Here is a 66804-nt window from a genome sequence, read left to right on the forward strand (position 1 = left end):
ATTAGGTATAGGTACCTCAAAATATTGAGGTGTATACCCAAATGTTTATGTGACAAATGATAAATATTGTTAGGTGTTTATTTAATTTTGTATGCAGTAAATGATAAGTTTTGTTTATAGTTTAAAAATGATAAATATGTATTCATATTTGTATATATTTAATTGTATGGGTTTTTTTTAATAGGTGACAATTAAATAGATGTAAACTAAACTAAAACAGGTTTTGTTTTTTGATAAAATAATATAAGAAACAATATATACTGGGAGTTTTTAAAGTAATAAACAATTTTGATTTATTTGTGTAAGAAAAGTTATAGATGCGAAATATGGGGAGCAAAACTAATAGTATAATAGATGCGAAAAAGTATAGGAGTTTAGTTTATGTATATGAATTATAAATTGGTGTAAAATGATATATTAAATGTAGGAATATATATATTCGAAAATGTTTAAAAGAATATTATTTAATTTGGTTAAAGTTGTGTACGTATGTTGTAATGTTTAAAGGTTTTATTTAAGCTTGTTTGAAAAGTAATGAAATTGACCAGTTTGAATGCTTCTAAGTAATAAGAATGAACATGGAATTATCAGTTAAATATGCAGAGTAATATTAAATTTTTTCCTTGTTTTTTATTTTTAGGGAAAAAGTGGCTGATAGTAGTTAAATTTTTTTAATTTTTTGAATTTTTTGTGTGTTAATTTTTTACTTGAAACTTCAATTGGAAGTTGCAACTTGCAGTATTAATTGGCCTATAAAATGATAAAGCTGACCTTGCGCGTGAAATATATAAATTCCAGCATTTCTTCTAGCAAAAGTTTCGTCGCAATGTACTCCCATTGAGGTGAAAGCAAACATGTTATTATCACTACGAACGCATGTATTAAACTCTTTTGCATCGTCATCATTGCCAATATACAGTTGTACCAAATCAGAAAGCATTTCTGAACATAAAAGATTTATTTCTCCTGAAGAACAACAAAATGTCGGTGGTTCAGCATATATGCGCTTGGCATCACAATATTTACAATCTGACACATTATGTAGCACATCTGGAGCACTTGCTATACACATTAATGACCGTCAGTCATATTATTTTCTACATCAACCTTATGCAAAACATGGGCTTGATTTTCTTTGCGCCGGCGAATTTTTTTTCTATCCTACGGTCATTAGGACAAACATATTTTCGTTTACGAGAGTTATTAGCCCTGTTAATATCTACTGGGTTTTCTTTTCTTTGCCGCGGCATCGTAGCTAATTTATAATATCAAGCAATTCAAAATAATCAAGTTTAATATTATTAGCCTGCTGATATAAGAAAATGTAAAATAAAGCTAGCTATGACAAGAGGGGGGGAAAATGAATTATAACCTATGATTTGGCAACACAAAAGCTAATAATTAAAAGCTCTCTATACTAATAAACATGGATAAAAAAAACAACATATATAACAACAGAACAAGAACGCTGGATTATGAGCTAATAACTCAGTAATAAAAGATCAAACTTGTACGCAGTGCGAGTGGAAGGAATGGCCATAGGTTTTATTTGTTGGAGCTTCTCACCGAGAACACAACTATTTCAATATAGCAAACTCAAATTGAACCTACATATGACAAGAATAACAAAGTAGTTAAGCAAAGCAATATAACAAGTCAGTAGTTGGCTAGCAAACAAAATAATTTATAACCATAGCCCATAAAGCAAGCTGAGCCTGAGTTTTTTGCTTTTTTCCCTAAAAGCACAGTATTTTTTCCTTCTATCTAAAAACAGAGGAAGTTAAATTTTTTCTCTACAGAGAAAATAAAAAATAATAAAATGTTTTAAATGGTTAATTTTGTTGAATACAACGAACTCCAATCTTGCAGGTCATTAACAAATACTCTGAAAGCTTTTAACAAGCACAACAAAAGCTGTAAATCCCTTATATCAAATCCAAGCTAGATGGCTTGGTTGCCAGAGCAAAGAGTCAAAACAGGAACCGAAAAACCTAAAAATCAGAAAGCATGCGCAAACAAGCATAAAAAAAAAAACTGCAATACAGATAATCGGGAAGACAGAACGAATTAGCCCAAAAAAAACTGAACGAAAAAATCAGTTGCCCACGCAGAGGTGCAACAAAGTCTTTCCTTTGGTAGATCGATCAGGCAATAAAAATCATAACGAAGAGCAAACGAGAAACCACTGCTAAACCACCGAAACAACAACACTAAAATAACGTAAACCATTGAACAATTTCCAAAACACTGAGCACATGCAAGTTACACTTTCTAAAGCGCCAAATATAGCAGGATACGTGATATAACTCAAGCAGAACACAATATCCGAACAAAGCCAAGGAAAACATGCACCGAAATGTCGCTTTCCGAAGCAAGGAGATCGCGCCGCGGGCAAAACGATGAGCACAGAAAGACAGGAAGTACAACGTATTTTCGAAGCAAAGGAGATCGAAACAAAGGAAAAACGATGGGCAAAGAAAGACGAAAGGGGGCGAACAACGTACGAGACGGAGAAGCAAAACGATGGGCAAAGAAAGACGAAAGGCAGACGGCGAGAAGAAAGAGGGCAAACAACGAACGAGACAGAGAAGGGGGAAAATTTGGGAGAAAAGAGGCGCAAGCAGATGGGAGTGAAAGAAGGCGGAGGAGAAGAAAGAACCGATTACAACAATTCTGAGACAATCAAGCTTCCCTTGAGTGAAAAAAGACGAAAGTAAAGAGAGAACCGGTTACAACATCTCTGAGGCAAATAACCTTCCGTTGACAACACATACGTTTTTTTTTTTTTTGGAGGGCTCAGCACAACACACGTGTCTTTTTAGTGACCAGCAACCGTACCAAAACAGGTCCGTTTAAACTTTTTTGTGCTTTCATATATGTAGATTTATAATATTTATTTTTGAAAAATTTTGATAACAAATATTTATAAAATCAATAAAAGATTATAATTTTAATTATAAATAAACATTAAAAACAGTAATAAACTCATATTAATAATAAAAATTTTAATTTCAAAATTACAAAATATAATAATTACACTTAACAATATATAAATAAATAAAAATATAATAATTAGCATTTAATTAATAACAATAATAATGAAAAACAACGATTAATAAATTAAATATGATTAGCAATTAATTCAAAAATAATAAAAATAAATATTAATACTAAATGATAGATAAATAAAAATAAATAATAATGATAGTAATAATAAAATAATATTAATAAATAAATAAATAAAAATATATATATATATATACTATTTTATTAAGGTTGAGACACTTATAGTAAATAATTTTGGTATCATGGTCTGTTTTAATAATTATATATATTAATAAAATGTTAAAATTTTAATGCAAGTTATATGTTATTCAGCGGATAGAGTCATTGTTTCTATGGGTTTAGGTTATAGGTTCAATTCTTATTGAGATCATTTTTTTATTTTTTTTATTTTTTAATTTATATATCAAAATTACATTGTAGTCCCTCACTATTTCTTATAATTATATTTTAATCCTCATTTAAATATAAATCAAATGAATTATAAAAAATATTATACAAGCACGCAACGCGTACGTCGGTGCAGTAGTATGTATAAAGAATATGTCACCTAGAAGATGGTGTCTTTTGTTTCCCAAATCGCCCTTACATCAAAATTTTTTCTCAAAATTGCTAACAACTTATTTACAGTGTTATCCAATTCAAATTATATTATGACATCCCACTAATTTCTATCAATTATTATTAAAGTAAAAATGAAATTAAGTATTTAATAAAATAAAAAAATCTTATATAAATTATGATTATAATTGTACACACAAAACATGGGTACATATTTTACTAGTATATTATTAAATATGAGCACCTCATACAAACTAGCTTATGTCAATATGATACCAAAATATTTTACATTTTTTAATAATATTTGTTAACTAACTTTGATGATTTGAGTTTATTAGTAATTTTTGATGAAAAAAATTTTCGATTTTTTCTCCAACTTATCTATAATTTTATCTAAAAGTTCAAACTATCATAATAAATCTTATCTAATTACTAATCTATAAGTTTCATATCCTAATAAAATAATATTTACATAAAAATTATCAAATACAAAAAAAATTTAATATGACACGGATAGGAACCAATAGTAAATAGTTAAATTATATAAATTTCTTAACAATTTACATTAATTTACGTTTTTGGTTTATTATTTTAAAGAAACCAACAAGTGTATGCGTTTATTTGTTGGGAGTTTTCTTTCTTTTTCCTTAAAACCCCTTCGTACTCTTCTTGATTTCATGCTTCAATTATTTCTCTTGAAAGTGTCCAATATGCTGGGAGAAACTTGAAGTTTTTTTGGAGACATCCTTGCATGTGAGTTATCTGGTTTCTTCTTCATACTCTTTTCCCAAATTTCTAAAATTTCTGGGTTTTTCTTGAAGATTTATGAGATTTTCTGGTACAAATCGTGAGATATTATTTTTCTCTCCAAGTCCGTCTCAGTTCTTGAAATTAAATACTTGGTTTGGTTTTCCTACGTACATGTCTATGAACTATTTGGGAAGAATCTTGAAGATTTGTTGCATGCAGATATTTTATTTCAATTCTCATTTCTTGAAATCGTCCACATGTTTGCGTTTTCTTTAATTCGTTTCAACAAAATCATATCGACTTTCTTTGCATTGTTAAATTCCACTCTTTTTTCCATCATAAAAACTAGTACATCATGAATTTCGAGAAAGATTGGTTATTACATGTTTCTCGTACGTCAAATAAGTAGTCAGTTGTTTGTGGTTTTCTTAACCAACTCGGGAAGAATTTGTCGTCAACTGATCTATTCCGCCAAAGAAAAGAGAAATAAACGTATCCCGAATCGTGTAATTTCCGCCAAAGTTATTTTATTTAGATATTTTGGTTTCTTGAAAGTGGTGTTCTTCTTAATGCTCTTTTCCCGAATTCTAAAATTCTTGGGTTTTTCTTGGTTCTAGCAGAGACACTATTTGAAGAGAAGATGATTTTCTCCTCTTCTTTGAAATTCTTGAAATTAAATATATGAAGAGATCATTGACTCAATCAATATGCATGGTTATTTGATTTCGATTCCAATTTCTTGAAGACGTCAATATGTTTGTGTTTTCTTTGTTTCAACAAAATCTTATCGATTATCTTCATGTATTTAATTTCCACCATGACAAAAACTATCTCATGCATAAATTTCAAGAACATGATGTCAGAATCTGCATCAGACATGAAGACTGCGTATGAGGATATGACATGGTTTTGCTGATTCATCCATATATTATCCACTTACTTTCTCGTACGTGTGTATGTCCTGCTCAATCAACACTTGAGCAATCAGTACTCTCCGTACATGTTAATTGTTGAAGCATGTTTTGAGAAAAACGAGCCACATAATTGGGAAGATTTCACCATCTCTTAACAATATGATCCACCAAAATATTCTTGTAATTCATTTGCCATAGAATGCAATTTTAATCCGTCCAAAATGGCACAGTTTGGGTTTGCAATTGCAAGTTGTGACCTCAATATATGTGATTTTGGATTGGCTAGATTTGTATCAGTGGACGTACATATGAAGTACAATATTTTGGATGGATTATGTTGTTATGAGATGATATAAGACTTCTGAATTACGCGACTCATTTGACCCAAAATTTGCATTGGCAATTAGCATATGGAGATCAGTATGTGCTCCATTTTTTGCTGAAATGTTGTTTGGGAAGCCAGAGACACGATTTTTAAGTGGCTTCTTTGTGGAAAACCAGAGCTGAAGGTGAGTGTTTCTTCTTTAACCAATTAGTGTAGAACTCGAGACAAAGACTAAATCTTGAGCATATAATACAAAACTTCGGGACTAATAATCATATACAACATCAACGTCTCCCTCCATGCCATAGTTTGATGGAGCTTGCGATCTACCTCTAGAGGACGCGTAACTGCTCAAGAAACAGAGTGCGGCCAAGCAAGCATTTGTATTCCCGAGTTTTGTGAATCTGTAAACGATGGATAGTTGACAGGAAAAAACACCAGTTGCGTGCCATGGTTCGAGCTATATACTTGTTTAAAGATGCATGTAAGTAGTCCTCCAATATAAGATTAGAACAAAGTTGGAAAATCAAAGGGACCTAATGACTTTCTTTCTTCTACACACTTTCAATAGTGAATAATCATATGCAGATTATATATATTTTCCAACTCTTTTTTACTGATTGAACTTGAGAGATGAACTGATTGAAGAAGTCTGTCTATATGAATGGGAACTGATAATTATAGATTGCTCAAAGATAAAAATAATTATTTTCTAGATACTTAATTTATTGTTACATGAATATTTCTTATTTCCCACAATCTAATCTTTCCTCTGTCAGACAAGTAAATGAATGCTTTGTTCGTTCTTGAAGAAATTCTTAGGATCAACGACGGTTTTCACTCGAACCAACCAGTCGAAGCTGTTCTTGAAATACTTGAGACTCCAAATTCTGGCTTGTGAACAACTTGTGGTCCGTTATCATTGTTGGCTCCAATATCAAGATCCCTGTAATTGAGGTATGCCACCTGAGGTAATTTCGAAACATAATGAGTCATGTAACTGTAAAGTCTTGTGATCCAGCTTATTAACTCTCTGAATTTTGTGCTTCTGCTGCTTCCCAAGACACCGAATGATGGATTTTGTATAAATTACCAGCTCTGTGAAGAAATGGAATCGAGGATGCGAGGATTTCATCCATTCTTTCACCATAGGGACTCAAGATCATGAATGCCTCATTTGCTTCAGCTTCGTAAAACATTCTCCAGATCCCTTCGAGACCATTTTCAGGTATGGGTTGCGTCCTGTTTAGGTTCTCACGTGAATCTTTAGGAAAGCCAGCAAAGTAAAAGAATTGGATTGAATCGAACTCGTTTCGGTGCAATCTTGTCTCACCAAACCCAATTCAGGGAAACTTTCTTGCATAACTGGAAGCAACCTATCTATTCCGCCAAAGAAAAGAGAATTAAACATAGCCCGAATCGTGTAATTTCCGCTACGGTTTTTGTTGGCGTTCATCCTAGTTAAGATGACTCTGATGAATATAGATCCCTTTCAAATTTATGCGCAATATACTGCCACTTGTGGTTGAGTTGAGTCGCATTCCGCTCCAAAGTTCTGTTCTGGAACATCCACTAGTTGTACTCTCCATGCAAGAATTACACCAAAACTGGCTCCTCACCACCTCTAATTGCCCAGAAAAGATCTTCACACGTGGATTCTATATCAAGAATTCTACCATTAACGTCTACTATTCTTGCATCAACGACATGACCATAATTCTTCATGAGTGTACCGTATCCCCCTCCACTTAAGTGTCCACCAACGCCAATAGTTGTGCATACACCGGCGGGGAAGCCTAAGGTTTGATTTTTCTCTGCAATTCTATAATATATACAGAGAGCCCAGAGTTGCTCCAGATTGGACCCAAGCGGTTTTTGACTCAGCGTCCCCACTTCGAGTTCTAATCTTCATGTAGTATATCAGCAACCAAAATTCACCTTTAGATGGGCAGTTTGAAAATCAGTTAAAACAACTTTTAAGTAGTTGGATAAGGATGAGTGTTGAGGGCTTGCATTTAATCACCGAATATTCTCAGGAAGAAAAGGATATATAGGTGGAGCCGTGCAAAGAAAAAAAAAATCAATCATTCATCTTGAAGAAAATTGAACAAGAGGCAAGAAGCCATTCACACAAGGCACGAGAGTTTTTCTTTGGAATTCATAGAAGAGAAAAATTGTGGAGTTGAGTGGTGATATTGTATTTCAAGTTGTTCATTTTGTACACTGATTCAATATAGTGGAAACACCTCCCGTGGATGTAGATCATTTCTTGATCGAACCACGTAAATCTTGCGTGTTGCGTCTCGTTTTTGTTATCGTTGATCTTGAGTTTATAGTTCTTAATTCAAAACGCATTCAGTTGTGAAATCAAGATTAGTATCTGAACTCAAGGCTCGACAAAGAAATATCAACAACTGGTATCAGAGCCAGGTTCTTGGCTATAAAGGAACACGCAAATGAGCTCCAAGATTGAGGTTGATCGGTTCGATGGATCAGGGGATTTTTCTCTATGGCGAAGAAGGATGCATGCTGTTCTTGTTCAACAGAAAGTCGCGAAGGCACTTAGCGGTGAGAAAACACTACCTGAAAATCTCACCGCTGATCAGAAGATGGATATCATGGAGACAGCATTCAGTTCACTCACACTCCACCTGAGTGATAAGGTACTACGGGAAGTAGCCTCAGAGAAAACAGCCGCTGGGATCTGGGCAAAACTTGAATCGCTATACATGACAAAATCGTTGCAAGATAGGATCTATCTTAAAGGTAAATTTTTTGCCTTCAAGATGAATGATTCGAAGTCCATCAGTGAAAATCTTGATGAATATAACAAACTCATTCTTGATTTGGAAAACATTGGAATCGAAATAGAGGAAGAAGATAAGTCTATCATTCTGCTAAATGCTCTTCCAAGCTCTTATTCAGTATTAGTGGATACCATGAAATATGCAAAAGAGAACATGGTATTTGATGAAATTCTGAAGGTCTTGAAAGCAAAAGAATCCCAAAAATTAGCAGAAAAGGAATTCAAAGATCTCGGAGACAGTTTGTTCATAAAGGGAAAATTGGATAGAAAGGGAAATATCAACAAGAAGAAGGCCAAATTCAATCCCAAGTCAAAGAAACTGAAATGTTTTATTTGTCACAAACAAGGCCATTTCAAGAAGGATTGTCCAGACCGGTTTAAACATGGTGACAAGAGAAATGAAAATGGAGAAGCATCTGTTGCACAGGATGGCTATGAAAGTGCAGAAGTTCTGTGCGTAGGAGATCAAAAATTAGATCAAGAGTGGATCTTAGATAGTGGATGTTCTTTTCATATGTCACCAAACAGGAGTTGGTTTGAGTCCTTTGAAGAAATAAATGGTGGACAAGTAATTCTGGGCAACAATAAGACATGCCAAGTTCAGGGCATTGGCACAATAAGGCTAAACATGCACAATGATACTGAACTCATACTAGAAGAAGTGAGATATGTTCCTGAGTTAAAGAGAAATCTAATCTCACTCGGATGTCTTGACCAGATTGGATATACCTTCAAGGCACAAAATGGAAAAATGACAGTGTACAAAGGCTCACTTGCTGTAATGAAGGGTGTTAGATCAAATGGTCTTTACACACTTCAAGGAGGGACTCACATTGGATCAGTCAGTGCTGCTGAACAAAGCTTAGACAACCCAATGATGTGGCATCTGCGGTTAGCTCATATAAGTGATAAAGGAATTCAAGAACTCCAAAAACAGGGACTTCTTGGAAATAGATCACTAAGAAAACTTGAGTTTTGTGAGGACTGTATAAAAGGCAAATCCACAAGAGTAAAATTCAGCAAAGGAATTCATGTGTCCTCTGCTCCATTGGAATATGTTCACTCTGATCTCTGGGGACCATCAAGAGTTTTATCAAATGGAGGGGGAAGATATTTCATGACCATCATCGATGATTACTCTCGAAGGGTATGGATATATATCTTGAAACACAAAAATGAAGCACTCGATAGATTCAAGCAGTGGATGATTTTGGTTGAAAACCAGTCCAACAAAAGAATAAAGAAACTCAGAACAGACAATGGCTTAGAGTTTTGCTCAAAAGAATTCAATGACTTCTGTAAGAGCAAAGGAATATCAAGGCATTACACTGTCCCTTACACCCCACAGCAAAATGGGCTGGCTGAGAGAATGAACAGAACTATCCTTGAGAGGGTGAGATGCATATTGACACACTCAGGAGTTCCGAAGAGTTTCTGGGCAGAAGCAGCAACTACGGTGTGTTATCTGATCAATAGGTCTCCCTCTGTCCCATTAGGATTTTTAACACCCATGGAAAAGTGGTCCAAAGAACCACCTCTCCTCAGTGATCTAAGGGTCTTTGGCTGTGCTGCATACGCACATGTAAAGCAAGGAAAGCTAGAATCAAGAGCAATCAAATGCATTTTTCTTGGATATCCTGAAGGAGTGAAAGGCTACAAACTTTGGTCTATAGAACCTGGAAATCAAAGGACTATAATCAGCCGAGATGTCACTTTCAAAGAAGACTATTTCCCTTATAAAGATGAAACTCATGCTGATGAATCCTTAGTAAAACTGGACTACCCTAACAATACAAGGATTGAGGTGGAGCTAACTGACAATCTCCAACTGACTTCACAACTGGACACACCTGATGATACTGAATCAGAAGGACCTTTGCATGATAGTGATAACCTGGAACACTATCAGCTGGCAAGGGACAGAAGCAGGAGGGCCATTAAACCACCAAAAAGATTAGGACATGCAGATCTTGTCTCTTATGCATTCTCTGTTGCATCACAAATAGGTGATGATGATCCTGCAAGCCTAAAAGAAGCTATGAGTTCTGATGATAAAGAAAATTGGTACCAAGCTATGAAGATGGAAATGAACTCTTTGGAAAAGAACCATACCTGGGAATTGGTACCAAAACCAAACAACCAAAGGATAGTTGGATGTAAATGGATATTCAAGAGAAAGGAAGGAATACCTGGAGTTGAAAAACCAAGGTACAAGGCTAGATTGGTTGCCAAGGGCTTTTCACAGGTAGAAGGGATAGATTTCCAAGAAGTGTTTTCGCCTGTGGTCAAACATAGATCAATAAGGATTGTACTGTCTCTAGCAGCAAAGGAAGACATGGAGCTTGAGCAGTTAGATGTGACTACAGCCTTCCTTCATGGTGAACTTGAAGAAAAGATATACATGCAACAACCACACATGTTTGAAGTAAAAAACGAGCCCCAACTAGTATGCTTGTTAAGGAAATCACTCTATGGTCTTAAGCAAGCACCGAGGCAATGGTACAAACGGTTTGATGACTTCATGATAAGCCATAAATTCTCTAGAAACAACTATGATTGGTGTGTATATCACAAGATACTAAAATCTGGATGTACCATGTACCTACTGCTCTATGTGGACGACATGATAATTGCTTGTTCAGATACAGAGGCAATTTTATCCTTAAAGGCCGACCTAAGTAGCGAATTTGAGATGAAAGACCTTGGACAAGCTAAAAGGATTTTAGGCATGGAAATCAAAAGAAATAGACAGTCCAAGGAACTGGTATTAATGCAACAAGGATATGTGCTGAAAGTGTTAAATAGATTTGAAATGCAAAATGCCAGACCAGTGGCAAGTCCAATGGCTCTTCATTTCAAACTCTCAACACACCAAGCACCAAACTCGGAAGAGGATAGAGAATACATGAAGAAAGTCCCCTATGCCAGTGCAGTAGGAAGCCTAATGTATCTGATGGTGTGTACTAGGCCTGACCTTGCTTATGCAGTAAGCTTGGTAAGTAGATTTATGGCAAACCCTGGTGAAGAACACTGGAAATCGGTCAAATGGATTTTAAGGTACCTTAAAGGAACAATTGACACCGGGTTAATCTTCAAAGATTCAAGAAAAAATGACACCTTGATAACAGGGTATGTGGACTCAGATTATGCTGGCAGTATCGACACTCGGAAGTCTCTATCTGGTTACATATTTACTATCAACGGCACAGCAGTAAGTTGGAAAGCTAACCTACAACCAGTAGTAGCACTTTCAACCACAGAAGCTGAATACGTGGCAGTCACTGAAGCTTTCAAAGAAGCTAAGTGGATGAAAGGCTTCATGGAAGAGTTAGGATACAACCAAAAGACAGTAACTGTGTTCTGTGACAACCAAAGTGCCATACACCTATCAAAACATCAAGTTTTTCACGAAAGAACAAAGCATATAGATGTAAGGCTACACTTTGTTCGTGATGTGATTGAGTCTGGAGATGTTCAAGTTCTTAAGATCAGTACCAATGATAATCCAGCTGACATGTGTACCAAAGTAATAGGGACAAGCAAATTTGAAAAATGCAGAGATCTGGTTAATGTAACCAGATGCAGACTGTCTTAAGACAATAAGGCAGGAGGAGGTGCGTACACGGGAAATTTTGGCTGCAGATAAGGTGGAGAAATGTAGTATATCAGCAACCAAAATTCACCTTTAGATGGGCAGTTTGAAAATCAGTTAAAACAACTTTTAAGTAGTTGGATAAGGATGAGTGTTGAGGGCTTGCATTTAATCACCGAATATTCTCAGGAAGAAAAGGATATATAGGTGGAGCCGTGCAAAGAAAAAAAAAGAAATCAATCATTCATCTTGAAGAAAATTGAACAAGAGGCAAGAAGCCATTCACACAAGGCACGAGAGTTTTTCTTTGGAATTCATAGAAGAGAAAAATTGTGGAGTTGAGTGGTGATATTGTATTTCAAGTTGTTCATTTTGTACACTGATTCAATATAGTGGAAACACCTCCCGTGGATGTAGATCATTTCTTGATCGAACCACGTAAATCTTGCGTGTTGCGTCTCGTTTTTGTTATCGTTGATCTTGAGTTTATAGTTCTTAATTCAAAACGCATTCAGTTGTGAAATCAAGATTAGTATCTGAACTCAAGGCTCGATAAAGAAACATCAACACTTCATTCCATCTTCTCTAGAACTGCAAATGACAGGCGGGACTTGTGATTCTAGCCGTGGGGTTATAATCACCGACGCTTTCGGGGTAGATGGCGTCTCGTATCTAATAAGATTTTGGATGGAGAATCTCAGAATGGATGTGTACGAGGAGTTGCTCGGGGTGTAACATCGTCAAAGAACGAGGAACCGTCTTTGAATTCATGTGCCAGACATTCAAGAAAATCAATGTAGTGTTCCTTCGCATAAACTACAAGTGAACACCGAAAAGATAATTAACAAGAAAAAAGCTTGCAAAAATGCTTAGAAACCAAATGATTTGTGTATGAGAAAAAACTAAGATTTCCCCTCAATTTAGAAAGAGTGTGTGTGAGAATGAATTCAGAAATTCGATTTTACTTGGTTATCCACTATGTTAGATTTCTATTGATGTCTATATTCTTAAATCCATCATCTTTATAGTCAAGAACACTTAATTATTTATATTTCATTTTTCAACTGATAGATATAATTTACCATTTCATATTTATTTCGATATTCCTATAAAAAAACCTAATATCAAACGATATATGCATACAATTGTTCCTTTAATGACTTCGATGAAGTTATATGTCTTCCGAATTATATAAATACCCACGATGTATTTTCATATGATCTTAATCTAGATCTCCTATCCCAAATGATATATCACGATTATTATATCAATCAATTTATGACAGTAAATTGAAAGAATTAAAATCAAGAGAACACAAATAAATGAAGAAGAATTTAAATATATAAATAAAAAAATAAAATATAGGTTCAAACCAAGATATGTCATTCATCTAGAAAATAAATTTAGGGCATGCTTGGAATGATGAAATAAGGTGGGAATAAAATATCTCATTTTTATTTTTTGAAATATTTTAATAATAAATAATAATAACAATAATATTTCCCAACAATATTTGAGTAATTGAAAAATCAATAATGTCCTGCTAAATATTTTATACATTTATAAAGAAACAGGAAGGCCACAATGAATTTTCCTCTGAAATGTACGAATTCGGGGTTTTATGAATTTTCAAATTCTAAAGGTTGACATTTATTTTTTGCTTTCATTGAAAATTGTACTTCCGATCACTGGAAAAAAAAATTGAATTTCTATTTTATTTTATTTCTCATAATCTGCTTGATTTGGTCAAGTGCATAGATGAGGATTCGTATTTCCTCAAATATTATTCATATTTTAAACTTTGTTTTCACAAATTTCAAGGATTTCGTACGAGTCTGGTTCAATTAATGTAAAATCGCCTTATAACGTTCGGCATAGACCTCGTCTCAAACTTAAAATCTATGCACTATCATCTTAATTTACCGGGCATCAATATAGTTCTCAATTTTGAAGTTGAGTTTGTTCTATCCAAAGAAATAACTTGTAGTTGATCTGGATTAAAATTGAGAACAAATTAAATAGAAACACCAAAAAAGGACAGATAATCGAGCTTGCGCAAACAGCTCACGAGCTAACTCGTCTAGCCCTCCGCGCGCAGCCTCGCCCACAGCAGCCTAGCCCTCGCCCTGCCCCTCTTTCTCGCCCCTGCCACGCCCCTCGCGCGCCTCACCCTGCCTGCTCGCCCCACAGTCTAGCGCGCACGAGCCCTCGCCCTACCCCTCCTTCTCCTCGCCTCGTCGCCCCTGCCACGCTCGCCCGGCGCACCTCTCGCCGTGCACGAGCGCTCGCCCAGCGCGCCTCGCCCGCACATCTGCTCGCCCAAGCGCGCCTCACCCCCACGTACGCTCGCCCGGCACGCCTCTCGCCCCGCACGAGCGCTCGCCCAGCGCGCCTCGTCCGCACATCTGCTCGCCCAAGCGCGCCTCACCCCCACGTGCGCTCAGTGCGCCACGCCTGTCTGCTGCAAGCTCGTCCAGCCCCAGCCGCACACTCGCTCAAGCGCCTCCGCCACGCTCGCCCAGCCCCGTCCGCACGCTTGCCCGAGCGCCCCTACACGCTCCGACAGCGCACGCTCGCCCCGCACGAGCGTGCACCACACTTGTGCTCGTCACCGGCTCATCCTTGCGGCTTTTTGATTATTCTTTCACGCCCTCTCCGGGACAGTTCTCTTTTTCTTCTGTCTGATTACCCTCAACACTTATGTCTTATTATGATTCCGAGTCTAGTCCCTCGAGTGATTCCGAGTCTAATCTCTCGAGTGGTTCCGAAAGGTCTAGCGAGTCTAGTGAGTCTAACCAGAGTAAGATTTTCATAGCTGATACTGAATTTACTCTTGATTCCCACGAGGAGGAAGTCGCCACCCACAGTCGTCCTGGTAAGGAAGCTCGTCACGTGAACCAACAAATGAACATATCTGAAGCAGATAACTTATGGTACGGTCATTTGTCATCCCATATTCCTCCACTAGCGAGTCGAAACTTAGTACTTTGTGGCACATTCCTTCCACTCACCAGATCATCATCCCAGCCCAGAGGACCGACCCTATCTAGCCCCTAAGGGCTGTTATACCTTCTTTCAACACCACCTTAATGCCGGTCTTCGCTTTCCCTTGAGTGATTTCTTCCAAAAATTGAGCAAGTACTATCAGGTGCATCTGGGTCTGCTCACTCTCAATGCTCTCCGCTTGATAAACTGCTTCGCTGTGTTATTCCGGGCCCTAGACATCCCTCTTAATTGCACCACTTTCTCCTACTTCTTAATTCTGTCTAGATCAAAAGAAGGACCTTTCTATCTGACCTCCCGGTCTAGTCACAAACTTTTCGAAGGGCCTCCCAGTCACGTGAAAGACTGGAAAAAATTTTTCTTTTTTGTTCAACCCCCTAAGGAATTGACCTGCTTCACGGATTGGTATTCTATTTTCACCAAACCCAAACTTTCCAAGGGCTACAAAAAAGATAAGGAGTATCTACAGATAATGAGTGTACTAGGAGATCGATGCTTTAGCATTCCCCAACTTCTATCTGAAGATCTCCTGTGCCACGCCGGGTTAAGTCCCGCGAAAATTAAACTGAAGGAGGACGCCGATAGATATTCTCATCTCTTCACCCTTTCCGTCTCTCTTTTGCTTGTTGCGTTCTTTGACCATATTCTCATTCGTCTCACTGTTTTTATTTGTAGGTGTTAGAGTCATGAATGCTGCATTGCTTCGCGAGATTGCGAAAAAGAAGGCTGGGAGTTCATCATCCGCTCCTCAGAAGTCAGTCGTTCCAGCAGTCACGATGGGCACAAAGGGAGACTGTTATGCTGCTGAGAAGAAGAAAACAGGTTCTTGCTCTACTACTGCGAAGAGACCTGCTGGCTCCCCTACTACTGTGAAGAAGAAAGCATGCTCATCTTCCTCCGCCCCAAAGCGAGCCTCCTCTCCGCCTCCTCGAGCCAAGTCGCCACCTCCGTCCGATAAGAAGAAGGCATCCACTGATCCTAGCCCGTCAGTCTCACAGCATGGTAAGCGTAAGATTTCTGAGATCTCAGTTGTATCGGTCTCTTCTCCAGAAGGGTCCGGGTCAGATGAGCTGCCTCCCCCTGAATCGGGGTTACATCCTCTATACACCCCGGATTCGGCCATCGTGGGGCGGTGTCCTACTCATCTGGCTCAGAAGATAATGTATCAACTTCCTTCCGACCCGGATGCAGCGTTCATGAGTTCACTGGGGTGGTCTGAACTCACTCGCCGGACATGCAGCAGTATCACTGAGGTATATTTCTCCCTCCAGTTTCTAGATTGATGTCCAATACATGTATAATTTTCTTATCGTCTTTTCACTTTTGTTTGCTTATCCAGGGCATGATGTACGTAGGGGAGTTGGTGGAGCGCGCTAACGACACTCGATCCAGCGCCTGCCAAGACTTACGCGAGGGCAAGGCTCTTCGTGAACAGCTCCAGGCTACTATTGACGAGATGAAAGTGATGCATGCTAAGGAACTTTCAGAGTCCCAAGCTCGAGGTGACGAGCTTCTGAAGGAGAAACAGGAGCTTCAGCGACGGAAGAGGACCACGCGAAAGAGAACCAGAGGCTGAAGGAAGAGTCAAAGAATGCTCGAGCTGAAGCAGCACAACTCCGTAGGGAACTCAGGGACGCCAAAGCGCTACATGCTTCCGAAGCCTCTGCATTCAAGGAAGAATTCCTCAAGTCCGAGGAGTTCAACGATGTCTGCGCCCCTAAAGCTTATCATTTCCTGGAGATGGGTTTCGAGGGTGCAGTCGGCCTCTTCAAGGCTCAGGGCTATCCTCCTCCAGGCGCCCCTACTGACTTCATAGACATTGAGAGTTTCGTAGCGAGTCTCCCCCCTCCTGATTCTTAGACCGAGCTCCTTTACTTATGTTATTTTTCATTTACGCAGACATTGTATGCCTTCGGGCCATATTCTATTATTTTCTGCACTGCTTTACTTTCCGTAATACTATGCAACTTTTGTGATGTTTACATTTGGTTATTTCTTTTTGCGCACTTTTGGCATGTACGAACTCGTTTTCTGTTGTATTGAGTATTTTGCGTTTACATTCACTGCTTCTTCTGAATTTACCTCTGATGCCTTTAAACCACTAGGGTGAATATAATCGACATGATACGAACTCCTCTGCTACGTGATACCTTAGCAAGAACTCCCTTTGTGCCCATCGTGACTGCTGGAACGACTGACTTCTGAGGAGCGGATGATGAACTCCCAGCCTTCTTTTTCGCAATCTCGCGAAGCAATGCAGAATTCATGACTCTAACACCTTCAAATAAAAACAGTGAGACGAATGAGAATATGGTCAAAGAACGCAACAAGCAAAAGAGAGACGGAAAGGGTGAAGAGATGAGAATATCTATCGGCGTCCTCCTTCAGTTTAATTTTCGCGGGACTTAACCCGGCGTGGCACAGGAGATCTTCAGATAGAAGTTGGGGAATGCTAAAGCATCGATCTCCTAGTACACTCATTATCTGTAGATACTCCTTATCTTTTTTGTAGCCCTTGGAAAGTTTGGGTTTGGTGAAACGTGAAGCAGGTCAATTCCTTAGGGGGCTGAACAAAAAAAAAATATTTTTTCCAGTCCTTCACGTGACTGGGAGCCCCTTCGAAGAGTTTGTGACTAGACCGAGAGGTCACATAGAAAGGTCCTTCTTTTGATCTGGACAGAACTAAGAAGTAGGAGAAAGTGGTGCAATTCAGAGGGATGTCTAGGGCCCGGAATAACACAGCGAAGCAGCTTATCAAGCGGAGAGCATTGGGAGTGAGCAGACCCAGATGCACCTGATAGTACTTGCTCAATTTTTGGAAGAAATCGCACAAGAGAAAGCGAAGATCGGCATCAAGGTGGTGCTGAAAGAAGGTATAATAGCCCTTAGGGGCTAGATGGGGTCGGTCCTCTGGGCTGGGATGATGATCTGGTGAGTGGAAGGAATGTGCCACAAAGTACTAAGTTTCGACTCACTAGTGGGAGGAATATGGGATGACAAATGACCGTACCATAAGTTACCTGTTTCAGATATGTTCATTTGTTGGTTCACGTGACGAGCTTCCTTACCAAGACGACTGTGGGTGGCGACTTCCTCCTCGTGAGAATCAAGAGTAAATTCAGGATCAGCTATGGAAATCTTACTCTGGCTAGACTCACTAGACTCGCTAGACCTCTCGGAACCACTCGAGGGACTAGACTCGAAATCGCTCGAGGAACTAGACTCGGAATCAGAATAAGACATAAGTGTTGAGGGTAATCAGACAGAAGAAAAAGAGAACTGACCCGGAGGGGGCGTGAAAGAATAATCAAAAAGTCGCAAGGATGAGGCGGTGACGAGCACAAGTGTGGTACACGCTCGCGCGGGGCGAACGTGCGCTGTCGGAGCGTGTAGGGGCGCTCGCACAAGCGTGGCGGAGGCGCTCGGGCGAGCGTGGCGGAGGCGCTGGAGCGATTGTGTGCTGTGGCTGGGCGAGCTTGCAGCAGGCAGGCGAGGCGCGCTGGGGTGTGCTGGCTGAGCGCTCGTGCAGGGCGAGAGGCGCGCCGGGCGAGCGCACATGGGGGTGAGGCACGCTTGGGCGAGCAGATGTGCGGGCGAGGCGCGCTGGGCGAGCGCTCGTGCGGGGCGAGATGTGCGCCGGGCGAGCGTGGCAGGGGCGGCGAGGCGAGGATAAGGAGGGGTAGGGCGAGGGCTCGTGCGTGCTGGGCTGTGGGGTGAGGGAGCGAGCAGGCAGGCGAGGCGCTGGGGTGTGCTGGCTGAGCGCTCGTGCGGGGCGAGAAGCGCGCCGGGCGAGCGTGCGGCTAGGCGAGCGCACGTGGGGATGAGGCGCGCTTGGGCGAGCAGATGTGCGGGCGACGCGCGCTGGGCGAGCGCTCGTGCGGGGCTAGAGGTGCGCCGGGCGAGCGTGGCAGGGGCGGCAAGGCGAGGAAAAGGAGGGGTAGGGCGAGGGCTCGTGTGCGCTGGGCTGTGGGGCGAGGGGCGAGCAGGCAGGGCGAGGCGCCTCTCTGGGGCGAACAGGCAGGGCGAGGCGCGCGAGGGGCGTGGCAGGGGCAAGGGGCGAGAAAGAGGGGCAGCCAGGCAGGGCGAGGGCTAGGCTGCGCGCGGAGGGCTAGGGCGCGCTGGGAGAGGCTACGCGTGGAGGGCTAGGGCGCGTTGGGCGTGGTTGCGCGTTGAGGGCTTGGGCGTGCGCTGAGCTCGAGCCAGGCGGTGTCTAAGGTGCACGTGAGAGCTGTTGGGCGAGACGACGGCTCAGGCGAGGCGGCGGCTGGAGCTGCGGGCGAAGGTGACGGTAGGGTGATTTTGAAGCGGCGCTAGGGTTAACGCGCAAGTGAAGTGTGGGCAGGGAAGAGCTGGTGAATGAATTGCAGAGGAAACTTTTTGTGGGAGAAGTGAGAATGAAAGGAGAAGACAATCTCTATTTATAGGGGAAGCACGACCAAATCTTTCCTTTCAAATCAAGATTGCGATTTGATATCGATCCTCGCGACCTGACCGGACAGGTCGATCCCCGTAATTTTCGCAACGGCAAACATCGTTCGTTAACGACAAACCAAATAGATTTTTCTAATGCGGTATGCTCTCATCGCGGGTAAATCGAGGACAACCCAATCAATCGAACCTTGAACCTACAATTCAGTTCGACTCGGGAGAGGGAGACTGATGATACCCCATGAATGGGCCCATTACCCCTGGCTCATCCCTAACCCAAATGGAAGACAGGCTAATCAAGAGCCCAGGTATTATTCTATAAATACCAGATTTGAGCGTATGATTTTTCATTCACTATATTGTTTTCAGCATCGCCCTTACCTGCTCCCCCATATATCCTCAGTCTCTGATTTGAGCGTCGGAGGAGTTACGTCAGGACACCCTCCTGGCCCCCTTCTAACGGTCTTATTTGTGATTTCAGGCTCAGGACAATTTCAAAACATGCGTCTAGATTAGTGACACTCGCCGGAATCGAACCCTAAATTTCCCGTGAGTATCATGGATAATGAAAAAATAAGGAGGAATCAATTCAATGGCAGATTATCCACAACATATTTCTTACATCTGGAATCGCTTACTTTTGTGTTAGCGAACAAGTTATTGCCACCAGACCTTACAGTGCTTACATAAATAATGTGTTCCATTTAGTAGATTTGTGTTAAAACATCAAAAGAAAAGGGTGGAAATTCTCGTACCTCTTTAGTCTCTACCATGGATAAATAAAATAAGAGAAGGAAAGTTATGATTAAGAATCGAGAATGTGTCGTTGCAGAGTGGATAAAAAATTACAGGCTTGGGACGAAGTTCATCTTTTAGGCGACAACTTCGGGACTTTGCTGGTAGTAGTAACTATATACAGCATCAACTTCTCCCTCCATGCTAGAGTTTGATGGAGCTTGTGATCTAACTTTAAAGGACGCGAAGCTGAGCCAGGAACGCGGCACAAAGATCAAGAAACAGAAACTGCGGCCCCTGAACTCTCTGAAGGTCCATCAAGTACTTCTCTTCCTGAGTTTTGTAAAGCTGTAAAATAGATTTTGAGAAGTTAGACGACGATCTTTTGCATAGAGTCGACAGGTAAAAACGCCAGTTTCAACTTTCATGTCATGGACTCGTGGTTTGAGTTCTACTTGTTTATAGATGCATGCAAATAATTCGAATCTAAAGATTTTATGCATTGGTAGGTTTCATTAAAGCTACTTTAACATTATGATTCTAATATAAATCATGTAAAAAAAGTGAAAAACCATCACCTGAACTTCGAACTTGACGACATTGGCCGACCCAACAGCACCATCATTACCTATAATAGCAGAATAATCGCCAAAATAATTATTATCGAGCATGGAATTGTTGATCATTCCTTCGTGGCAACCAGGTCTGCTTGGAATCCACCTGCACTTCATGTTGTAAGGTCCAACCTTTTTCCAGTAGACATTCAATTCTTGCAGAGCTTTGAGAACTTCTGTCATAATCTCACGAGGATGGGCTCTAGACTGTAAGAAAAATCCAAAGCTCAACATAAGTATAAAGAAGTATAATAACAACATCAAATGCACGATATGAGGGGAATGTGGCGACCCAAAGATTCTTCTCCGGATAATAAAGAAAAGGAGTATGAACTCGGACAATTACCTGATATTATGACATTAACTCGTTTTCTTTCAGGCAAGAAAGCTTCATGAATATCCCCCAAAGACAATGAAATATAGAAGATGCCAACTAACCTGGAGTCCAAGCGCCCATCTCTTGTCAGCAGGAAACTGTCTTCCTCCAAGATGCTGATAGTCGATTCCGGATAGCCGTTGCCCGGCAGGAGATGGTACTGTGTCACTTGGATTCATCCGATCATTCCCGAATTCCTACAGATATCAGGTGTGATTATACATAAATAGTAGGCAAACTGAAATATGAGAGTTTAATGACGTATCGAAGACCAAGATTATTGATTTCAAAAAATGCAAAATAAAAACAGATATCAGAAGCAGGTCCAACTCCGTAATATGGGCATAAAATTAAAAGGCATACCAAGGATTCTTGGAACTCAGCTCCAAGGTAACCACTGAAAGCTCGACACCGGTTGTCTAGCAGCAAATAGTATGTTACAGTACCCTAAAATATGGTAAGAAATCAGAAATTTTCAACCTCAATATGTAAGGTGATAATATCATGAAATTAACCTCATTTTGAACCCTGTTTCGAAGAGAATCAACGAGCGCATTCCGGTCAAATCCCGTCTTGATTACTTCCTGAAGAATCTCTTCATCAATCTGCAAGTGATAAAAATCCTTGAATTAACAGAAAGAGGTTTTTACAAGCTAGAATTTCAATGCATGGCACTAAACTTACAAAACAATCCTGTGGATTCAAAAAAGTACCAAGAAAATTAACTATTAAAGAAGGGAGAATGAACCCCTTGCACCATAGAACAACGAGACACACATGCAGCACAATGCAGAAGTTGAATGGATACTGGAAATACAGTAAGTTACATTTCTTTATGTTAAGCAAGTTAATTAAATGGACAAGACTATAAATCAGATGAAGCAGAAACTTCAATGTGCAAAAGAAAAACATAACCACTGCAAATTCCATAACCTTTTTAGCTTGTTGTGCCGTATCCGGTGGTGGCACAGCCAAATAACGTGGCAGATGAGCTTGGAACCAAGGGTGTGCACGAATATCAGGTATAGTCATTCGCTTCATAGGGTCAACTATAAGCATTCTTGGAATCAAATCTCTTGCACCAGCAGATAAATGGCTGGGAAGGGTATATATTCCACCCTACAAACAATTCAAAGAGTGTGAGAGTGACTTTCGAACATAATATTAATACTTACACATCACTTCACTATCATAGATATTAGACAGCTAGAGATAGTTTGTGCACTATTAGATATCAAACCATCAAGGAGAATGATGATTTAACAGTTGGAGTCAAGGACTAATGCCTTCTATTTCACATAAATCATTTCACTGATCGAGGAAAATTGTGAAACTAAGTTTACTTCCGAGGAAACTTCTCAAGTAAAAAAACCATGTTTTACATTCAAAGCTAACTGGTAACAAACTGTGAATCCTAAAATAGTGACTTAAAAAATCAAGATCCCGAGCATTTTCTAAGCTTGGGGCCTGATGGCAACCTGTGTTTGTGTCATGTAGAAATCAGCTCCAACTAGCATATTCACATCTGTGAAGGCTTGAACTGTTTTAGATAAAGAAATAGTTGCAATAAATGTGATAATCAAGATCTTGGTCAACTTTATCACCTCATCTTGCAGGAATCGAACAAGAATTTCAACTAAACACAGACGGATCCAATATAACACAATAATCTTGAACAAAGTTGACATAAAGAGTCAGTATGAATGAACCTTTATTTTTTTGAAAAGGTTAGGAATGTTTTCATCATCAAAAGGAAGGGTGCCACAGAGAAGTGCATATAGGATGACACCACAACTCCAAACATCCACCTCTGGCCCCGCATATAACTTCCCAGATATAACCTGTGAACAAATATCATAACCACTCAATTTCCATTCTCCTCTAAAAATGACCTCAATTAAGATTTGTTAAGTGTACAAAAAGGAAATTTATAATTCTTGATCACCGCTGATACTTTTTATCTAGTACCTCTGGAGCGGCGTAGTTGGGGCTTCCACAGCTTGTCTTCAGAAAATGGCCATCACGCATAATATTACTCAAACCAAAATCTGCTATCTTGACATTGCGTTTAGAATCCAAAAGCAAGTTCTCTGGCTTAAGATCTCTATGAACAACCATATTTCTGTGGCAATACTCAACTCCAGAGATTATCTGCGATCATTAGTATATTGTCAAAGTTTCTAAATACCAGATAAAAGCATGGACAATAGTGTAATTACACCTTAAGCAAAAGAAATTCAGATTTCTACACAAAAGAGGCATCCTACCTGCTGAAAGAAGGTGCGAGCTTCCTCCTCATTCAGTCTGCCTTTCTCCACAATATAATCAAACAATTCCCCAGACTTGACATACTCCATCACAACATATATGTCTGAATGTGTTTCCACGACCTCATATAGGCGTATAATGTGGGGATGCATGAACAGTCTTAAAATTTTAATCTCTCTTCTAACTGCAGAAAACCAAATTGACATTGAAGAAAGTTGGTAAGGTCAACCACCGAGCTTGGTACAGCAAAATTAGAACATTTAGGCATCATAGCATTTCAAAACAAGAAGAGTACAAGTATATAACTACAGCTTGTTAAAATTATTTACACGGTTCTATGGTGCCACTTAATTAAATCTTTTCATACATAATTACGTCGGTATAGAATTTTGAGAGAACCTCAACCTCTATTGATTTATTTATTAATTTGTTTGTAAAAATGCGGTTTTAAGGCATCTCCAAATAGTTGAGCACATATCTATGAGGGGAAAAAATATCTTCCAATACTAGGAGGTTCAACGCTAACACGTAAGCCATCTATCCAATATTAAGATTATGCACAACCAACCAAAAACCTTTATCATGATTCATGAAAAAGATGAGCATAACACAAAGCACTTTAACAGTGGATTCTATTACTCAAGTTCTCCAAATTCACTCGGAAATGAGATTCTATGGCTTAAGTTCTCCACAGTATAATATGTTTTGGCAAAATGAAAAAATCAGAATTTTGGTTCAGATCTGCACAATATTATAGCAAGCAAACTAATCTATCTTGAAAATGTTAAATTCTAAAGGACCAAACTAACTTTCAGGAGATGCAATGTTGGCCATAGACTTCGCCATGCCATTAGCAGAAGGTAAAGAAAATATACTCTGCTTAAATGATTAGACCAACCTTTTTCTTCCATATCCATGTTCTTTATTTTCTTACGGTTGAGGATTTTGACGGCAACTCTGTGCCTTGTCAAAGTATGCTCAGCAATTTTTACTTTACCAAAAGAGCCGATCCCAAGAGTTTTCCCAAGTTTGTAGTTCTGCAAAAAGGAATCCACGCTACTACCATCTTGGGTTGATCCATCCATATTCCTGAACATATGAAAGATGTGAAATATAAATCAGCAGAAACACGGTTATTTGGCAGTCTATTTTACCCTCCAATTGAAATGTGTTCGGTAAAATTGTGAAACACGCTACATGATCCATATGTGCATTGGGAAGAAAAAACATGTTTTAACGAGTAAAATAAAAACCTTAAATAACAATTAAATAGCTAAAAACTTAATCTGATTCAAAAACCAGCACATGCCACCAAGAGGTTAATTTTTTTTAAAAAAAATGGCCCAGAAATCCTCCAAATGCATCAAGATTCAAACTTTTATCCTAAATGATTCAGTTAAACACCTCTAAACAATTTAAAACACAGTGTAAGAACACTAATTTAAAGCTAATTTATAGCAAAATCAAGCTGCTGATGCCAAATTCACCAAGTAAACATCACCCAAAAAAAATGCATCACAATATCCTGGTTTTATTTCAAAAATATATCACTTCACCCCCAAAGGCTCCCAAATTTATTCGAAAATACTTCACTTCACACCCATAGGCTCGAATCTTGATAACTAAACTAGTATTCCACTCATACTTTAACCTGCAACAATTTTCGCATCCCAGACTTAAAAATTTGTGGGAAAACTACAAAACGACGAAATTTAAACTTTATAACCATCAACAAGCATAGTAAATATGTATTCCATAAGTTCCAAGCCTGCCCAATAAAAGGGTTCACAAAATATAAGCAAGGAACACACACTGTAACAAGTATAACGCAGCGACTATGCTAATTTATAGCTGGTTTATAGCTAAAACAAGCTATCGATGCCAAATTCACCAAGTAAACATCACAAAAATTGAGTTCATCGGAATATCCTAATCTTATTCTAAAAAAACTTCAAATACAACATTTCACCCCTAAAGGCTCGAATCTTTATAATGAAACTACAATTCCCCTCAAAAAACAATTGTACACCTACTTTAACTTGCAACAATTCCCCGTCCCAGATCTAAAAAATTCATGGGAAAAACGAAAAACCACAAATTTTAAACTTCATACCCACTAACAAGCATAGTAAACGAAAATTTGATAAATTCAAAGCCGGCCAGAAAAATGATTCAGAAAATATAAGCAAGGAACACGCACTGAAACGAAAAACAACGGGACCCAGTTGAAGTACAGACGGACTAACAGAAACCCACTGCATAGCTAAGGGAAATTTCAAATAATAAAGGTAAAATAGAAATTTTAACTCACAAATTTCAAGAAATTTGATTCAGTTTGTAGTTGATGGATTCCTCCAATGCGGGGAGAAAGGAGAATTTATTTGCTGACGTTGAGAGAAAGCTCAGCGCCATAGTTCTTATTATTTACATATTTTTTTGGGGACTAAAGTTAATTTACAGTTATATGAAAAAATATATAATTATTTTGTTTTAATTTGTATTTATTGTTTGGACAATGATCCAATTATATTTAAATTTTTGTAGTTGGTATATGTGAATTTTTGAACTTTTGCATGAATGAATAGTTTTAGCAGTTATATTAAATATACGTTTAATTTGTTTTTGGGAATATGAGTAGTAATGATAATTTGAAAACTAATTTGTTTAGATTATGAGAGTATTTGAAAAATTGTTAGTAATTAGTATTTAGAGTGCATTTTTTTTTATTGAAAAATGGTCATACCAAAAAAGGAATGACAAATTTAGTTAATATTTGAGTCACATTCTTTATACTAGTGCACCAACGCACGCAACCATATTTTTTATAATTAATTTGATTTATATTTAAATTAAGATTTAAATATAATTATAAGAAATAATGAGAGACTACACTGTAATTTTGATATATATTAAAAAATAAATTGAAAAATAAACTGTAATTTTGATATATATATTAAAAAATAAATTGAAAAATAAAAAAAATTAAAAAATGACTTCGGTAAGATTTGAATCTATAACCTTAACACCAAAAAACAATGATTCTATCCATTGAACTACATATAACTTGCATTAAAATTTTAACATTTTATTAATATATATAATTATCAAAACAGACCATGAAACTAAAGTTAGTTACTCTAAGTATCTCAAACTTAATAAAATAGTATAGATAACCCAGAAGATAGAAATTGTTTTAATGTATTTGATGGTATCAAAATTGTTTTTAAAAATTTAGCAAAATTCTTTTGCAGATGGTAGAACTGCAAATTTTGATATAAATTTTTTCATAAAAATCGTTCCACATACAGAATGCTTTCTGTTTTGCCATTTTTCGTATGTGAATTATTAATTAACCCACTTCATTCACCTACTCTATGTCATCGAATATTTCTTTTACCCATGAGTTCTAGAAAAGATATATTAAATACTTCATTTATGAATTTTATAGTAATAGAAATACATGTCCTACGTAGACATAATTTTTTGTATGTTAAAAATATATTAGAGTGTCCAAATGGAAAACCACCCACTTGCTAATTCACAAACGAATGTTTTTTCTAAAACTTGGTAAGAATATTTTAAAGTTGAATTTATTTATTTGGTTGATTATTTTTAAATACAGCTTCAGGATTCCTTTATTTATTTCTTTTAAAGTGAGGTTCCTTTTTTTTCCTTGTTCTAACTCATGCCTCGACCGACCCATGTTGATGCATTGCCATGATTGCAAATGAAATCATATATGTGAATAAACCTCTCAACCAACTGGATATAAAAGGTAATAGAATTGAACTACAAAGAAACATTACAATCTACATCATCGACAAATTTAAGACACTACAAGGTTTTCTTTTTCACAAAAACATATAAAAGCCACACATGGTAAACAAAAGAGAAAATAAACAAGATGCCAGTATGGGATGAAGAGGCAGAAGGCTCAATAATCAGGAATCGACGAAAAGCGATAGCCTTGGGCACCTCTCCATGAATAGTACGCTATTCTCGTCTCATAGAATCCTGCAATTGTGAAGTGAGAGGTAAAATATAAGCCGGGCAATCACGAAATCAAACAAGGAGGTAAGGATGAAGAATACATGAATCTAAATTTAGAAAGATGATGATTCTAAGGAAGTACTTGATAGTTGATACGCCATGGAAGTTAAGTTCATCAAAAGGTAGTTCAAATATTGATAGAGTGATGGTCATGCACTCACGTAAGAGAGACTACATTTATTTTACGAGATAGTCTAACCAAACTTTAGACAACACATAGGTATTGAACGATGAAATTGAGAATCTTAAGATACCTGGAAGGAAGGTAAGAAATCCAAGTCCTAAAAGGCCATATGCTTGAGATGATTCCCCTTCCATGTGACCGGTCAAGATGAAGAGTGAGAGCAAGAGAAGCAGACATCCAAGGAGGAGCAGGAAAAGTGCAAGGATGATGGACTTCCAAGGAATTTTATCGAAGGCTTTTGGAGTGTAGTTGAATCTAGGATCATGTTGACTTTTGTTTCCATCATTGTCGTAATCATCTTCATCAACAGCAAGACGACTATAGTTGACATTTCGTCTAGAAGCCATATTATCAACTAGGTGTTTGTGAAACGCCACAGGGGTTGTGAAACACACCTTCAGGATAACACAAAAGAGAGAAGCAAAATTAACAATTCTGTTACCTTCTCATCTTAACAAAAACATAACATAAAAAATCATTGAATAGATTAATGATGTCCCTGCAAACAAGAAAAAGAAAGTATGTCCTGACAATAAATCAATAGATTCATGATCCCAGTTAGAAACATTGGTCCCCATAACATCTCGTAAAATAAAACGACCAAAGCCCCATTTCCCAAGAAAAATGCAAAGAAGAGTCATTTGGATCTCGTTCAACTTGTGAACTTCACTTGTGCAAAGATTCGAGAACTACAATCAATACCCATGATTAAAACTTTTCAGATCCTATTTTACCATATGTATTAACTCAGGAGTTGCTAAAAAAAGAGGGTGGTCGAACATAATTCTTTTTCCATGAAGTGACTAACAGCCGTGTCCCCTCGACTGCTAACAGAAGACACCTGTCCCATGAAGGCTGAAGCAAGAACATCAGTAAGACAGTAACTCAATACCAATAGCCAGAAATAACCGGTTTTCTACTTCCATTCACCAATTGATGTCAATCATACGAAGTCAAAACAAAAACATGTTTTTATCCAGCCAAGAAACACAAATTACACTGAAAAACCATACGAAGCACACATGTTAAACAAATTCAAAGCTAATATCATAGTGAAAGCGAACAAATGAAGAGGTAGGCTAATCAGAATATCAGCAAATTTGTAAAAACACACACGCCCCCACCCCCAAAATCCAGAATCGTGTTAATCAAACAAATATTCAGAAAAATGGTCAAATTTTCAACTATAACAACTCAATTCCCGATCAGAAGCCAGCACGGTTCAGAATCCAAATCCAGAAGGCATCTCAAACAAGTCAAAACAACAATTAGACAAAAAAATTCAATTAATCATGCAGAAAACCTACCTCGTATTACGATAATAACACCGCCGGCGGCGCAAAGCTGGACGAGCAGAATTTTGATGTCTCCGCGAACAAAGTTGAAAGAAGCAGCAAGGCGGCGTATTTTAGCCAGGCCAGTCTAATAAAAAGATATCGGGCGGAGAAATATATTTGGGCCGAATGTTATAAGCAAAATATTGGGCCTTGAATTAAGAGCCTATCAGGTAGCCCAAATACCAAAGTCATTTAATCAGTACAATGTCATTCTGAAAGACCAAGGCCCATGGTCCAGCTACCTCTACTTAACTTGGCATAGGCATGAAGTCCGAAATAAATTGTACATTGTTGTTAAATAAATTTCTAGGCAGCATTTGGGTAAGATTTTATTTTAAAATTTTTGTTTGGCTCAAGTTGTACAGTAATTTGAGTTGTATTTGTGTTTTGAGGAATACCAACCACAGTCCAAACCAATCCCTTGCACCAAACAAGCCCTTAACTTGAAATTGCACTTGTGTTTTGAGGAATATCTACTATATATTCAGGGGGGAGGGATGAAAAATAATTATTTGCTGTTTCTTGACAAATTTTTTTGCTATTTTTGTATTACCCTTTTGTGTAATTATCTTTTATGTACTTATAAAATTTTTAAAAAAAATAATCATCTGTCACTTGCATGTAACATAAACATATCAACATGCATTTTCACGTCAGCCTAGATATAACCCAAAAAACATGGATGTACACTCCAAATCAATCCGACCCAAAAGGTATCATCAAATAAATCATAATGCACATATACATTTGAGTGTTTTGGAGTCTTGATAGTGCTAAAATGCAGTGAATTTGAACTTGAAACAGCAAAAGGGAATTCCCCACGATGTCAACTAGAAATAAAATAACAATAGTAATAACTACAATCCCAATCAACCCACACGCAATAATTGTAATAAAAGAATATATATATGCATTTGTTGGGGCACAACCCCAAGAGCCATTATTCATTATTATTTGAGTATGTCTATTGTGAGACAGTCTCACATATCTTTATCTGTGAGACGGGTCAATCCTACCGATATTCACAATAAAAAGTAATACTCTTAGCATAAAAAGTAATAATTTTTCATGGATGACCTAAATAAGAGATTTGTTTCACAAAATACGACCCATGAAACCGTCTCACACAAGTTTTTGTCTTATTATTTATGGGGGACTCTTGGTTATAACGGATCACAAATCCAAGATTTACAAGATTTTTTTACTATATATTATTAAATTAACTTAAAGTGTTTATTTAAAATATTTATTATTGTATATTTACAAAAACTACTGTTTATCGGCTAAATTTTATGATACGGATATCTAATTCTATCCGAATCATGATAAATATTTATTTTTGTATCAAAATTATTGTTTTTTTAATCTAAGTATAGATCGGTTCGACTTATATCACGAATATAGATATATGAAATCGTCTGAAAGGAAAACTAATCTTATGTATTCCAGCCCTTAAAAGATAATATTTTGAACATCCATTCGAGCTCTATATATCCCCACCAATTTTAATAAATTGCCACTATCTTATATGCTTTCATATATTATTGAAGGCTGGGGTTGTGGATTGAACATTAATGAGTCATTGTTAAGGAACTTAACAACAAGACATGATACACAAAGCATTTACATTTATTTTTTAAAAAAAAAATTTTGCAAAAAAAAAATCTAGTTATTATATTAAAATTTAAACTCCAAATATTATTTTTATAATTAATTACATTCCGTGTGTTGTTATAAACATAAAAACATTAGAAATAACCAAATAAGAATTCAGATGTTGCGACTTTAAAAGAAGAATATGTCTTTTGTGAGACGAATCAACACTACTCATATTCATAATAAAAAGTACTTTTTTGAAATAAAAATAGTATCTTTTTAATAGATTACATAAATAGAATATTTGTCTCACAAAATTGATTAATGAAATCGTCTCACATGAGCTTTTATGTTGAAAATAAGAGCTCTTGCTGATGAACCTGATCTCTTCTCCCCTGAAAAGATTCCTAGAATTCCACATGTTTTGGATTCTCATTTTCAAAGAAAAATAATAATAATAATGATAAATTAAGACTTTTCTTGGAAAGAAAAAAATTAACACTACTCATATTCGTAATAAAAAGTACTTTTTTGAAATAAAAATAGTATCTTTTTAATAGATTACATAAATAGAATATTTGTCTCACAAAATTGATTAATGAAATCGTCTCACATAAGCTTTTATGTTGAAAATAAGAGCTCTTGCTGATGAACCTGATCTCTTCTCCCCTGAAAAGATTCCTAGAATTCCACATGTTTTGGATTCTCATTTTCAAAGAAAAATAATAATAATAATAATGATAAATTAAGACTTTTCTTGGAAAGAAAAAAATTAAGGCTTTTCGAACGAATCAAATTGGAAAAGTCAATGTACATTTAAATCAAGGGGGTTTGGTTAGAACACACAAATTGTAAGCTACACCAACTCTCGTAGAAGTGAGTTTGAATTAAAAATAAAAATATATTTGAATTAAAAATAAAAATATATATTTTTATTTTTACGGAAAAAGTTAAATTATTTTTATTAACATCAATTTATTAATATCAAATATTCAGGATAATTAGGTGATTTTCTCATTGAATTATATTCTTTTGTAAAAGATAATATTGGTACTCAATCAAGAGTAGGTCTCTTGTGAGACGGTCTCACGAATCTTTATCGGTGAAACGGGTCAATCTTACCGATATTCACAATAAAAAGTAATATTTTTCATAGATGACCCAAATAAAAGATCCATCTCACAAAATACGACCTGCGAGATCGCCTTGCACAAGTTGAGTTAGAGTAGATGCCCTTCAAGCCAACGGTTGGCTAGGAAATTTATTGACTCAGTAGTAATAAACCATCTTTATTTTTAATATAATTTAACTTTTAATGGTTTCTTTATACTTTATCTGTATACCCATGCAAACAGCATAGATAAAGTCCTTGATTATGCTTTAATACAAATGCATCGTAATTCGATGTTGAAACTCATTTGTAAACACTGCACATTCTAAATTCGTTCCTAGTCAATTCAGCCGCCTAAAACAGGGATAAAGGTCGCTTGAGCTCGAGACTAGCATCTGTGATGTTGTGTACTGCGTTTTTTGGTAAGAGCATAGAGATGTCCAAACATGCAGATGGGTAGTCATATGATGATTATACCGAACAACCCTCCCTCGGACTTTCCAAGTGGTTATCATTCATCGAGAGGATAAATCTGTGGTTATGATTGTACACGATTAGTCCTTACGACCCATGACAACACTGAGGATCTATATACTAGGGCTGTGCTTTGACTCGTTTACCGACTCCAGAAGAGTCATCCGGTGGCGAGGTTGGGTACAGTTGCAACACATATAAGAGCCAGTGCATTGTAGTCGGGGATTCACCGCTCACCTACGGGTGTGGATATCCTACGTGATCTGAAGTAATAATAGTGCATGGAATCTCTGGCCAGAGAATGAGATGTACGTTGGAGAAGGAGTTTTCCAAATAGTACACGCGATGCCACTATTATATGTGTCACATAGTTATCGAATTAATATGCAACCCTCGATAAACCAATGGTTACAGATTCGATCGGGATATATGAGATGAAGGGACCGTACTGTACGTTAATCATAATCGACTGGTTCTTGTAGGCACTATCAGTGATACCTAGGGGATCATGGGGCGATGCTACTAGAGGCTCTTACCATGATCCGATGGGTGCAATCAGAAATGAGTTCTGACATTCTTGATCAAAGTGTTGATGAAAGAATGAGGCTAACTAGGGTAAGTACGAATAAGAATAAATGTTATTCTGAATCACAAGGAGTTGTGAACTCATGACTAGCTATATCTCTGAACCATTGAGGGCCACACAAGCACTAGATCGTTTGTTCCCGTTGAGAAAATAACTTCAATGAGTTGAATTTATATTATGATATAGTAAATTCAAGGAGTTGAATTTATGATAATTAAATTTTGAGAAAATAAATTCAAGGATTTGAATTTATGAGATAGTAAATTCAAGAAGTTGAATTTATGAAATTTGGAGGTGATAAATTCAAGGAGTTGAATTTATAATTTAAATATTAAATTCAAATGTTGAATTTATTGTGAGAATTTAATTTATTAAACTCAAATGTTGAGTTTATTAAATATTAAATTTTGGAGGTAATAAATTCAAGGAGTTGAATTTATAATTTTAAATATTAAATTCAAATGTTGAATTTATAAGGGATTTAAATTAAATGTAATTGGTATATGTATAATGGACTTGTAGGAGTACAAGACCAACATACATATTATTAAGGCTCGTAATTGGACTTTAAAAGATTAATTAATTAATTAAACTAGTTGGACTAGTATAATTAATTGATTAAGTCCATTAAGTATTTAATTTTATTAATGGGCCCTAAGCTTATATATATATATGTGTGTATTAGGCTTAAGGTTAAAAATAATTCATTTACAATTTTTGAAAAAACCTAGCCTCGCACACCTTGGAATTTTTGAAATTCCCCTCTTCTCTTCCCAAAGAAATTCGGCCACCCTCTTTTGAAAACGGGTTGAGTCGCCTCTCGTTTTAATTAATCTCTACACAAAACTTATTCTAATTTTTCAAGTGCAAATTAGAAGATGAACAAATCATCTAGTCGTGGACCTGATTAGAAGAATAAAGAAAAGAGTTCTTGAAGAAAGTTCGTAGGGATTCATCAAGAGCTAGATCCGCCTATACTGAATTAGTTGGAGCCAAATGAAATTATTCATCAAAAGTATAATTCTTTAACATCCTCTGAATGTTTATTGATAAAATCATACGAGCGTCCAAAGCAAAACATATTTTGATTGTCAAAATAAATCAAAATTTTAAAACTTCCGCTGTGTTTGGGCGCGTAGAAAACCGAGATCCAACAGGTTGTTGCCTTCTATCAATTTAGATAGACAAGGTAGGTGATATATATTAAGAATTGTTTAAATTATTTTTATCCTTGCACATATATTATAATCAATATTTTCAATTATTGAGTTATCATCGTAAATACAACTTCACATATTTATATTTCGAAAAATAATAAATAATTTTAAAAACATATGCTCTATTTTATAAACATTTTCGTATATTTAATAAAATCCACGCGTTATTAAAATTAAAGTATAAAAAAATCTCTCTTTTTTTACCATATATTCTTGTTATTGTATCCTAAAATTTGTATGAAATAGATAAAATAACTCACCGTTGATTTCAATTTATATGGCAATAATTATTCAAGCTAGAAAAGAGATTGTGATATATCATTTAGATTGCTCAGTCTAGGATTGAGTCACTATGTTATTATTACTTAGATGTAAACAAACTAAATTGAGTCGAATATGATAAAAAATTTAAAAGTTTTGAATTAGTTCTATTCGAGTTCAAACTCGATACGGAGTTTGCAAATTTTTAAAAAATTTGCTCGAATTTGATTTGAATTAAAGCTCAAGTTTGAGTTCAACTTAAAAGATTAAAACATGTTCGTGAACCATTCGAATTATTGCTCGAAAATAAATAATCAAAAGGCTCCAAATTTATTTAATAAATAATTATATTATATTAATAAAATATTAAGGCCCCAAACTATAGAACAAAATAATTCGAACTCGAGTTCGGCTCGAAAAAAGTTCGAACATGTTCGATTCGAATTCGATAAACTCGAATATAAATCAAATATTTTTCAAATCATCTCAGAAAACTCGTTAACCGACTCAATTCATTTACAAAATTACACTCTTCACTTTGTATGTTCAGACCAATGTTCAAATTACATTATAGTCAACGTCACACATTCAGTTATCATAAATGATAACAATATAAAAACAAGCAAAAGAAACCTCCAAATTTTCTTGCTTTGTTTCTCTCTACATTTTGTAAGAACGCGGAAATCTATAAAAAGAAACACTCGTTTTTGGAGAAAAAGGCGAAAAAAGGATTAGAATTGCTGTTTGGATCCGACGGTCATTTCTCTCTCTCGTAGCTCTGCAAATTGCTCTTCATCTTTGTGTATCCTTTCGGGAGAGGGGCACCCCGAGGAAGCCTTTTTTCCGCAGTTTCCTATTTGAATGTACGAATACGGCTGTTGACGCGTATGTATGTATTACGTGTGTACGCGTTTCCTTGAAATGTGTCCGTTTATACGCGTATGTATGATCGTGTTTACGTATGGATTCTGATGATTGGATTGATGTTGTCTTTATGATTAATGGGTTTTCAAGAAAATGCGTATGCTTTTCTCGATGATATTTTATAGATTTTCTTGTTTCTTAATTTTTAAAAATCGTTTCTTGGTGATTTACAGCTTTTAATTGGGTTTATTATATTTGCTGAGATGACATTATTTAGCAATTTATGTATTCCGCTTCTTGTCCGTGTGTGAGCTGTGGATTTGTTTTCACATTTCCAGTTTCTTGAATAATTCGGTGTTTTCCAATTTTTGAGGTTCTTGATGGTGACTATTAGTTATGTTGTGTTTGTATCATTGTGTACTGCATTATATACAGAGGGCCACCCATAGCCCATATATTTTTTTCTCGGACCTTTTTGTGATTTGTCTTGTATTGATCATATGATAAGGATCCATATCAAGATATTAGCATGAGGAAATAGATCATATGATAAGGATCCATATCAAGATTAAAATGAGGAAATCTAACCGGGAGGGCTGACTTATGGTATTGGGGATGGGAAAAACTCACATTGTTGGAGAAATTACTTGTGAAATTTAATAATCGAGGTGTCGACTGTAATTGCTTGCCGCTAGCCCGGGCTCCACCTAGTCCATTTGGGAAGTTGTCTTTGTCTGTATTACCCTGTTATCTTTTTCATTTTTATTTGATCTTAGAAAGTGGCTTTCCATGGCCATTTTCACCCACTCCTTTTTCTTTTTTAGAACTTTAGAACACATTGAAAAAGCCAAATATAAAAGTTGTGTTTGTTGGAGACACAATTATATGTGTTAAGGTCAGGGAGAGGTCTTGAATTCAAGCCCCATCACATCCAATTATGTAAAATGGATTCCACATTTCAAGATTAGAATAGGCTTATAAATTACAATAGAATACAAGTTGCGTGATAAAGATCAAGTTAACTTATGCTTCTAGAAAATGTGTTGTTTCAAGCATTTCGGTTAACTTTTCAGATATCTTGTAGGGATGTTTAACCTTGTCCTCCATGGTTTCCCCTAACATAATAATATTTGTTTACTTTTGATGTGATGTGGATTTCGTAACTAATTACCACCTCTTCTTGCAACCAACTGATCTTTTTGTTTCTCTTTTCCTCTCGTCACTTGTACAGGTCCTATGGGGGAAGTGGTGTGTACAATTGATCAATTTTGAGTTGAAAAGATTGTGTTGACCATAAGAAAGGGGACCCATGAGTACAAATATTGGTAAAAAAGGTTGAGTCGTGTTAAGGTATGATCACTGTAATCCTAAGTGTCGAGATGTATAATTAATTCGTAGCTGTCGAAGTTGGAACAATTAACACAAGAAACAAGAATTATCACTCTATCTGCAGCTGTACTATTAGACATTTCCACCTTTATGTATCTCATTTTGCAAATTTTGGAAAGTTGTGTCCTTGAGATGATAGAAGAAATTCAAATCTAATTCGTGCTAAATCGAGATAAACACTTCGTTATGTAGCATAAATTGTTAGATGTATTGGTCTCATTGGTAACTAGCACTTGCTTACCTGTATCTAATGGTTGATGCTACACGGAGAGTCTCTCATTCTAGAGTAGACCGAACATAGAAATGAGAATTTAGGAAATGATTTTGACTGTCGAAACTGAGTCTTTCTTGGAAGATGAAAAGTGCCATTTTTGGCACTTACTATATTTCATTTCAAGCACTTGGAGCTCTACTATATTATGTTACATCATATATCAGTAAAGTCCATATTTGGTTTTGCACAGATTTAGAACTGAGTTATCATAATGGGTGCTTGCGTATCCATACCAGCTACGACTTGTAAACCATCGAAGATCTCCAAAGTAAGGAAGAAACATCGTGGTCGCTCCAAAAAACATCATATGAATTCTGTTCTGGATGTAAACAGGAAAAGGGCTAGTGATGCTGGAGCTCGGGTGACAGATTTTGCTCTGAGTGAGTTTGTTCACACAACTACCACCTGCAGAAGATCTGAGGTGTCCAATTCCACGTTCCATCTCACTCAGTTGCAGTGGCACCATAGTCAAATCGATGCTAATGGTGAGTTCTTGATTATTGAAATGTTAATTTTGACAAAAAGGGTCATGCTAAAAAGACGTCAAGAGTCTAACTAAAGAAAATCAGTTTTCTTTAATATTTCTTGCATTTTATTTATGTCTAGTAATATCTTGAGCAACAAGAACTATCAAGTTATAATGACTAAAGACAGATTAATTTCTTGAAAATGATATATATCTGTGCTTTTATAGGAGTTAGCCAGGAAGACGCATGGTTCGACACACTTAGCATATTAGAGTCTGACTCGGATGATGACTTTAGCAGTGTACATGGAGGTAAAAAGATTGATATGTTTTCTTTTGGGTAACCAATGGTTTTTGTGTTCATGTCCAAGATCTTTTGCTGGTCTGTTTTTATGTATTCCTGTCAATTCTTGTTCCGCAGATTTCTTCCCCTACATTCCAAATGTACCAGTTATTCAGTACGAAACTTCGTCGTGCTTTTTGGATAGCAAGTGTAATTTCAAAGAATATCATGACAAATATCTGAAAGTAGATAAATGTATAACCGAGAAGCTCTTAAGCAATGATGGAGTCAAGGACTTGAAGGGGCTAACTTTCGTAAATACACAAGGAAAAGAACTTTCTGGTTTTGTGAAGAGTGAAGAATCTGGTACCAAGAAGAAGAAAAACTTAGACCGGGCTTTTGTGAGTTTTAATGGGTTAAAAGACGATAAAAAATTTTGTGACGAGAAAACTCCCCAGGATTTGTTGAAATCCGTATTTCCTCGGCTGCTTCCATCTGTAAGTTTTAATGACAAGATCAACCTTGCCTCAAGTTCAGGACCACAATCTCAAAGAAAGAAATCCACAACAGTCATCAGGCTTTCCTTCAAGAGGAAATCTGTTGATGGAGAAGAAAAAAATGAATTTCGTGAGTACTTTTTATTTATGGTACCATGATAAAACATTATCCCAGATAAACTTCAAGCATCCCTATTGTTAGTGATATTTGAGTTACTATATAGTTTGAAAGATTTGAATTGTATAGTTATCACTAACTATAGTCTTTGGTGCAGCGACAAATGATAGGTTCTACACATAATCAAACATTGAACAGGTCAATCTTACTCAACCTGAAAATAACTTTGATCTATCCAGGTGTAGCAACAAAGTACCTTTATCGTCCTAGAGCGGGACTTTTGATTCCATGTTGCACTGAAGAGAAGCCAACTTCTGGAACATGGTCTGCAATTGAACCCTCAACTTTTAAACTCCGTGGAGACAACTATTTCAAGTATGTTTCTCTCCTCCATCTGTTGTCCACTAAAAAATTTCAAGCGATTTCATCAATTTATTGACAATTTAAAGCATTGCAGAGATAAAAAGAAGTCTCCTGCACCAAATGTTTGTCCTTACCTTCCCGTTGGCGTTGATTTGTTTACGTCCACAAGGAAAATTAACCACATTGCGCAGCATCTTGAGTTACCCTCTGTAAAAGCAGATGGGAAAATTCCACCACTTCTAATTGTTAACATTCAGGTGATTTGATGTCCGATTTAAGCACCTTAATTCCACGTTTTTGGTTGAGGCCAATTTAATCTGATATAAATTTCATCACGCAGCTGCCCGCTTATCCAGCATCCATGTTTCTTGGCGATGGTGATGGAGAGGGCTTGAGCCTTGTCCTGTATTTTAAACTTTCAGAAAGTTTTGAGACAGACGTATCTCCCCAGTTTCTGGACAATATCAAGGTAATATATCGGTTTAATCATATGTACAATGCTATAAAATTCTAAGGGTCTGGATATTTAGAATATTCTACAGAAACCGATGTTTTTATGCTGCAGAGATTGGTGGATGATGAAATGGAAAAGGTTAAAGGTTTTGCTAAAGAATCAATTGTTCCCTTCAGAGAGAGGCTGAAAATCATGGTTGGGGTGGCTAATGCAGAAGACCTTGTATCAAATTCGACAGAGAGAAAACTTCTGAATGCTTACAATGAGAAACCTGTTCTTTCTCGTCCTCAACATGAATTTTATCAGGTGACAAAAGTCTTCCAATAAAGGCAAGATAATCATCAACACTTGTAACATGGTGATTACCAATATTTAGCTTCCTATATTGCGCAGGGTCCCAACTACTTTGAAGTCGATCTGGATATCCATCGCTTCAGCTACATAGCAAGAAAGGGACTTGATGCATTTCATGAGCGATTAAAGAATGGAATACTCGATCTGGGATTGACTATTCAGGTTCAATACGTTGAGCCAGCACTCATTCCTATTTCTTTCTTCTTCTTTTTTTCTTACTGAAATAGCTACTGAAGCCATTTTCTTGAAAAAACAGGCCCAAAAACCAGAGGAATTACCCGAAAAAGTCCTTTGCTGTGTGAGATTGAACAAGATCGACTTTGTTAATCATGGCCAAATACCCACGATTGTACGTCTTGATGATGATGACTGAGACCATATTTAGCCATGTTATCTGGCCTTTCGAAACGGCTAGAGAAAATTTCCAGGCTATCATGGTCTTCCTCCTCTTCCCGATCCAAGTCCAAGCTATCCCACAACCAGTTATCAAAATAAAAAGAATCTTGTTTTGTTGTTGATTCAATCACATTTTTAACGTCTAAAATTTTACCCTCTGATAATTAACATCTTGTGATAATTATGACTCCAACAATTTGGTATGTTAATTTTTTCATCGATTTCTCCAAGTTTTATTCCAGCATACAAGATTTATAATGAAGAAGAATGTCATTTATTATTTTAGTGATCATAAAATTTCATGTCACTTGCATGGAATGAATATAACAAAAATATAAAAAATATTTAAAATTGTACTAAGTATATATATTTTTTTATTTGATTAGTTAATTGCAAAATCTTCATGATGTTTGAAGTATTTTTGTTAAAAGTGAGCAAGTTTTTTGAACAATAAATTTTTAGATTTAAAGTAATTAGCCAGACTCTTTAATTTCTTGATTTAAAGTGTTCTCAACATTAAGGGGAGCAACAATTTTTTTTAGATTGAACCAGAAAAGAGTTTATCAGATTTATAAAACAAATTGTTACAAAATCTTATGTACAGATTTTGGATGATGAACAATTCATAAGGGATTTTATGTGCTAATTACATCAACCATTTGTGAAAAGTTAAAGACATAAAACCTCCTAAAATTATTAATTTGTTAATATATTCTTTATTTTTTAAAACTCAAACACAGTTCACCCTTGTGTTATAAAAACTTAGTAGTAGAGGATTTTATAGTTATTTTTAAAAATATGAGGTCTAAAATGCTATTAATTTTATATAGGTTTTTTTAAATGTGAGATGTCGATTTTACGGACTCGGAATTAGATTAGTCATCTATAAAAAAAATTAAACAAAATAAAATTAGATTAGATTAGATTAGTTCTACACACGTAATGTTTGAGCTGTTATATGATTTAAAATATTGAAGTTAAACAGTCACCACCAGCTATAATTTTTTATAAAACCGAGATTTTTAAAAGTATTTTGAAGATCTAATTTTGCTTGAGAACACGGGCACCTAACTAAGTTGACGTTATATTAACTGCACAATAAATGTTTTTCCCCTTTTATGACCAATATAAATGCGGGGTCCTTAACTCCTAATTATTATTACAAGACAATTTGATTAAGGTTAATTAATTACAGCAGAAAACGAGTTTAAACTTTCTTTACAATGAACCCAAAATACATTATTTGTATACTAAAAATAGTATTTCATCTGACATCATAAAATATGTCCACACATGATCAAAACCTACTATATACAAACAAATCATATCATCGGGACATGCCCCGGTATATAGATACATATATCCACTGAGATAGACAATAAAACCTCAACTCAGATGTGACTCCCTCCAGAAGTACCCTCTCCGGTCTCCGATATCCTGGAGTACCTGTCATTGCCCACATACAAAGACAACAACAGCGCCCTCTGGGGTGAGCAAAGCTCAGTCTGAAACAACCACAATATATACCACAAGTATCTAAACAACGATATATGATATGCAATGCATGTATGTCGTGGAGGTATCAAATCAAATGCCCATCCACTGGGCATATATTAGAATCAATCAAATCGCTATCAAATCAATGCTCGAGCTGACACACCGACCATAAGGGATGATCGTATGATAGCGTCGGCAAAGCGCCATCAAATCCCAAATCTCAATCAATCATCGGGGCCACTAATGACTATGCTTTAAGGGTCACATAATGCCAAACATAGCATCGTGTTCACAAACCCCAGAATCAATTCCAATCATAATGGGTATCCAAGGATCATAGCTCAACGTGTATGTCATGTATGTCACATCAATTCAACAAATAAGGCATATAGACATATTCTCAATCAAATTAATCAAACATATATCATATGATACAGATACCTGTTGTATGTTACTCGGTCGCAACATACCTTAATTCTTCGTTTCCAGTCCACTGTAGCTTTAGATTTCAGTATAAAAATCTATTTACATCAATAACATATTCATTTCAATCAATAAAATCATTCAAAATCAACCATATAAGTTTCAAATATCTTTTGAAACTTTGAAAATTCATAGCAAATGGAAATCATAACATAATTCAATTTCGACTTCGAATACGAGTTTTTTGTCGGTTATTCTATCGCATATATAGATCTCGACTTCAAATACATGATATTCCAGTATTTCAATAATTAAAGTTGTTGAAACCAAAAGAATATTACCTCAAAAGAAAGCTCTTGACGCGATGATTCCGAATATATAATTTGTTTCGAGTTCTGATATCATTTCAAGGTAGATTCGTACGTTTGAATTCGATTTCCAACTTGTTTCTTCGACTTTCAGAGGAAGAAGGAAGGAATTTCTCGTAAAACTCATTCTTATCACTTCTTAAATAGGACAGCAGTACGCGCGCGGTGGCGCCAGAACTCGCGCGGCCGAATTTCTCGTAAAACTCATTCTTATCACTTCTTAAATAGGGTGCAACAGCAGTAGGTGCGCGGTGGGGCCAGAACTCGCGATGCCACGCGCGTACTGCTGTCTTAGATTTCATTTTCCACCAGCCTCACTCAATTTGGATATCGGATGCGAGAGTTATGCTTATTCTCCCAAAATATGTCAGTGCAAGAACTGCAACGGACACAATACACTTCGGGATGATTTTGCCCCTATTTCTAAATAGATTTGGACAAAACTCAAAAAATGAAAATTTTAGTACTATGTATTAGCTTTCTAATGGAATTGGTCTCATTTCATTTGGACTAATACTCAGATAGTTATGCTAAAAATCGTAACATGTGTCACTTTTTCGTTGCGGTTCAACATACTTTTCAACACAAATCAATTTCTAATACAATATTTCATTATCACAACATATTTTCTCTAAGCACATAACAATCTCATGACTTATCGATAATCACATTATGATTTATGATGATATGATATACGGTTCTTACAATAAATGTTTTTATGACTGTTGTTTGTTGTGAATAACAAATGCCATTTTTGTTTTTTCAGTTCCCATTTCTGATTTTTTAGTTCATAAAGATGTTTGTTATTATTAGTTCTCGAACTCGAGATTTCGTCCCGCTATAACCACGATAAACGCTTTTATAACCACCAAGAGTGAAGTATAAAATTTAAGTTCAAAGCGCTATAAATATTATTGTCTTTAAAATTTGTGATTTACTTTTCTACACGAAATTTTCCCACTGAGAATATTCAGGACTACTTGAGTTATTGCAACACTTCTTTAACAAGTAACTTAAAATCTTTACTGGTCAATTTTTAAATAAAGTTCTAGACGACATGCTGTCTAGACCGTTCCTCTACTGCATCGATACTAATAGAAGCATTCGACAACCAGAAAAAAAAAAAAAAAAAAAAAAAAAAAAAAAAAAAAAAANTGTCGAAAGTTTTCAAGTAATACCTGAACAAATATAAGAACGGGGAAACATAAGTTACAGTGTCTTAAACCATTGCTTTTTTAACAAAAAAAAGTTACTGGACTCTACCATATTAAACAACTACAAAATGCAAAAGACAACATTCGAATCTCATAGCATACATAAACAAAGGTATTGAGAGAAAAAAAGGGTATAGAAATGAAGAAAGTTGGTCTAGTGTTCTTCTGCTACAATGAGTAAAAGTTATACTTTACAAATATATTGGATGTTTATCACAAATGATCACCTTGTATTTGTACTTCACTTTCTTTATGCCAGGCCATGGATCGAGCTAAAAATTTTCGCGCAGTTGATTTGATATCCAAGCAAAAATTGGTGCAACACTCAATATTTGAGCGAAAAAAAGCTGGAGAAGCTAGCACCTTTGTTGGAGCCCCCTCGAGAAGTTCTATCACATGAAAGTTTCATGCAGCCTTTATCCATACATTATTGGAACCTTGAATCACAAATCTGCAGAAAATACAGCAGAACGAAGATTTCATTGAGAAAGTAAATTTGGGTTCTCAGTTTAACTAGATGCAATGGCATGTAGGAGTAGAACACGGATCTGCCATGATGGCGTATAGCTTTCTCACCTTTGTAAAACCGGGATCTATGAAGAGTTTGGCTATGCTGTATCGAATCTATTTCTTGAGACTGATGAATCAAAGACCCCGAATATCCAATCCTGCCTTTCTTCCTCTTGATATGATTATAGTCCTGTTGAGATCAAGGGAGAATTAGATTCGGCTTGTCAGAAATTCAACACGTCCCTAGTCGAGGGAGGCAATTTCATATCTTTTGATGAGGCCAAAAAACAGGATTTCCTTTAAAAAAAACATCTACAGTTTGAATCTTTTTTTCATGTGAGGGGGTTGATTGCCCCCGCACCCCCTCTGGTGGATCCCCACCTGCCCGTGGACCTTCCACCACATAAGTCTGCGTGAAAGAGATTGACACAAAAAACACAGGGAAAGCCTATCTACAAGTATTTATATATCCCATTGCCTTACCAGTGATAATTCCTGTGGGTCACAGCTATCAGATTGGTCAAAAGAATCGCGATGATGATGAATTTGCACTCTTTCCCTACTCAAGGGACGCTTGCCTGCTGCATCACCATGAACGTTTCCTGAAAATTCATTGGTATCTAGCATAGCTGATTCCAAATAATCTTGCGTGCAAAGTACACTGGATGGCTCTAACGCATTGAACTTTTGACTTCTTGAACTGGTATGGTGGCTATGTAACCTTTTAAATACATCCTGCTGCTTTTGCCTTTTGCCCCATGCGAAACCGTTGGATCCTGTCACTTGAACAGGTACAGAACGGATGCTGGATCCTTGAGATTCATGTGTCATCTGAGAAGCTTCAGACAAGGCCTCTGATTTTGTATCATAGGATACGTTCATTGACATCCTAGGATCGATTCCACCTCTTCTACGATGTATATTTGTGCTGCCACCGTGGTTTCCACGAGCACCGTGCATGTTGGTCTCGACCTCCTTTGAAAGAAGAAGAAAAGTTAGTACAAATGGCCATCTAAAAGTGCGAAAAAAAACCATGCTCAGAAGGAGAGAGAACCTCTGTCGGAACAACTCTGCAGAAATCACTTGGTTCTTGCAGAGTTTTGCGGATACTACTTGAATTTCTTGAACCAGCTGGGACTCGTGCAGTGGTGCCCGTCTTCTTCCTGAAAATTGGCAAACTTTAGTTTGATATTCGAAGAAAATGGTCACTACAAATGGCTTATGCAGAATGTCATTGTACTCGGTCTATCATTTTCGTGCTATTAGTACTCTCCAAACTATGGTTAAACTAATCTTGTGTGCACCCATATATTGTAGTCAAATCAAATCTAGACATTTTAGTGCAGAAAATGAAACAGGTATTTCACCTTCTTGCTTCTTCACGGAGTTTCGCATCAATCTCCTTGTTTGGTGGGAACTTAGGCAGGCTTGATGGATCACATGCATAAGGTTTTGTATTGAAATACCGAGGAAAAAGTAACAAAGCCATAAATAAAGAGCTTTGTGTGATAAAGTTGGCATATTCAATTGTTTTATTAGAAATCTTACAACAGAATCAAGAGAAGAGGTAGCAGTTCCACGCTTGTATGGTTCAATGGAAAGAAATGTCTCTATAAGTTTAACTGCACTCTTTGGAAATTCTTTACATCTTTCTCGAAGTGTACTTTCGTAAGGATGCTGGGGTTTAAACATCGTCGCGAGAGGAAGTCTTGATGTTTTCCAGTACTCATCCGGTGGAGAACCACAAAGTTTGAAGATTTTATGCAATTGCTCAACCTGCAGAAGCAAAAAATTAAGCACTTTATTGAATTTGTTATGAATCGAACTCCATATCGAGAACATTCATACCTCGTTCCTGCCCTTAAAGAGAGGCCTTCCAAGAAAAAGCTCAGCAAAAACACAGCCTACGCTCCACAGATCAACTGATTCCCCGTAACTCGTTGAGCCCAAAAGCAGTTCAGGTGGGCGGTACCATAGAGTCACCACCCGACTAGTCAAGGGTTGCTTGTTTTTCGATCTCAGAAAATTTGCCAGACCAAAATCAGCAATCTTCAGAATCCCTTCATTATTTACCAAGACATTGGATACTTTAATATCACGATGCATCACTCCTCGAGAATGGCAATGCTCCAATCCACTCAACAGTTGTTTCATGTAGCACTTAATCTACTCTCAGAACAAAAACTCCAATCAGAAGACAGAACTGAGTTTTCTTCATAATCTTAATATCACCAAAACAATTCATGATTTCACAAAATCACAGTTCTAAGTACTCTGAAAACCAAAGTTGCTTAAGTATATAAAAATCAAGTGCTAAAATGTCACAAACTAACCTGTGAATCAGAGAATTTTATGTCAGGGCATGACAACAACCCAGAAAGGTCGTGTTCCATATATTCGAAAACAAGATATATACTACAGGATAACCGGGAAGTAATGACGCCCTCCAGCTTTATGATATTTGGATGATCAAGCTTGCGTAGAATCGTAATTTCTCGAGCCATGAATCTCACACTCTCGGGCTGAAAATTGTCAAACCGTACTTTCTTAAGTGCAAAGAGCTTACCAGTCTCCACATCACGAGCTCGGTAAACACTGCTGTATGTACCTTGTCCAATCTACATATAGGCAAAGATGGAATTATATCGATTATATCGAAGTTTCATGAATACAAATATGTCGCCTAAGCTATTACATTACCTTTTCGAATCTTTCGAATTTGTTTGATTGCAAAGGAAGCCATCCGTCAATGGCTTCACCAGCCACAGCCGAGAGCCACGCCGGCCATCCAGCAGCCACGTGCTCGCCTTCTATCAACCTTCCGAATTTAATGCTAAAAACAACTTTCTTCTCGGAGGACCCTTTCTTTAATGCCTTCAAATTTCCAGAGGAATCCAGAAAACCGTGTCTTTTTCTCCCAGATTCCTCCTCCTCCGCCACGTTATCCACCTCCACCTCCTCATCCTCCTCCTCTTCTTCCTCCTCCTCCTCGGGCTCCTCCTTTATCTTCTCCAAAGGGCCAAATCCTGGTTTGACATGTAAAGGTCCAGAAGAACTCAACCGTCTCGGCCTATGGCTAGGGAAAGCAGCTCCAACTATGGCGATGACAGAGGCGGAATCATCAAATTCAGGAGAATCGGCCTTTATATTCTTGGAGCTAACGCAACCCATGACCCACTAAAACCCATTAAAAGAACGTACCCGCCAGTGCTAACATCCAAACTGATCGAAATGGGCCAAATTCTTTAGGGGTTGAATGGAAATGACTCACCCCTATAACCGCATCAATGCGGTTGCGTTGGATAAAGAATTTGCTCAGGAAAAAAACTGTGAAAATTCTTCAACAACGGAACCTTATTGCGGAGGGGTGACGCGAGAGAGAGAGAGGAGGGGAGAGCGGGAGATTTTCTTGTCATTATTCTTCGTCACATCTGAATGTTTCTGTTGCGAGATATACGGGCACAAAGGGAAGAAATTGATTTGCATTTCGTGTGTACGATGAATGGTTCTTCGACGCTTGTTTCTTGATTTTGAGACAGTTGAGTTCCAAGTTTCTGTTGGTTCAACAGAAAGCACGATTATACATATCGATTATTAAATATGAAACATTTTTGTTAAAACCACAAATATTTGGTCTTATAATTATTATAAGAGTCAAAGTAATTAATTCGATTATCATGAATTACAAAAATAGGTCTCTTGTGACTCACGAATCTTTATCTGTGAGACGGGTCAACCATACCGATATTCACAATAAAAAGTAATACTTTTAACATAAAAAGTAATATTTTTTCATGGACACAAAATACGACCCGTGAGACTGTCTCACACAAGTTTTTGCCGAATTACAATTAGTACAATTATTGGAGAGAGATTATCCGGATGAATTTCTCTCCGAAGATCCAAACAAAATTGCAGTTGAATTTAATATATTTTCAATTTTAGAATCTCACGCAGAATTTACCAACTGAATATATCTCTCTCGAATAAATAAAACTAAACAATTTCTACAAATAGGAAAATGGATATTGTCTTATAAACATTGTGAGATTGATATATAATTTGTAAGATGACTCCAAAATCAATAAAATTTCACTAGAGTGGGAAGTTTAACGCGGTTGGTAGTGGCTTAAATCAAGGTTTTGAAGCTCAAAATATCTTGCAAGATTTCAATTATTTTCTTTAATCCAATATATATATGGTAAAAACTTGTGTGAGACGGTCTCATGGATTATATTTTGTGAGACATGTCTCTTATATAGGTCTTCCATGAAAAAGTATTACTTTTTATGCTAAGAGTATTATTTTTTATTGTGAATATCGGTAGGATTGACCTGTCTCACAGATAAAGATGCGTGAGACCGTCTCACAAGAGATATACTCTATATATATAATGTAAAAATCTATAAAATGATACTCAATAAATTAATATTTCTAAGATAATAGTTTTATTATTATCGAAAAAATTTATGATCCCGTCTCACTAAATTTATAAATATAACTAGAAAAATTTAGTACAATATTATTATATTGTTATCAACTTTTTCTTGAAATTTAAATTATTTCAGATTTTATCTCTAATTTTTCTCATTGCATCCAAAAAATTTGTCATCGCGTTCTCGAATTGCAGCAAAAAAATATATATATGAAGAGTTGTTGGAGCTATGAAGGCTCCCTTCCGCATAATTAAATTCTAAAAGTTACATTCGTATTATACAGTCAATCTTATTTGATTATTCAATATAATAGATATTATTTAATTTTATTTTAAAAAAATAATGAATATCATGCCTTAGTTTTTATAAATAAATATTTGCAATGAAATTTATTTTTATATTAATTCAAAGAATACGATAGAGTTTACTAAAACAAAATCATTTTTATATAATTAAATTTAACACATTTTGGAATTAATAAAATTTAGTGGTTCTACCCCAATGTTGTTTTTAAAAAATGCAAAAAACTGGTGTGATACGATCTCACGAGTCGTATTTTGTGAGACGGATATCTTATTTGAGTCATCCATGAAAAAGTATTACTTTTTATGCTAAGAATATTACTTTTTATTGTGAATATCGATATGGTTACCCGTCTCACAGATAAAGATTTGGGAAACCGTCTCACAAGAGAATACTCTTTCAAAAAATCTCACATACAATCAAAGCTACCAAACGCTAGTATATGAATCCCAGATCGTGAATGTGTGACCAAAAATCATTCAATTGGTGTAAAATTTATTTTCATGAGATATTTAGAAGAATCTAACCTTATTATTCTCACATTATTACATTGTCTTGCGTGTATTCTTAAACAAAACATAGACACCCCGAAAATGTTAGCTTTCTTGAAAAACAAATGAATCTATTGAGTTCAGTGAAGTCTTCTCAATAAATATTCAACCTGGACTTCCTTTGTCAATGGCATGATCCAGTCCCAATACAAATCACCAACCAGGGCCGGATTTATTTTGTATGCCGGTTCAGTGATTTCTTCGTATTCATTATTGACATTCATCTCTTGCCCATATGTTCGGGTTTTTACTTCAACCCTTCTCTTGATCGCCTCTTCAACGGAAGTGTATGTTAGCAAATCCATCAATAGGGCTCGATCCTGCAACACAACCAAACAAAAACAGAGCAACTCAAAAGTCACATTCTTGAAACGGTGTTAGCTCATGCAGATTGTTATTTGTTAATGACACAAGTGTGTAGATTTACTTGTGTCTTGATGGCCGATTCATAGACATCCGGGGAAGCACGAAACTTTGCTTCTGCTACGAATTTACCATAATGAATTCTCTTAGAGAGGGCCTGCAAATTGAGATCAGCACCATCATTCTTTCCATATCTGAGCTGAACTTATGCCAAATATTGCCTGGTTACAGACTAAGTTTGAATGGTATAGTATTCATCACACCAATTGAAAATTTAATATGAACCGCAAATATGTTTGTAATAAAAGTCGGATATGATTCCATGTTCTCGATGTCAATGAAGCAACCTCAATCCATGATTAACGACTTGTGAGGAGATCGTATGGCTGGTTTATTCAGAGTGAAGACATAATTACATTCACAATACTGAGGCCTGGATAAGTAAGTTTCTCTTTAGCAATAAAATCTTCTCATACCAACTAATGCATACCTGCAAGCAAATTGTGTCACGAGTCGCGGCTGGTCCATAGTTACCATCATCACCTTCTTTGACTAACCTTGGAAGAAGATTTTTAAAGTACATATTCCATACTTGAACATTGATATTGATTGAATTTGATGCTGGATGCAGAACCTATATGAATTCAAGAAAGTATCCCTTGTTTAATTTAAAACCGTGTAATAAAATTTAGAGAAAACCAAAAGATTAGTCCTCATACATGTGAGCACATGGACAAGATTAAAAGGTATATATGTTTTACCTTGGGATATTCTAGAGGGGGTAAGATTGGTTCAGGTAGGTCATGTGGAAAGAAAGGATGCTCATCTGGGCACTTGTATCTTCCAACCTAAGTTAAACTAAATTAGAAATTGCATATCTTTTAAATGTCAGAACGGTTGGGAAAGACTCGGCAAACCTTTGCATGAAGCTTTTCGGTTTCTTTGACCATGAACTCAACCAAAGAGCCGTTGAACCCATCAATGGCTAAAGAATTGGGATCATACGTCACTGCATTGTAACAAAATTGAGCCCTTCCTACTAGGCTATATATAATACTATCCTCTTGCTGAATCAACGAATTTCTGATACCGTCTAGAGTGTAGCTCTGAGTTTCATCTACCCTATTTTTCGGTGTCAATCTGAAAGAATACAAAGAAAACTTGAGAGCGAGATCCAATTGAATCGATCATCTTTCTAAAATCAGAAAACAAGTGGTGAACATGCACAAAGTGTTTTTCTCCCGAGTAAAGTCCCACACGATCTCATCTTATTCTTGTAGAAAGCGCATGTAACACTAGCACTAGCAAATCAACATCTACTTTGATTAGTAACAGGGAAACAAATTAACGAAAAATGACTGATCTCCACGGGAATCCATCCATATATAGATAGTAAAAACACATTCCACAAGAGGACATTACAAATTAATGACCACCAGGTTGTCACAAGTTTGTCTATGAATATGCCACCAATGCAAACATCAATTCTTCAAAAAACATGTACTTAAATGTAAGAGGTTTAGAACAAATATAAAAAGAATAGAACCAAAGAACAAACTAGTCTACTGGTCATCTCAAGATAGAAGAAAAAGATACATAATTCAAGAAAGGCCCCGAAAAGTGCTCCATATTTTACAGGTTGCGGTACATGAATTATGCAAATACTCCACAAAGCATATACTCATCACACAATGTGCTGCCATTTGATTATCCTGGAAGGGCAGACCCAACATGGAAAATGGAAAAAAAAAAAAATTAAATTTCATTGTTGAATTCCGTTGAATCACCCTGGTTTCCCATCAAAAACTCACCCCAGAATCTTAGGTCAGCTCCTATTAATCAAGAAAGCAAATCCAGCTCTCCGAAAGGCAAATCAATATTTGAACATCCAATTACGGGAACATGACTTGAAATTCCTAAAATTAACTCCGACCACAACTCATCTACTTCATTGACAAGCAAAAACTACCCAAGTGCGAAGAAAACATTTACGAGCCCATGTGTAAACCAAAACACGTGAAATTGCGCATTGAAAAATAGGACCAAGAAGACCTAAAATCTTGAAATCCAATCCAAGAAGAAGCAAGAATCTTTACCCAGGCGTGGTAGCAGAAGCTTGAAACGCGACACGTATCGTTAATCTTGACCTGGGTAATCGAAAGCCACGATCTTTAACCCGTGTTTTTTGGGGGAAAATAATGCTTTGTCGTAAAACCCAGGAATCACTACTTGGACTCGACACAGACAAAAAGGGCGACCTCAAAAGCTTCGCTTCCATATCCCAAAGTTAAAAAATAACCCACTACAACAGACCGACTTCGCTGCCGTGCGGGGCGGCGGCGGAAGCAGCGGAGTTAGTAATAACAAGTGGCAACAGAGAATACAGTAAATAAGATCCCGCGTAAGAAAAAAAAAAGATCTATTTTACGGTTGCGGACCCATGATTCATGAATTGGCGTTGTTTGAATGGTTGTTGAGAATCATCAATCAAGATGAGCCGGAGTAGGTGTAAGAGAGAGACAGTGTTTCAATTCCAAGAGGATTCGTTAGTTTTTTAGTATTAGTGTCATTTTTTTAATCCAAATTACATTTCGTACGGCACCACGATAGACCAAAGATAATTATCATGTGGATCATAACATTTATAATATTATAATAATAAATATATATAAAAAAACCGTATATAAAATCGTTTCATGAGTCAATTTTATTAAATACATTTCTATCTGATCTAATTTATAAAAAAATATTTGTTTTTATATCAAAATTATTATTATTATTTCAAATATAGATCCGGTTGACTGATCTTACAAATATAGATCTTTAACATCGTCTCCAATTTACTCTAATTATATATGTGTGTGTGCGCGCGCACATATATTGTGTCTTTATACATTCATATTTCCTTTTTGTTCTTTATTCTTTGAGTTAAGTTAATTTTTTGTAATAAAATTATGAAATAGTTATGTTCAATCTTTGTAGTTTTTTTATTGTAGTTCCTAGTCATTGTTAGAATAATGTGTAATTTTTTTAAATTATGATGCAATTATATAAATATATGAAACTTACTACATAAATTTTTTTATAAAGAATTTAGTAACTATATAAAATATATGTGTGTAAATTTTTGTGTGCGTATGGATAGTATTGTGATTTGAAAATTTATTTATTTAAACAGATATATATAGTATTGCCAATTTGTCATTAGAAAATTGAAATATTATCATTGTACTTAATGCATTAATTATTGTTATTATTTAATTTGATACATTGTTCATATCCGTTATGTATTTCCATGTTGCCGAAGGTTTGTTTAGCTAGATAATATATACACGTTTGTTTTTGGCTAAAGTTTATCTTAATCCAATTACTTTTGAAATTACAGTTCTATAAGAATTCGAATGCAACATACGTAAGAGTATGAAAAGTAAATTGATTGTGATTGTCCCGTCAACATTTTTTCAGTCGAGCTTCTTACGTAAAACATGTCCAATATGATTTATTTAAATAATATGGTTTATAGATTATTGCGTTAATCCGAGTGTTTATTTAGTTCACACAAAAATTATCAACTTCGAGTTTCGTCGTCATTAAAAAAAAGAAAGTATTTAATTGAGCTTATTACTGACTTATCATACCGTTTGGTTCGTTATATTATTTATCCATATTTTTATCTACATTTTTATCCAATCTAATTTCATATTTTGTGCACCATATTATTTATTCATCTACCAATCATTTAACTTACATCAATCAAATTATTAATCATTTATTTTACATAAATCAAATCACTCAATTTAAATTACAATATTGCTCTTAACAAATAATATTATAAATATTTTATTAATATTTTCAAAAAAAATAAAACGGTAATATCACATTATCTCAAATTTAATCAAATCAATCAATCAAATTAAACTTTATATTAACTATATTTTTATATATTTTATTATTAAAAAATATTACATATTTCCATACTATTTATCTTATACCACGAATCAAACAGTACCATAATCTATTGAGAGTTATAACATCTAAAAATTATTGGTTTAATTTTTTTATTAAAAAATTTATTAAACTATTTATAAACTCTTTTTCTTTTAAAAGAAAATTGCATTGTTGTAACTTATTTTAATATTTTAAAAGAGCAAAATATTATCACAAATATTACCATTATACATACATACCATCATAAAAGTTCATATTTATTTATTTATTTATATAATAATACAATATGTCATTTTTTTTATTACTGTTACAAATATCTTATAATACATGTCATACCAATATATATTTATTCTATAAATTTATTTTATCTACCTACGGTTCTAAACATCTTATTATAAAAATTAAAAAAAAACTCTTATTACATTGTATAACGAAATAATTTTAGGAAATAAATATCTTATTTGGTCCAATCTATGAAAATATATTATGTTTCATTTTATACCGTATAAAGTAGGTCGTCTCTGTTGGGGAATTACACCCCCGAAGCGATGCCGATCACGATGATAATATAGTACCCAAAACTTACGAAATCAAATAACCAACAAGAACACAAAGATTTACGTGGTTCACCCAATATAGGCTACGTCCATGGAGCACTGCAACTTTTATAACTGGAAGAAATATTACAACAAGTGTATACACCAATACACTCAATATTTCTCACACTCCCAACCCGAGTATACCGAGAAAATAATTTCTCTAACTCACACAAGAGAATTCCCGCACTCAAGAAAAAAATACACTCTTTTTTTCTATGCACTCTCTTTTTATCAAAGCTAAAAAGCTTTTGATTTTGGGATACAATAACTGAAGGAATTGAGCTCTATTTATAACTAATTCCCTCCAGCAACTTTCTTAACAAAACCGATGTGGGATTGAGAAAACATGTTTTAATATTATATTTGTGTGGGCCCCTCCACTTGCCTAACAATTCTCCCACTTGAAGACTTGATTTCAATCACGTCTTCACATCATCATTGCAGCAGCTCATATCTCCTCATTTATTCTTGCAGTCCAACTGAAGTTGAACACAACTTCAGTTTGTCAATGGTTACCGTCTTCGTGAGCATGGCTTTATTTTTACTTCCAGGAATCTTCTCCAGCATCAAGACTCCATCTTCCAGCACTGATCTGATGAAATGGTACCTAACCTGTATATGCTTTGTCCTATCATGATAAACAGGATTTTTTGCTAAATGAATAGCACTCTGACTGTCATAGTATAATGTGCTATCTTCAAGCTTCTGACCCAATTCCTCCAGAAAGGATTTCAACCATATCATCTCCTTGCTAGCTTCTGTAACTGCAAAATACTCAGCCTCAGTAGTCAAAAGCGCAACAATCTTTTGCAGCTTAGACACCCAGCTTACAACTGTACCACCTAATGTGAACACATATCCAGTAGTACTTTTCCTGCCATCCAGGTCACCACCCATATCGGCATCGACAAAACCCTGTAAGCCAAATTTTGATCTCCTGAAGCATAAAGAACAACTAGCAGTACCTTTCAAATACCTGAGAATCCACTTAACTGCTTCCCAGTGTTGCTTTCCTGGATTACTCATAAACCTGCTCACAACTCCCACTGCATGTGCTATGTCTGGTCTTGTGCACACCATTGCATACATGAGGCTTCCGACAGCAGAAGCATAAGGAACCTTATTCATATAAGCCTGCTCCTGCTCCGTCGATGGTGATTGTGCTTTGGTTAGTTTGAAATGACTAGCCAAAGGAGTACTCACAGATTTAGCTTCATCCATATTAAATCTGCTAACCACCTTTTTCACGTACTCTTCTTGAGATAACTTCAAGAATCCATTCACCCGGTCTCTGAAGATCCTCATTCCAAGGATTTGCTTTGCAGCACCCAAATCCTTCATGGCAAATTCCTTTGATAAATCTTTCTTGAGTTTATCAATTTCTTCCAGACAAGCTCCAGCTATCAGCATATCATCTACATATAGCAGTAGTATGATATAAGAACCGTCAAACTTTTTCACATAACAGCAGTGATCAGCTTGACACCTTAGGAATCCATTTTCACTCATGAATCCATCAAACTTCTTGTACCACTGTCTTGGAGCTTGTTTGAGACCGTACAAGCTCTTCTGAAGTTTGCATACCATTCTCTCTTTTCCCCGTACTTCAAAGCCCTGTGGCTGCTTCATATAAATTTCTTCATCTAGGTCACCGTGAAGAAACGCAGTCTTTACATCCAACTGCTCCAAATGTAAGTCTTCCTTCGCCACTAGTCCAAGTACAGTCCTGATAGTGGTTAATTTAACCACCGGAGAGAAAATCTCGGTGTAATCAATTCCTTCCCGTTGTTGAAAGCCTTTTACAACAAGTCTTGCCTTGTACCGCTTGCTACCATCATGCTATTCTTTTCACCGATACACCCACTTGTTATGTAACGCCTTTTTGCCTTGCGGAAGTTCTGTCAACTCCCACGTCTGATCGGATGACAGTGAATCCATCTCATCTTCCATGGCCAACTCCCACTTGGTTGAATCACCATTTTACATTGCCTCTTCATAGGTCTCCGGTTCACCTTTGTCTGTCAGCAAAATATAGTGAAGTGCAGGGGAGTATCTCTCAGGTGGTCTAATGGTTCTCAAAGATCTCCTGAGTTCAATCACCGGAGTTTGTGGGTCATCATCTTGTGCAGTTTCTTTTTCATCTTCTTGGTTACTTGTTTTCGATTCATTCACAGGAATGTTTGTCAATGGCACTTCATCAGTCTTCTCGACTTCAGGACATTCATCTCCAGCTCCAATGTCTGACTTGTCCTTGTACAGAAATTTCTCATTAAAGATTAAATCCCTGCTCCGAATGATCTTCCGATTTTGGTCATCCCAGAAACGATAACCAAACTCATTATCTCCATAACCAATAAAGAAGCACTTCTTTGATTTCGGATCAAGTTTTGTTCTGCTTGCTGAATCAATATGAACATAGGATAGACATCCAAACACTTTCAAGAAAGAAAGGTTTACTTCTTTGCCGCTCCAAACCTCTTCGGGTATTTTGTAGTCCAGTGGTACCGAAGGTCCTCTGTTGATCAGATATGCTGCAGTGTTAACAGCATCAGCCCAGAATGATTTTGGCAATCCAGAATGCAATCTCATGCTCCTTGCGCGTTCATTCAAGGTCCTGTTCATCCTTTCAGCTACACCATTCTGTTGAGGTGTACCAGGAATGGTTTTCTCCATCTTGATCCCGTTCTGTGCACAATATTTCTTGAACTCATCATCTTCATATTCTCCACCATTGTCAGACCGTAAGCACTTCACCTTCAAGTTGGTCTCATTTTCCACCATGGCTTTCCACCTTTTAAAGGTCTCGTAAACATCAGATTTATTTTTCAGAAAATAAACCCAAACTTTTCTACTCGAATCGTCAATGAATGTGACATAGTATCTCGAGCCTCCAAGGGATGTCACAGGAGATGGTCCCCATACATCAGTATGAACCAGCTCCAACTTTGCTGCTTTCGGTTCTCTACCGCCTTTTGAAAAGCTCACCTTCTTCTGCTTTCCAAAGATACAGCTTTCACATAGTTGGTGTTCAACAGTCTTTAATTCTGGTAGCTTTCCTTTTGACACCAACATCTTCATTCCCTTCTCACTCATGTGTCCAAGTCTATAATGCCATAGACTTGAATTGGCTCCAGCATCCACAGCTGCTAATGTGTCTCTGCAACTGGAAGTCATATACAATGTTCCAGTTTTCTTTCCTCGAGCAACAATCATGGCTCCTTTGTTCACTTTCCAGGAACCATCACCGAAGGTCACATTGTGGCCTTCATCATCGAGCTGTCCCACCGAGATCAGATTGCGTGTCAATTTTGGTACATGTCTGACTTTGTTGATTTTCCAGACAGATCCATTTGACATCTTCATCCGTACATCACCCATACCAACAATTTCCAAGGGTTTTCCATCAGCCAGGAAAACTTTTCCGTAATCGCCAGCGATGTAATTATCAAATACATCGCGATCACCAGTGGTATGAAACGAAGCTCCCGAGTCCATAACCCAAGAATCAACAGGGCTTTCCATGGATAATAGCAGAGCATCATGTACTTCCTCAGTGACAGCATCGGCATTATTCTTCGTTAATCTGCAGTTCTTTTTCAGGTGACCAGTCTCACCACAGCTCCAGCACTTCATATTCTTTTCAAAGATATTTTGGCCTTTTTCATTTCTTGACTTGGATCTACCGCGCCATCGGTTGGAACTCCTTTCACCACTCCTGCCTCTTCCTCTGTTATCAAGATTTAGAGCAGATCTCGATGATGTTGCTTCACCCGAGTCTTTCCTGCGAACTTCTTCAGCAAGGATTTGATCTCTAACATCATTGAGTTGTAGTTTCCCTTTTCCAACAGAGTTGCTAACCGCTGCCCGCATCGGTTCCCAAGTTTCTGGTAAAGACGCCAGAATAATAAGTGCACGAATCTCATCATCAAATTTGATGTCCACCGATGTCAGCTGGGAGACAATCGTGTTGAATTCATTTATGTGTTTTGCCACCGAAGCACCTGCTCCCATCTTCAAGTTGAATAACTTCTTCATGAGATGTACTTTGTTGTTTGCTGATGGCTTCTCGTACATGTCTGACAGAATGGTCATCATCTCCTCCGTGGTTTTGGCCTCCGCCATGTTATGCGCCACGTTCTTTGTTATGGTCAATCGTATGACACCTAAAACCTGTCGGTCAAGGAGCTCCCAATCATCATCCTCCATTTTTTCCGGTTTCTTTCCTGATAGAGGTTGATGCAGCTTCTTACTGTACAGATAATCTCTTATCTGTTACCGCCAGAACGAAAAATCTGTTCCGTCGAACTTGTTGATTCCTGTTCCCGATCCATCATCTCCGGCCATCACTTCTCTAGCTTTAGCAAAAAATCTAAAAAATCTTTTCTGATGTGGAAGATCAGACAAAGCTGCAACCACAGAGCTTACTCAGAATTCTTAAGAATTTTCACAACAAGGCTCTGATACCAGTTGTTAGGGAATTACACCCCTGAAGCGATGCCGATCACGATGATAATATAGTACCCAAAACTTGCGAAATAAAATAACCAACAAGAACACAAAGATTTACGTGGTTCACCCAATATAAGCTACGTCCACGGAGCACTGCAACTTTTATAACTGGAAGAAATATTACAACAAGTGTATACATCAATACACTCAATATTTCTCACACTCCCAACCCGAGTATACCGAGAAAATAATTTCTCTAACTCACACAAGAGAATTCCCGCACTCAAGAAAAAAATACACTCTTTTTTTCTATGCACTCTCTTTTTATCAAAGCTAAAAAGCTTTTGATTTTGGGATACAATAACTGAATGAATTGAGCTCTATTTATAACTAATTCCCTCCAGCAACTTTCTTAACAAAACCGATGTGGGATTGAGAAAATATGTTTTAATATTATATTTGTGTGGGCCCCTTCACTTGCCTAACAGTCTCATCTTACGAATATAGATCGATGAAATCGTCTAAGAAAATATATTCTTTTTAAAAGTATCACATAGTAGTTTAGAAGATGACTATACAACTCATATGATATAAGAATTCATAAAATAGTTAAAATAAGATTGGACAAATATCTCGAAATAAACTTTCTGGAATCGTTGAATTTTAAATCGCGAGATTATTATTATTATTCAGATAAATTATTTATTTTTTAAATTATAGAGGTCAACCCAAATGATGTAGACATCCACGTAGACGTAACAACTGATGTTACATGTTTCCTCACATTTGAACATTTCAACTAATTATGTGCTTCACATCCTCCGATTTTATTTTATTTTATTTTTTAAATACAAAATACAAATCAACGGTTCATGGAACATTCACCGGTTTTTTTATATAAATAATTATAAAATATTGAAAATTAACGTGTGTGGTGGAGTTCTATAAAAATACTGCAAAACTCCACCACTAAGAGCATCCGCATTCGTTACCATTATAACACTAATCACCTCATCAAACATCGTTGGGTTCACATACCACATACACATTATATTAACACATCTATTCTATCACATTCATTTAACATTAATACTCACTATTTGTTGGTCCCACTGTCCATTCATTCATCAAATTAAAAAAAATATATTTTAAAAAAAAACGAAGTGATGTGGGTGTTCTCATCATGTTGCACAAGTGGGTGCGTGGGTGATGAACACCCACATTGATATTAACACTTAATTGGCGTTCAAATCAATTGGTTTGAACACTAATATAGGTACCCTAATGGTGCTTGCTACAATGGATGCTGCAATATCCTCTCTTCTCGACAGCTGACGATTTGTCAGCTTATTTTTATTTTTTTAAAAAAAATTATTATTTTTTCTTTTTGAACTTGGCAAATCTCTATTTTGAAAAATGACATTTGAGAGTCGAGACCATATACAAAAAAATTTAGAGTAAAAACTCCAGTTGAATAATTTAAAAAGTGAAAATTACCTTAAAATGATGAACCGATCAACCAATTTTTTTCAAAAATTAATAATTTGTTAAATATTAGGTAATTTTTCTTTCAAAAAAATTTGTACTCTGTTTATTATTTTTATTAAAAAAATTATTTATTTAAATATGTAGTTTTAGTTTTCCATAAAAAAAAAAAAGAAAAATTTTAGAGTTAACAGCGGCTACTGCAAAGTAGCAAGGTCCATTGCTAGAAAGAGTGGACGCTGCGATTAATTTGCAATGCTTGTCATTAGTTTTGAATTTTATTAAAATACCCAAAATTCGTCCTATCATAAATTACTTGAATTTTGAATATTAAAAGTTAAGCAATTTAATTGAATAAAATCTCAACCTCAAACAAAATCAAGACTCTACACCCGAAAACGAATCCGTTTTTAGCTAATTATATAAGTCTAGTACACGATTCTTGTTCGAAAACCAATACATGGATCTAGTAAATTATATTGGATGATAACGTGTAATTCAAAATCTTGACATTATACAAAAACCAATGTACCGTATTTCGACTGCTATACATTCATGGACTATTGTTATTATTACATGATGTAATAATATGTATGCAAAAACTTGTGTGAGATCGTCTCACAGGTTGTATTTTGTGAGACAGAATTTTATCCGTTGTCGTAGCCATTTAAAAACTGTTGTAACTGAGGGTGTTGTTGAAAGTCCGTTCAACGACAACGGTTTTTATCCGTAGTGGTAGATCAAATTTAAAACCGTCGCAAATAAAAATAACGACAGTCGTGATTGCTACCCGTCGCTAATTTTAAATGAGCGACGGTTACATAAACCGTCGCTAGTTAAATCAGCGACGGTTTACAAATTAGCGACGGTAGCAATCACGACCGATCTTTCAAGAGTTCCGTCGCTAATTTGTTTCGAAAAATAAAAAAATACTTTTAATAATTTAATAAATCTAAAAGAAACTAATAACCGAAACTAAAATCGTGTAAAAGAAAAAAAATTTAAGTGTTGTGAAGAAGTAAAATCGTGTAAAAGAGAAAAATTTTAAGTGTTATAAAGTGGTTAGAAAAATTTTACGTGTTGTGTGAAAGTGATAAAATTGTGTAAGATAAAAAAAATTTAAGTGTTGTGTGAAGTGATGAAATAGTGCAAGAGAGAAAAATTTTAAGTGTTATGAAGTGGTGAAAAAAATTTTAAATGTTGTGTGAAGTGATAAAATTGTGTAAAAGAGAAAAATTTTAAGTGTTGTGGAGGAAAATGGAACGAAGATGGAGATATTTATAGACAGTTTGCGACGGGTTTTGGTTAAACCGTCGCTATTGACGACGGTAAATGATAAACCGTCGAATATTTTTATTTGGCAACGGTTTGGATTCAAACCGTCGCTAAAATTAGCGACGGTTTTAAAACAATGTCGCTAATATTAGCGACGTGTTTGTCAAAACCGTCGCTAAATTTAAAGATGCGACGGGTTTTTTTAAAACAATCGCTAAAATTAGCGACGGTTGAAATAACCGTCGCAAATTTAAACGTAGCGACGGTTTTGAGAAACCCGTCGCTAAAATTAGCGACGGTTTTTGAAATAACTGTCGCTAAATATTGCAACGTTTTCCAAAACCGTTGTTGTTTGTTAAAAAAATCACGCTAAAATTAGCGACGGTTATTTCAAAACCGTCGCGAATTTAAACGCAGCGACGGTTGTTGAAATAACCGTCGCTAAATATTGCAACGTTTTCCAAAACCGTTGTTGTTAGTGAAAAAAACCACGCTAATCGACAACAGTTCATAGAACCGTTGTCGTTGACCCAAAAAAAACGCTCAAATGACAACGGCTTGATCCCAAAAACCTTTGTCTTTGACCCCCCAAAGACAACGGTTAAACTTTGTCCCCCCAAAAGACAACGGTTTTCGATAAAACCGTTGTTAAAAAACATACGACAACAGTTTTTGTGAAAAATCGTTGTCGTATGTGCGTTGTTGTATGCATAATTTCTTGTAGTGCATCCATGAAAAATTATTACTTTTTATGCTAAGAGTATTACTTTTTNTCTGGGAACTTGATGGCTAATTTACCTAGGAAAAGGAAGAAAAGTTCAATACGGATTTGAATTGTACAACCGGTCGCATCAAATGGATTATCAACACTTGTTCTTCTTAGATATCCCGTTCACATTTCGAAGGAGCCGGAATCCAATCACATGATGCCACGTGTGATACTAGTTGGTGGATTTCAGTGTCAATTTGAAGAAAATTTTGCCACTTCCTTTCTTCTGGTTGAAAACTTAGATTATGTCGTTGGGTTCATCTTGGGATGACAATGGATATAGATACTACACTCGACTCGAACTCGATTTGTTTGAATTAGGTTTGAAATTGTTGAGTGTAATAATTATTTTTGCTGGCTAAAATAATCAAAACATGATATTTGAGCTGTCATACAATGTAAAATATTTGAGTTGCAGTCAAATAATGAATATTCAATTTTTGTACTCGGATATGTGAGGTTCAGATAACATGTTTAATATAATTCGACTCATACTTAGCTCGTTTAGGTTTAATTATATTTTTTTGTTAATCTTTATGATGTTGTAAAATGCAACATTAATGCAACCTTCTTTGAAGACATAAAGGTCGTGGGTATAAGCATGATGGTGCATGACGAGGAGGGAAAATTCATCATGGTCATAATAGATTTGATGAAAGGACCTTGATATCTCAAATAAAGAGAAGCTGTAGGCATGCTTGTAACCCTGTCATGGATACACAACACATATTTCATAATTGATTAATCCAAGTTGTTATAGAAGTCTATTGTAAACTCATTATAAACTCATTTTAAATATTTTATTTTTAAAATGAGAGACAATGATATAATATCTGATCTTGCACATACCCAACCATTATTAAGGTTGGTGTATGTCTTCCTAAAAAAAAGTAAAATTAAATGTATTAAGAAAACAAGGGGCTTGGGGGGAAAAAACACACAAAGCCAACGGAAGCACGAGTGGCTAAAAAACATCCCAAACCAAACATTCTAGAATCAAACAAAATCGTGTGTGGCTAAGAATATTACACAAACTTCCAGCAAACCAAACTAATTATTATTAAACCATACATTCTAGAATCATATAATTATTGAAAAACTAGGAAAAATAGTTACTAATCATAAAAAGTAAAAAAAGAACACTTGAACAAATGAGCACCATAATCTTTTGTATGTTAAATTCTTTGATGTCTCATTAAAGTACAAACATAATTTTTCGGTTTCTTTCCAAGTTGACAAATTCGATCTTACACAATTCTAACATTTAACTATGTCAAATTTAATCGTAAGATGTAATAATTACTCATTCTAAATGATCAATCGAAACTTGACAATTGAATTACATTATTGTTCAAAAAAGTTTGAATTGTATCGTTATCATAAGTTATATGTTTTAGTAAAACGACAAATGTTCGATATCTTTTCAACAAACCTGCTTCACCTCTTTATCCTCGACATAAGCAGCTTATACACAAACCAATTAGTCAATATATAGGTAGATGTAAGTGTCCCTAAAAAAAGGTACCAAAATTATATTTATGTAGAAAGGCGAGGGGGTCTGAAAAGAAAACAAAAACACAAAGCCATAGGAAGCACGAGTGCTGAAAAGTATGCTAAAACAAACATTCTAGAATCAAACAAAACCTAGAATGTTTGGTCTTGATTTTTAAAAAAAGAAAAAAGAAATGATACAAAATCATGTTTGGGTAGAAAATTATTCACTCATTCCAGAAACCTAACTAGTTATTATTAAACCAAAAATTCATAATAATTATTGAATAAAATAAGGGTCTTGTGATCCTTAAACAAAAGCCATTAATTCCAACTTGATCCGGCATCTAAGAAGAAAAATAGTTATTTAATTTTTAAAAGTTCAAAAGAATACTTGTACAAATGAGCACCGTAATCTTTTGTATATTAAATTCTTCGATGACTCGTTAAAGTCTAAACATCTTTTCTAACATTATTTATATCTCGTTGTTGACATGGGTCCATTTTTGACACGTGTAAAGATCTTGTTCGGACTCACAAAACCAAATCCGAGTAAGATAGACACATGTCAAGATCCTGACTCTGCGATCAAGATCCGGACTCGAATCGAACAAAATTAAATGTTTCAAAAGTGTAACCTCAATAACTCGGACTTAAATATATTCATACCCATGTCTATATATTTGTATTATTTCATAATTTTATTTTTGGACGTTTCTATTCATATGATAATATTCGGATTTGATTTATACGAACATATCATTTTGGTGGGGCCCAAGAGAGTTTCACCCACTTATAAATTAGCTCAGATTTCGTCTTTCTCTACATAACATTTGTGTTCTTATCCTCCACTTCACAACTCTTGATCGGCACCAAAACCAAAACTGGTTCTCTCCCAAAAATCTCAATGGAAGTTCTTCACCCAATCAAGGTAGCGATTCCTACGTTTACAAGCCCTAAAACAAACAAGATTAATTCCAAGAGACTCAGAGTTCCACTCTCCGTATCATGTAAGTTATTGGGCTTCCTACCTGTTCTTGATTTGTACTTTCCTTTTTATTGAATTTTCTCCCAGATCCATCACCTTTCTATTGAATCGAAACCATTTGCAAGATTTGTTTTTTACGTTAAAGGGTCCTTCATCGAAGGGGCAGCTGCAAATATCTACTGAAAAATTGTGTGTGTGTGTTTTTGAACTTGTTATGCCAAAGGGTCGTTTTACCCCGTTTTTCTAGATGATATACTTAGATTTACAGCAAATTATACCCCAAAATCCAGAGAAGTTTACCCAATGTTTTTTCTTGATTTCAGGTTCCCAGTCAAATCTAAAATCAGCATCAATACAATCTGAAGAAGGGTCACTTCTCAAATCCGACTGGCGTGCGTTTAGAGCAAGATTAGTCGCCAGCGAACGGACCCTAACAGCTCCGACAAGTCCTTCTCCACTGGTGGATCCATTCACTACGATGGATCAACCCGACCCAGCTGAGAGAAAATGGGCGCACCCCATATCCGAGCCCGAGAAAGGCTGCTTGCTGATTGCCACAGAGAAGCTCGACTCAAACCACATATACAAAAGAACTGTCATCTTGGTGCTATCCTCCGGCCCAACAGGCCTGACGGGTCTCATACTCAACAGGCCATCATTCATGTCCATTAAGGAGATGAAATCGTGGGCCTCGAATTTGTCCATCCCGGTTTCTGACGGACCTCTTCACTTTGGGGGCCCATTATTCGAAGGGCTGTTCTTGGTTAGTGGCAAACAGAAGCAAACTGGGGTTTTGGATGAAGTAATGAAAGGATTGCATTATGGCACAATGGAAAGTTTGGATTGTGCAATTGAAACGAAAAGGGATTTAGGTGAAGTTGGAGATTTTAGGTTCTTTGATGGGTATTGTGCTTGGGAGAGTGAGGAGTTGAGGGAGGAGATTAGGGCTGGTTATTGGGCCGTGGCTGCTTGCAGCCCAAGTGTTATTGGCCTGAGTGGTACTGGGAAAGTTGTGAATTGGGAGGAAGTTAATGAGCTGATGGGCCATAGAAAAGTTTGCTAGTTTTTTTTTCCACTTTTCTTGCCAGTCGGAAGGTTTTTGTATGTACAGTTTTTTTTAGATGTTATCTATATATTAATATGTAAAACGAGGCTTGCATTTGGTGAGCTAGAATAGAGGAATCCCTCTTGTCGATGTAAAATTTTGAGTAAATAGAATTTTCTTGGCTAATCATGAATCTCTCTACTGGTATATTTTGTTCTTGCAACTCAAAAACCTTTGGATGGAATCTCTTTCAGCAAGATATCTGAATCTACTGATTTTTTACAGGCTTTTGTTGCAACAGATTGTGCAACAAAATCTGTCTTGAGTTTTTAGTGAAAGTGACATGATTATTAACAAGCTTTGCCCGTTGTCTTCCCGACTTCTTTCAGATTCATCGTCGTTTTCGAACATAGCCACAGGTCTCGCGTTCTTTGCACTGAATTTGTTTATCCTTTCCCCTTAAGATAGATGGGCGATGAATTTGTGCTTTATGAAATTTTCAAAATCTGAGATCTTATCTGAAAAAAATAGAGCATTTACTTTTCCTTTTCAGTTTCTTTGTTATTTTGCTCAAGTTTTGCTATGGGGCGAAGGTTTATAAAATACTACGCAACACGAACACCTTTAAAAGAATTTATGAAGTATCGGATACGAAACGAGACGGATACGACACGTCTATGTGAGCACCGATGAGGTGTAATTCACCCATTGGATGTGATGAGATATAGAAAAATGGGTGAGTGACACCTCATCGGTGGTCACTGTACAGCATATCAAAACTATATATNTAAAGAGTGTGGTGTAAATACACTAATTAAAAATAGCACAAAGTCAAAATTAACAAATAAAGCTAGGTGGCTGAGAGCATTCTTCTGGAATCAAGATTTTAATCATTATGCTAAAATATTATAAATACATGACACTACATTTTTGCATAGTTCTTATACATTCATGTTGTGAATTCAAGTTCAAATATTTAACTTGCAACAAAATCAATTTTATATTTTTCGATTTCTCATTTTTGCATAAAATATTAAAAATTATTTTGCACCATTTTTCATGCATATGATAATTGGATTTGTTCATATACGTAGAAGCGCTCAGCTCAATCAAGATTTGTTTTGTAATATTGTTCATGTATAAAGACAAAAATCTAATTGATTAGCAGAGTTTCTTGATGGATTGTTGTTCACATATTGAATTCAAGCCTAAGATTGGTATGAAATTTGACAGCTTAGATGAGACTTGGAAGTATTTGGTTGAATATGATGGGAAAACTTGATTTAAAGTTAGAAAGTATTATTTTAACAAGAACAAGAACAAAAACACAGGCTTTATAACTTTGTATAAATATGTTTGTTGTAAGGAGGGCGTTCTTAAA

The 66804-nt window shown here is 36.2% G+C and overlaps 7 protein-coding genes and 1 pseudogene across 18 annotated transcripts; 3 read left to right on the forward strand and 5 right to left on the reverse strand.

The window, feature by feature from the left end:
• Nucleotides 1–5141: 5141 nt before the first annotated feature.
• LOC140985943 (tetrahydroberberine oxidase-like) lies at nucleotides 5142–7968 on the reverse strand (annotated as a pseudogene).
• A 7431-nt stretch (nucleotides 7969–15399) lies between these two features.
• LOC140986784 (uncharacterized) lies at nucleotides 15400–16985 on the forward strand. 2 transcript variants are annotated; one of them, XM_073455142.1, is made up of 2 exons: nucleotides 15400–16267; nucleotides 16370–16985. In XM_073455142.1, the coding sequence occupies exons 1-2, from the start codon at nucleotides 15701–15703 to the stop codon at nucleotides 16472–16474; spliced, it is 672 nt and encodes a 223-aa protein (XP_073311243.1). In that variant the 5' UTR covers nucleotides 15400–15700; the 3' UTR covers nucleotides 16475–16985. The 2 variants fall into 2 exon arrangements, with proteins under 2 accessions (XP_073311243.1, XP_073311242.1); XM_073455141.1 differs by having other exon boundaries at nucleotides 16354–16954.
• Nucleotides 16986–20008: 3023 nt separating this feature from the next.
• LOC140986390 (SNF1-related protein kinase catalytic subunit alpha KIN10-like) lies at nucleotides 20009–25872 on the reverse strand. Of its 3 annotated transcripts, none has more exons than XM_073454615.1 (11): nucleotides 25747–25872; nucleotides 24334–24524; nucleotides 23435–23619; nucleotides 23136–23318; nucleotides 22877–23008; nucleotides 22101–22286; nucleotides 21683–21772; nucleotides 21531–21614; nucleotides 21230–21364; nucleotides 20756–20998; nucleotides 20009–20525 (listed from the first exon to the last, which is right to left on the reverse strand). In XM_073454615.1, the coding sequence occupies exons 2-11, from the start codon at nucleotides 24518–24520 to the stop codon at nucleotides 20412–20414; spliced, it is 1539 nt and encodes a 512-aa protein (XP_073310716.1). In that variant the 5' UTR covers nucleotides 24521–24524; nucleotides 25747–25872; the 3' UTR covers nucleotides 20009–20411. The 3 variants fall into 3 exon arrangements, with proteins under 3 accessions (XP_073310716.1, XP_073310718.1, XP_073310715.1); XM_073454617.1 differs by lacking the exon at nucleotides 25747–25872 and adding an exon at nucleotides 25636–25727; XM_073454614.1 differs by lacking the exon at nucleotides 25747–25872 and adding an exon at nucleotides 25549–25577.
• Nucleotides 25873–27198: 1326 nt separating this feature from the next.
• LOC140985724 (uncharacterized) lies at nucleotides 27199–29096 on the reverse strand. Its single transcript, XM_073453620.1, has 3 exons — nucleotides 28977–29096; nucleotides 27740–28064; nucleotides 27199–27449 (listed from the first exon to the last, which is right to left on the reverse strand). Exons 2-3 carry the CDS (start codon nucleotides 28014–28016, stop codon nucleotides 27370–27372), a joined length of 357 nt encoding a protein of 118 aa, XP_073309721.1. The 5' UTR covers nucleotides 28017–28064; nucleotides 28977–29096; the 3' UTR covers nucleotides 27199–27369.
• Nucleotides 29097–34795: 5699 nt separating this feature from the next.
• LOC140986521 (uncharacterized) lies at nucleotides 34796–39932 on the forward strand. Of its 9 annotated transcripts, none has more exons than XM_073454797.1 (11): nucleotides 34796–35140; nucleotides 36347–36465; nucleotides 36969–37263; nucleotides 37473–37556; nucleotides 37666–38154; nucleotides 38382–38517; nucleotides 38600–38762; nucleotides 38846–38974; nucleotides 39071–39265; nucleotides 39353–39475; nucleotides 39570–39932. In XM_073454797.1, the coding sequence occupies exons 3-11, from the start codon at nucleotides 36990–36992 to the stop codon at nucleotides 39684–39686; spliced, it is 1710 nt and encodes a 569-aa protein (XP_073310898.1). In that variant the 5' UTR covers nucleotides 34796–35140; nucleotides 36347–36465; nucleotides 36969–36989; the 3' UTR covers nucleotides 39687–39932. The 9 variants fall into 9 exon arrangements, with proteins under 9 accessions (XP_073310898.1, XP_073310902.1, XP_073310896.1 ...); XM_073454801.1 differs by having other exon boundaries at nucleotides 34796–35136; XM_073454795.1 differs by having other exon boundaries at nucleotides 34796–35114.
• A 3268-nt stretch (nucleotides 39933–43200) lies between these two features.
• On the reverse strand, nucleotides 43201–47233 carry LOC140985666 (cyclin-dependent kinase C-2 C-like). The gene is made up of 9 exons (XM_073453543.1): nucleotides 46422–47233; nucleotides 46055–46339; nucleotides 45570–45887; nucleotides 45271–45497; nucleotides 45089–45187; nucleotides 44776–44884; nucleotides 44205–44696; nucleotides 43788–43911; nucleotides 43201–43662 (listed from the first exon to the last, which is right to left on the reverse strand). Exons 1-9 carry the CDS (start codon nucleotides 46890–46892, stop codon nucleotides 43655–43657), a joined length of 2133 nt encoding a protein of 710 aa, XP_073309644.1. The 5' UTR covers nucleotides 46893–47233; the 3' UTR covers nucleotides 43201–43654.
• Nucleotides 47234–48933: 1700 nt separating this feature from the next.
• LOC140986890 (chorismate mutase 1, chloroplastic-like) lies at nucleotides 48934–51910 on the reverse strand. Its single transcript, XM_073455282.1, has 6 exons — nucleotides 51471–51910; nucleotides 50292–50514; nucleotides 50136–50222; nucleotides 49865–50008; nucleotides 49439–49531; nucleotides 48934–49331 (listed from the first exon to the last, which is right to left on the reverse strand). The coding sequence occupies exons 1-6, from the start codon at nucleotides 51650–51652 to the stop codon at nucleotides 49092–49094; spliced, it is 969 nt and encodes a 322-aa protein (XP_073311383.1). The 5' UTR covers nucleotides 51653–51910; the 3' UTR covers nucleotides 48934–49091.
• A 12300-nt stretch (nucleotides 51911–64210) lies between these two features.
• Nucleotides 64211–65610, forward strand: LOC140985554 (uncharacterized). The gene is made up of 2 exons (XM_073453397.1): nucleotides 64211–64400; nucleotides 64702–65610. The coding sequence occupies exons 1-2, from the start codon at nucleotides 64298–64300 to the stop codon at nucleotides 65439–65441; spliced, it is 843 nt and encodes a 280-aa protein (XP_073309498.1). The 5' UTR covers nucleotides 64211–64297; the 3' UTR covers nucleotides 65442–65610.
• The last annotated feature ends 1194 nt before the right edge of the window (nucleotides 65611–66804 follow it).

Source organism: Primulina huaijiensis, chromosome 10 (assembly GCF_012295235.1).
Source record: "Primulina huaijiensis isolate GDHJ02 chromosome 10, ASM1229523v2, whole genome shotgun sequence".
In the NCBI taxonomy this organism is placed as follows: Eukaryota; Viridiplantae; Streptophyta; class Magnoliopsida; order Lamiales; family Gesneriaceae; genus Primulina; species Primulina huaijiensis.

What these genes read in the sequence shown, in the direction of transcription:
- LOC140985666 (XM_073453543.1), bottom strand. Translation starts at nt 46,892, where the DNA reads ATGGGTTGCGTTAGCTCCAAGAATATAAAGGCCGATTCTCCTGAATTT. An exon ending in AATTCGAAAGATTCGAAAAG is followed by an intron (nt 46,340 to 46,421) that starts GTAATGTAATAG and finishes GCCTATATGTAG; the next exon opens with ATTGGACAAGGTACATACAG. An exon ending in CTCCGTGAAGAAGCAAGAAG is followed by an intron (nt 44,885 to 45,088) that starts GTGAAATACCTG and finishes GCCAATTTTCAG; the next exon opens with GAAGAAGACGGGCACCACTG.
- LOC140985554 (XM_073453397.1), top strand. Translation starts at nt 64,298, where the DNA reads ATGGAAGTTCTTCACCCAATCAAGGTAGCGATTCCTACGTTTACAAGC. An exon ending in AGTTCCACTCTCCGTATCAT is followed by an intron (nt 64,401 to 64,701) that starts GTAAGTTATTGG and finishes TCTTGATTTCAG; the next exon opens with GTTCCCAGTCAAATCTAAAA.
- LOC140985724 (XM_073453620.1), bottom strand. Translation starts at nt 28,016, where the DNA reads ATGGCTTCTAGACGAAATGTCAACTATAGTCGTCTTGCTGTTGATGAA. An exon ending in ATTTCTTACCTTCCTTCCAG is followed by an intron (nt 27,450 to 27,739) that starts GTATCTTAAGAT and finishes TCACAATTGCAG; the next exon opens with GATTCTATGAGACGAGAATA.
- LOC140986784 (XM_073455141.1), top strand. Translation starts at nt 15,701, where the DNA reads ATGAATGCTGCATTGCTTCGCGAGATTGCGAAAAAGAAGGCTGGGAGT. An exon ending in CATGCAGCAGTATCACTGAG is followed by an intron (nt 16,268 to 16,353) that starts GTATATTTCTCC and finishes TTGCTTATCCAG; the next exon opens with GGCATGATGTACGTAGGGGA.
- LOC140986521 (XM_073454797.1), top strand. Translation starts at nt 36,990, where the DNA reads ATGGGTGCTTGCGTATCCATACCAGCTACGACTTGTAAACCATCGAAG. An exon ending in AGAAGAAAAAAATGAATTTC is followed by an intron (nt 38,155 to 38,381) that starts GTGAGTACTTTT and finishes TGATCTATCCAG; the next exon opens with GTGTAGCAACAAAGTACCTT. An exon ending in CGTGGAGACAACTATTTCAA is followed by an intron (nt 38,518 to 38,599) that starts GTATGTTTCTCT and finishes AAAGCATTGCAG; the next exon opens with AGATAAAAAGAAGTCTCCTG.
- LOC140986890 (XM_073455282.1), bottom strand. Translation starts at nt 51,652, where the DNA reads ATGGAAGCGAAGCTTTTGAGGTCGCCCTTTTTGTCTGTGTCGAGTCCA. An exon ending in CCCCTCTAGAATATCCCAAG is followed by an intron (nt 50,009 to 50,135) that starts GTAAAACATATA and finishes GAATTCATATAG; the next exon opens with GTTCTGCATCCAGCATCAAA. An exon ending in AATCGGCCATCAAGACACAA is followed by an intron (nt 49,332 to 49,438) that starts GTAAATCTACAC and finishes GTTGTGTTGCAG; the next exon opens with GATCGAGCCCTATTGATGGA.
- LOC140986390 (XM_073454614.1), bottom strand. An exon ending in CCAACTACGCCGCTCCAGAG is followed by an intron (nt 23,009 to 23,135) that starts GTACTAGATAAA and finishes ATTTGTTCACAG; the next exon opens with GTTATATCTGGGAAGTTATA. An exon ending in GAAACAGGGTTCAAAATGAG is followed by an intron (nt 21,615 to 21,682) that starts GTTAATTTCATG and finishes ACCATATTTTAG; the next exon opens with GGTACTGTAACATACTATTT.